Source organism: Staurois parvus, unplaced genomic scaffold, assembly GCF_062004578.1.
Source record: "Staurois parvus isolate SC_StPar_1 unplaced genomic scaffold, SC_StPar_1.0 ptg000155l, whole genome shotgun sequence".
In the NCBI taxonomy this organism is placed as follows: Eukaryota; Metazoa; Chordata; class Amphibia; order Anura; family Ranidae; genus Staurois; species Staurois parvus.
The window spans coordinates 7,344,914-7,417,002 of NW_028317951.1; positions in this window are offsets into that span (position 1 = coordinate 7,344,914).

Below are 72,089 nucleotides of genomic sequence, written 5' to 3' on the forward strand. Positions count from 1 at the left end.
GGCAGCAAGGCATGCAACATCCAGGATCTTCCCAACTGATCCATAGTTACACCGAGTTCACGCCCAAGCGCAGGAGTATTTGTGTTCAGTATTTATTTTTTTAAGAAGGCTGGGTGCTATTTGGCTTTTTATGTTTCTGGCTCATCTGTATGAAATCTTAGGTTTTTCTGGAAGTAGAGTTTTAAGATGGGGAATTTCTGTTAGGGTGGACCAGTGTTTGGTTAAGATCTTTTCCATATTTCTAAACTGAGAGTGGAACTGAGTAGTGAACCTTAATGTTTGTGTACCTGCTACTGCCTTATCAGGAATGTTAGCTTTAGTTGTGCGCATTAGGTAGAAGGTGTAGGCCTCTTCTACCAATGGGCCCGGGGACCCTTTTTCAAAAAAATGTTGTTTTAGAAGCTGGCCCTGGGTGACATAATCTGCATCCCGAGTACAGTTGTATCTTAGGCGATGGAACCGGCTCTTAGGGATATTGTCCTTTCATCTGGGGTGATTGCTGCTGCGGTAGTGAGTTGGCAGCTGCAGGTTTGGCGTAGTTGCAGGCATAAATATTTTGGCTATCATGGCAGGGCTCCAAGTCAAGGAATGCCAATTTTTCAGTAGTCCCATACATATGTAAAAGAAAGACCTATATTATTAATGTTCCAATATTCAACAAATGGTTCTATGGACGTAGGTGCCCCATCCCAAATGATTACAATATCATCTGTGTAGAGACAAAAAAAACAATACTGGAGCCATGTGGATTATTGTTCAAGATATATTGTTCCTCCCACAGACCCATGGCCAAGTTGGCATAGCTGGGTACAGAATTGGCTCCCATGGCTGTTCCATGGGTCTGTAGGAAGAATTTACTGATGATTTCTACAGACCCATGGAGTAGCCATGGGTGCAATTTTGCACATCCGGTGCCTGCAGAGCCTTTGAACTATCCAGGAAGTTCTGGAAGCCACCAACACCACAGAGAATTCCTCTATCAGTGAGACTCTTAGTGTGCAGTGGCTATTATGAGTGGTACCACCAGTGGAGAGTGACTTTTTCTATGATGAGCGCTTTTTACTCCTAATCTTGTAAGTGCACATTTTGATGCCTGTCTTAATAATTTCAATATTGCTGCACTCAGATCTGTGCTGCTTCTCTCCTTGTGTTTGCTTGCAGAGTCACTTCTAACTCTATACAGCAGCAGGCTCAGGGTCACAGCCTTGGAATATCCATTTAGAGTCTTCTACTGGCCCTTATTAATACCCGTTCTTCCTGTTGAGTGCCAGATTTTTTTCATTGTATAAACAATGGTGCTAGTATCTTTTGTGCAGAGTCTTTGCTTTCAAAAAATGTATAATGTGTTGATTTTAAGTAATCTTCAGAAATAAAATTTTCATTTTAATATATGTGCGAAAGTGAAAAAAAAAGGTCTGACAGCTATGAGTGTTGAACAAGACAACACGTTTCTGTCAAAGATAAATGAACTATGGCAAGAGAAAAATGGGCAAAGGGGAATATGCATTCATGGATTCTAATATGCAGACGTGCATTAGTTCTGCTCAAGTCATAGGAAGAGAGGATTGTAATTTCTGGAAAAGAATACGATTTTGTTTAACAACTGGTATGGGTAATGATATAATTATTGCAGCATTTATTAATTTCTTTCATAGCAATTTGTGCCTTACTATGCATGGGAGTTTGTTCTGTTGACTTACGTTACGCCATACTTTTCAGATTTAGCTTCACTTCAGCCATGCATTGCAATATGTAAATATACAAATGGTTTTACCATTACTGCTTGCATGAAAGCCTGAATGAGCCTGTCTGCCTTCCAGCTGCTGTATGTCAGGTATATCTTGAATGATGTATGTGAAAGGAAGAGATATATTTAATACGCAACAAAATTACTGTTAGCAATGCTGCACCTCAGAAAGAATTTGTTTAGAACAGAAATATATATATTTCAAGATGACTTAGTAAAAGCAAGTTGTAATTTGCCTGTCGTGTTTTCCTGAAGCTCACTGGCATTGTCAGGTCATGTATGGCTCAATAAGAAAATGCTAATTTTTTTCTTGGGAACATTTTTCTTAAACATTTAAAAAGCCTTTAGATGACAGGAAACATTATCTTGCATTTGGGAAAATAGCATCGCAATGTTCAAGTAACAAATGAAGACTGAGCAATAAATAGGAAATGTTTCACAAGGCATATGACAAAATAATGGTTGTCAATAAGCACATCTTGTTCACATAGTCTTTTCTGTGTTCAGAAATTGAAGGTGACTGAACAGTCTTACACACACAACAAATACCAACTAGGAAAGAGCATCCCAGCCTGCTGAACAAAGTTGCCCGTCTACCTGCAAAAAGCTATATCTGTTGTTTGTAAACACACTATCCGGGAATCCCGCGTGACTTATAGTGATATTAACCGCTTCCCGGCCACCCTATAGCAAATATCTTGCTACAAGGTGGCACAGATGCACAAAATCACACACATATATATAAATATATGTGGTTTTGCATTCCCAGGTAGGGAACACAGTTAACCCTATGATCGACCCTCATGTTAACCCCTTCCTGCCCAGTGCCATTAGTTCAGTGTCAGTGCTTTTTTTTAGCACTGATCACTGTATTGGTGTCACTGGAGATGTCAGTGACACCAAGCCAGAATGCAAGTGTACAATCCAAATGCACACGTTTCTTGCGTTAAAAATGGCTGTGTGTATAAGTGAGTGCTGCAGCGACCGTCGACTGGAACCGAACAGAATCAACAAGGGAGAATGTCACCAGCACACCGAGGATCACCAATATGGGTCCAAAACATTTAATGAGTGATCACATAGTTACAGCAAAGCAACGTTTCAGAGTCTCCCAGGACTCCATCAGGCATGTGACGCAATTTTCAGTTAAAGTAACACAGCGCTGTAATGCAAAAAATGGCCTGGTCAGGAAGGGGGTAAATCCTCAGGAGGGCAAGTGGTTAAATGAATCAATTTTTTTTTTTGTCTTAAAATAAAAAAGATGTTATTCTTATCTGCTCTGTGCAATGATATTGGTCATTGCACAGGGTTCTCCATAGACTGCACACAGTGTAGAAGTCTCCCTCATACTGTTTCACCTGCTGATTAAATGTTCTTAGCCTAATAACTCATGGTAGAATGTTCTGGAGTTATTTTTCTCTTAGGTTTAAATGTTAAGGGTTGTTACATTTATCCGGCGATGGGCAGCAAGGAGACTATTAGACACATATTAAGAAAATGACTGGAATTATTTGCTATGCCTGCACAAATGTTGAGGCATTCTCAAAGTTAATTTTTTAGTTTTTAAATTGACCTTATGATGTGTAGGGGGCGGGTGCATATTTCTGCCAGGCAGCAATACAGACTCTTGGAGCTTGGGGCTGTTGGTAGCAGGGGTAGTTGCTGTAAGGGAAAGCCTGTAACGAGACCTCCAAAAGGAGGACATCAAGCAATTGGGACCAATGAACAGGTGGTAGCAGAGTCAGCTGCTGGACCAAGACAAGAAATTGCTAATGTAAGTGTGCTTGAGGGTGCAGGTAATTTTTTTTTGGGGGGGGTATGTTTAGTGTGAGTTATTGTGCGCATGTGTGTGTTTTTGCTGTGTTAAAGTTTTTGGGGGGTTTTTTTGTGCATGTGTTGAGGGTGTTAGTGTATGTACACTATATTGCAAAACGTATTGGGACACCTCTCCAAATCATTGGATTCAGGTGTTCCAATTACCTCCATGGCCCAAGAGTATAAACTCAAGCACCTAGGCATTCAGACTGCTTTTACAAACATTTGTGAAAGAATGGGTCGCTCCCAGGAGCTCAGTGAATTCAAGCATAGTACCATGATAAGTTGCCACCTGTGCAATCCATCCGTGAAGTCCATCCGTGAAATTTCCTTGCTACTAAATATTCCACAGTCAACTGTTAGAGGTATCAAAGCAAAGTGGAAGCAACTGGGAACAGCAACTCAGCCACGAAGTGGTAGGCCACATAAATTGACAGAGCGGGGTCATCGCATGCTGAAGCACACAGTGCAAAGAAGTCACCAACTGTCTGCAGAGTTAAAAGCTAAAGATCTCCAAACTTCATGTGGCCTTCAGATTAGCACAACAACAGTACATAGAAAGCTTCATGGAATGGGTTTCCATGGCCGAGAAGCTGCATCCAAGCCTTACATCACCAAATGCAACGTAAAGCGTTGGATGCAGTGGCGTAAAGCACGCCACCACTGGACTCTAGTGCAGTGGAGATATGTTCTCTGGAGTGACAAATCACATTACTCTGTCTGGAATTCCAATGGACAGGTCTTGGTGTGGCAGTTGCCAGGAAAACAGTACTTGTCTGACTGCATTGTGCCAAGTGTAAAGTTTGGTGGAGGGGGGATTATGGTGTGGGGTTGTTTTTCAGGGCTTGGCCCCCTTGTTCCAGTGAAGTAAACTCTTAAGACGTCAGCATACCAAGACATTTTGGACAATTTCATGCTCCCAACTTTGTGGGAACAGTTTGGGGATGGCCCCTTCCTGTTCCAACAAGACTGCATTCCAGTGCACAAAGCAAAGTCCATAAAGACATGGATGAATGAGTTTGGGGTGACTGGCCTGCACCTGACCTCAACCTAGAACACCTTTGGGATGAATTAGAGCAGAGACTGCCAGCCAGGCCTTCTCGTCCAACATCAGTACCTGACCTCACAAATGCGCTTCTGGAAGAATGATCGAACATTTCCATATACACACACCTAATCCTTGTGGACAGCTTTCCCAGAAGAGTTGAAGCCTACAGACTAAGGGGTGCCAACTCCCTTATGAACCCTACAGACTAAGACTGGGATGCCATTAAAGTTCATGCGCATGTAAAGGCAGGTGTCCCAATACTTTTGGCAATATAGTGTATGTTAATATTTTAGTTCCATGGGTTTTAGTGTGTATATGTTTAGTGTGTGTTGTGTACAAGGTAGCTGGGCTAGGGGAGAAAAAAGTATAAATCTAATCCTGGTGACAACACTGCTTCTTCATAGATACAGTACTGTGAGTTATCATTTTCATAATTTTAAAGGAAGTGTGTCAGGATCACCAACTAAAATTAAATGCACAAAAAATGAATAAAAGAAAACAAATACAGCCAGGACATTGGACTGGTAAACTGCAATATACTACATTTTGTTTTTGGGTTTAGATATGACATAATTTTTTCACTTTATTATTTTATCACAGTACATTTTTTCTATTGCAAGACTTTTTTATAAGGTGATATAATATAACTATCAAAAGACTAGCAAGAGTCTGTAAATGTTACAAGTATTTTGGTTTATAAAACAAACCATGAAAGTGGTTGCTAAAAAAAAATGGGTAATGGTATCAATCTTTTTTGTTTCCATGTAACATAATTTTTCATTGTTGTGTGCGAGGTTCCTAAACATAAATTGCAAGTGAAGCACTGCAATATTTTTTGCTCTGTATTTCAGTATCTGGGCACTTAAATGATGAATACATTACTTGGATTAACTTCTCCCATTGTCACATTATGCTCTGATTAAAAAATGTTGTGGTTTATGATAAGGATCATTTAAATGTAAAATGTTTCAGAGAACATCAACCTGTTAAATCACATGCACATTTTCTTCTTACTAATCATTTTGCTTAAAAAATACAAACACATAGGGGTTGTGTTTAGGAATTTCAGGGCTTCAGACCTGAAATAAATAACCTTGTAAACGAGATCTCCAAATCATATATTTATTAGCAAAAATACAGCTGTATGAGAGCACCCATGCCCTGCCGATCAGAAGCTCTGGTTACATTGAATAAAGATCTCTTTTTTATAGAGTTTCTTTAGTACATGTTACACCCTTCATTGCTTATCAGTTTACAACACTTATGATGTATAGCGTACCAGTCTGCAACATTTTATCAGTATCAATGGTACATGAGTACTTCACATGCCCAGGGGCGGACTGACAACTCATGGGGCCCCCGGGCAATAGGGGATCATGGGGCCCCTGTGTCCTTGCCCAAACTCAAAAAAGCCTATGAAAAAGGTACCAGGAGCATCTCATGGGGCCCCCTACTGACCCCGGGCCCTCGGGCAGTGCCCCAGTTTCCAAATGGTCAGTCCGCCCCTGCACACGCCCAATGGTGCAGTGGACCAACAAGTGTCAAATGTAGCTGAATACACAAAAACAACTGAATATATATGTTTTAAAATAAAGGTGCATATATCTATATACTCCTAATAATAGCCATTTCTAATGCAATAAACCTTACTCTAAGGCACTTATATATATATATTAACTTAATTGAACACTCTTATTACTGTTATTTCATTATAATATAATATAATATGTTATGAAGATATAGTAAGGATCACCTTTATCCCTATTCAGTTGACTTACTAAAACTAGAGAGTGCAAAATCTAGTGCAGCTTTGCAGACAAACCAATCCGCTTCTATTTTTGCAGATGAAATAAGTGAATTTCTCACTCACAGTAAAAATTTTACCCCAATCAAGGTGGTCAAATACCGCATTATTATAGGATGAATGGAAGATATGCAACTGGCTCTCCTAGGATATCCCTCCCGATCATCAGCATGCCATAATCACCTACTCTCCTCTCCTTTAGGCGCACCCTGAAAACCCATCTCTTCAGGGAAGCCTACCCCACCCCCTGCTAACTTGCCGACCTCCTCCACTCTTCCTACCACTCCATCCCCCACAGCTATCTCCTCCTGTGCCACCACCCCCTCCCTCCTAGATTGTAAGCTCGAAAGAGCAGGGCCCTCAATCCCCTCATGTTTTGCATTGTATTGGTATTGTTCTGTCACATGTTCTGTCCCCCTTTGTAATGTACAGCGCTGAGCGAACTATTGGCGCTTTATAAATACTGTATAATAATAATAATAATGACCCTAGATGGATAGTCACAAGATTCCAGATAAAGCAGTAGTAAATGGGCTCAGTACCAGGCTCTCCTTAACAATGAAGTGATGCTCCAAGCAGCTCAAATAAATCAGATGAGTTTAAGCATTGTAGTGTTTATTAAAATTAGCACAATACATAAACATAAGGCTTATACACTCACATGTAGAGCTGCCTTGTTAACCGACACCAGTCTGTATAGCCTGTGTGTTCCAAAATGGCCGGCATGCATTCTAAGCCTCGCTTTTGCTGGGCCGGATGTGACATCACAGGAACCCAGAAGTGACGGGAAAAATGGACCACCAGTCCCTTTTTTGGAGCTGGCAGAGAAATGCTAGTACAAGCTGGTACAACATATTCTGACCTGTACGTTTATAGTTCAATATTTCTGAAGCTTAAAATGTAAGTTCACCTTTCCAGAAAAAGTGAAAAGGTGAACTAACACCATACACCCTCACCTAGGATGCAATTTTGAGCACATGGAGCCTTGTGTTCGGCATGTCTTTTTGCTATATGTTTGGCAGTGTGTGATTAGAGGGTCCTTTTGATGGAGCACTTTAGAGTGGGCTTCTTTTTTTGTTCTTACTTGTTATCACTTCTTTGGATATCACTTGTTTGGGTTTATCTATGGGATCCTCTTATGAGCTTTTTTTTTGTGGGTTCTTTAACACGTCTTTCCAGAAGTTTATATTTACTTTGGGGACTGTTTATCTGGGGTGTTCCTTCTACTTGATCCAGTGGAAATGATATAAACACTCTTGAGCTCGATTGTTATGTTACCTTAGTGACACCTAGTAGCTGGGTACATGTGACCTTACTGATGAAATTCCTTTTTTCAGACTGGATTTCTGACATTCCTTTTTCCAGATTAGATTTCTCGTATCCATAAATTCATTACAGATCCTGAGGAAGCTATTTTATCATGAAACACATTGCTCCTAGGTGCAAATTGATGATCATATCAGTCTGGAATTTCATTATTTATGGTTTTAATGATCTGTGTTTTTAAATAAGTCCCATCTTATGTACTTATCCCCTTTTCTTTTGGGGCTGAGTGATAGTTCATTTTGTGTCACATATATTTATTCATTTTTTAACTTTTTGTAGCATAAGATTTTAAAAATGTTCGGGCTTACATATGCTGTAAACATGCCACAGACTGCTTTGTATATCTTTAACCTTTACTTTATTTAAAATTGTTAAGAGCTAAGATCACCTCTAATTAAACTATATGCAAATAAAATGTCTGATTTCATTTAAAGAAACTCTGTTGCCAGACCCAGGGGCGGACTGACCATTTGGAAACTTGGGCACTGCCCGAGGTCAGTAGGGGGCCCCATGAGATGCCCCTGGTACCTTTTTCATAGGCTTTTTTTGTGTTTGGGCAAGTACACAGGGGCTCCATGATCCCCTATTGCCCGGGGGCCCCATGAGTTGTCAGTCCGCCCCTGGCCAGACCATTCTTTTCAACAATATCTTCTTAACATATTTTATGCATGTTATTTACCTGTAAAAGCTTCCCTTGAAAAGAAAACAGAAATCCAAAGGGCCTGAGACTGCTGCTGGGCATGGCCTTCTTGGATGTGATAAACAGAAGATGTAATTGGCGCAAGAGAGGTGGTGGTGGGTATAGAGTTCACACAGAAAGTCTTAGGCGATATAAAAATAGTTCAGTTTTAAAAAACGAAATAAAACAGGAGGTGGGGCATATGATTATATATAGTGTAATGGGAGTACAGGGTGGATTGTGCAGCTTGAGTAGTAATAGGAGGGGGGAGGTGGGAAGAAGACTTGTAGTACAGACAGTACTGGGTTGGAATAGATGGTATATATATATATATATATATATATATATATATATATATATATATATATATATACACACACACATATACAAAGCTGCAATGTAGACACCGTCGTGAAGCTTGCACTCTCTAGAATAAACCGGCCTCTGTAGTAGAGGAGTAGAGGAAATAGAGAGGTGCGCCAGACTAAGTGCAGTAAAATCATAACAGTTTATTGCACACAAGATATTAAAAACTCACAGGACGTGGGTAAATATCAGGCATCAGGTATAAGAAGGAGGACGTCATCTGAGCTGCACATCATGGGCGGATGGCTGCAGTGCCAGGGTATTCATAATGGCTGGCGCTCTAGGCGGGTCCCACAGGAAGGAGCAAGGACGGCAGGCGCAGTTACCGGGAGTCGCGGTGCAGGGAAGAACCGTGCTCAGGGCGGGCGCTGCTGGTCTCTCACATCAGCATGGGTGATGGGGCCAGCTTGAGGCGCATCCAAGACGGCCACCGAGTGGAAGTGACGTCAAGACATTGCTGGGAGTCGTCCAAGGGGGCGGTGACGGGTTTCAAGGCAACCAGCCTTTTCATCAGACGTGATGCCTACAGTCCCAGCGGAGTCAGAGCTGTCATGCAAGTGACACACTACAGTTTTCCTATTCAATCATCCCAAAAAGAACTACATAAAAGGTTAATTAGGAAGCGATGTCGGAGCTGGCCAACTCAGACAGTAACTAGACATTCTAAAAAAGGAGAGGGCTATGATATGAAAGGAGGGAGCGGACTATGCTAAGGACTTGACTCTTTCTAAAGGAGACACATTTTCTACCTTGCTAGTAAGCATTTATAATAATTGACTTGTCTGTGCTTTTACCTGCAATTTTTTGAAGTTGATGAATGGATCTTTGTAACCTTGTTATTAGGGACTCCACTTAACTGTCAGACCTACATCCAGTCAGCAATCCCTTATTGGCCACTGAAGCAGTCAAATTAAAAAGTTGAATGACAGTAAGTGTAGCTTAGTAAGCCCCAAAATAAAGTGAAACTAAATCATGTGGGCAGAGAAAGTTTTTATTGCTAATAAAGGTAAAAGCAGGAACCTTGTGAAATGTGTCCTTGGACAGCTATTTTAACAGTTCTCATCAGTATGAGCATGTACATATTTTAATTGAATCCCACACTTCTTTTTAGAACATTAAAAAACATACAATAATATCACATTGATGTGCTTTGACTTTTTCACATTAAACAGTTATTTAACTGCTGAAAACTTCTGTTTCATGTGAGCTGGTGTTTTACTTCTTGAAATATTATCTTATTTTCTGATATGGGTCAATTTTCTGCTCCCCTCAATAGAGCTTTACAGTCAAAATCATATTGTAGTTGAATTTCAGCTCAAAAAAATCCTGGGTTAATCTATCTGATTCTATATACAAAATACCACAAATATTGAGTTATACAAAGTGGACACATATATATATATATATATATATATATATATATACACATACATACTCCTAGATTGTAAGCTCCAAGGAGCAGGGCCCTCCTAACCCTCTTGTATTGAACTGTATTGTTGCTGTATTGTCTCCCGTTATATTGTAAAGCGCTGAGCAAACTGTTGGCGCTATATAAATCCTGTATAATATATACATGTCATCTTCCTTCTCTAACCTCCTGGAATACCAATCCCGCATACCTCAGTCATTAGTTTTCACACAGCACCAGAAGAAGGCTTTGCAAATAAGCAAGGAAGAGATAGGCACCAACCAATGATGTAAGAACAATGGTGGTGTGTGACCAAGCATGCTGCAGTGAAGCAGCAGATTACAATAAAGCAAAGGCAGGATTTGACGGAAATGTACTTTTGGATTACCCTGTGAAAAAAGTAGAGAAAAATTTTGTTTTTTTTAAACCTAGGTGGTGAAAGTTTCTCATTAATCATAGAGGCATACCTCTGTAATGGGTTGAAATGCATTAGAGGACTGACGTCCAGGGGGAAATTTTATCTTTATAAATATAAAAAAGTTCTGTTAATTTGATGAAGAAAGTGATACAAAGGTGTGCAGCTACTTTGTTCACCTAATTGTTTTCAGGAAGAGGATGGTTCCAGTTGGACTGAGCACCTGTGACTGGAAACCATAAATCCACCTGGAGCGCTACCACTTTGGGGCCACAAAACCTCAACATTATAACCTGCATGCAGTAAATTCTGCTGATCTGTGTGGTAAAACCTTTTGGGGCACATTCACATTAATGCATTACAGTGACACGTAGTGAAATGTGAATGTTACCACAGCATGCAGTAGCGCAGCATGCACAGCTGCACAGAAATATGAAGCATAACCTATTTTTCATGCATTGAGTTGCATAACAACTCATTCCTTTTGAATGGCCTGCCTAATGCTTCACCACAATGTGCAAAAACACATGTGCTGCAGTGCATTGCATTTTGGTGTACTTTTGCTCTTGAACCAAAAACATTTTAATTAAAAAAAATAACATACAGTATTTACAATGCCAATATGTTATTTAGTGAACTATTCCTGTCATAACTTTCTGTCCAAACTGAGAATTGTATTTATTCATTACACACCTGTGATATGTGCCTATAATTTTCCTGTGCACTGTTTTTTTTAGATTTAGGTCTGCCCTGCCCTTAATGTCATTTTATGTAAGAATTTCAATGTGTACATACAGTATTTAAATTGAATTTTTGTGATTTGGGCTAGTTTAATAATTTATCCTGTTTGCATCTCTTTTTTTTTTCTTTTCAATCTGTCTGAAAACAATGATATCTATATACAGAGCCAGGCAGGCATTTTGATGAAGGATTTACATCTCTGTTATAGTTTAAACAATTCTGGTCATACTATGGTAGTAACACTTGGGAGCCTAAGACTAGTGACACTGGTGGTTCTTCAGCTACGATTTTCCACTCCAGATAATCGCAGAGCAATTGTTGAACCATTTGTTCAGGCATTTTTCACTGCCTCCAATTGCTGAAATAGCTCCTCTAAATAAGGAGTGTTTTTCAAGTAATTTGGAGTTTTTCCATGCAAAGAAAAAAGTAACAGTTGCGGATCCGTCTATTATAGTTAAGATGTTCACTGTGTGTTCCTCTCTCTCCAAAACCATTGATTTTGTAAAAGCAATTCACTGCAGATTGTAACAGTAAAGGTAGTATATTTGTCTTCTCAAATGAATGGATATCAGAGAGGATGTGCTTGAAATGTTGTGATATTTATTAATATAATTTTGACCAACAGAACTAGGCACAAATGATCATATGCAGGTGGTGATCGCTGACTGTCTTTTTCAAGCAATATAATTTAAGTGAATATGTCACAAGTAAGGCAAGATCACATGTCTATGAAACAAGTTAAGCTGTGTAAACATTGCATTTTGTTTTTTAACTTCCATTGTAGAGTAAAAAAACAGTGGCACCATTTTTGTTTTTAACCACTTGCCTCCAGAGGATTTACCCCCCTTCCTGACCAGGCCATTTTTTTTGCAATATGGCGCTGCGTTACTTTAACTGACAATTGCGCAGTCATGCAAGGCTGTACTTAACTGAAATGTCCTTTTTTTCCCACAAATAAAGATTTCTTTTGGTGGTATTTGATTACCTGTGTATTTTTTATATTTTGCGATATAAACAAAAGAAGACCAACAATTTTGAAAAAAAAAACCAATATTTTTGACTCTTTGCTATAAAACATATCCAGTAAAAAATAAAAAAAAAAGTCTTCATAAATTTAGGCCAAAATTTATTCTGCTTAGTCTTTGCTAAAAAAAAAATCCCAATACATGTAAATTAATTGGTTTACATTAAAGTTATAGCGTATACAAATGGCAGTATATATACTGGAATTTTTATTTTTATTTTACTAGTAATGGCGAGGATCAGCAACTTATAGCAGGACTACAGGACCGCAGGACTGCGGTACTGCGGCAGGCATTCTGGCACTGAGTGGAAATTGACTAACTGCCACTGACATCCCAATGACACTAATACAGTGACCAGTGCTAATAAAATGCACTGACACTCTACAAATGATACCGGGTAGGAAGAGATTAACATCTGGAAGATGAAAGGGTTAACTGTGTGCTGTTTTACATGATGTGCTGTGTTTTACTAGGGAAACATGCTGCTTTGTATTTCTCTGCTGTGCAGAGAAATACAAAGCAGAATATCCTTGCTAGCAGGAGAGAGACCTGTGTTGTTTACACACGATGATCGCCGGGTGCTGGTGGGAAATCTCCAGCTGGGACTCGGTGATTGACATCCCTAGCTGCCAATGACGGAGCGTGTAGGGAAGTGTGTGCACCCCCTACCTGGAAATACAAATCATGTACAGGGGCGGACGGACAACTCATGGGGCCCCCAGGCAATAAGGGATCATGGGGCCCCTGTGTCCTTGCCCAAACTCAAAAAAGCCTATGAAAAAGGTACCAGGGGCATCTCATGGGGCCCCCTACTGACCCCAAACCCTCAGGCAGTGCCCGAGTTTCCAAATGGTCAGTCCGCCCCTGATCATGTCATCTGTAGCAGTAGTTTTATTATAGGGCAGTAGAAAAGAGGATAAAGTAGAACTCTCATGATCCTTTTAACCACCTGGCCTCCAGAAGGTTGTACTCCCTTCATGACCAGAACACTTTTTGCTATTTTGCACTTCTCTACTATAACTGGCAATTGAAACATTGTAACCAAATTACATTTATAGCTTTTTTATTATATAAACAAAAAAAGAAAGACAAAAGCACATTTTTGAAAAAAAAACAATATTTTCTACTTTCTTTTATAAAACATATCCAATACAAAATAAAAAAAAAACTAATTTCTTCATAAACTTAGGCTAAAATGTATTATGCTACATGTGTTAAAAAATCCCAATAAGTGTATATCAATTGGTTTGTGTGAAAATTATAGTGTCTACAAACAATGACTTATATACTGGAATTTACACAGCTATGATGATATACTGGTAATGGCAGTGATCAGCAAGTATAGTGGGATTGTAATAGTATGATGTGCAATCTGGCACTAGCTGACACTGGCTGGGAGGTACACTAATTGACACTGACATCAATGGTGTCACTAATACAGTGATTAGTGCTAATTCTGTACGCTGTCACTGTACTAATACACTGGCTGGGAAGGGGTGTGCCTTACAGTTTGAAATGTGTGCAAAATGTGCTGCTTTTACTTTACTATATGGCTGTTTTTTCTGCTTTGTAGGGAGAAAAAACAGCCAGATTGCTGTTCCCTGTACACAGAGGTTTTTGTTTAGTAAACACAGAACTCTGTGTGTGATTGTAGCTGTGCTACTGCATGTGTGATCAGTAGACCTCAGCCAAAATCATTGGCTGAAATTAGCTGCCAAACCCATGCTGTGTCCAATCAACATGGGTGGGCAGGGGGCACTGCTTGCGCACCCCAAAAACCAGAAGAAGGCTGACCATGTACATATACGTGATTGTGTCTGCACCTGCCACCCACTTGCAGTCTATTTACTGTGAGCAGTCGGCAGGTAGTTAAATAAAACAATGGAAAAGCAAAATCATTTTTCTATGAACCACAATAATTTTGGGAACAATGTCCCTTATTTTTTTTTACTCTATTTCTTCTTATCTGCTCCACCAAATAGAGATTGCTTATTTGGGGATGTTATTCTTGTGGGGCAGTGGAAAAGTGCAGCTGCCACCGCCCCCTTGTGTAATGAGTGTGCCTGTAAACATTCACTGAGAAAACATTCTTCTATCCTTTACCCTGTGCCATGGTGAATGTTAGGTCTCATTCACATGGGGCATACATATCTGCGTGCCCTGCAGGAGGGCTGTGTTTATTCCTGTGTTTATCAGCACGGGAATGTACAAATGTTCTGAAAGCAATCCCCATGATGTCTATAATGTAAAAAAAATCTCCCTTCCTCTCCTTAATTTTTTTTGCTTGGTTGTAACAAAGTGCATTGCTTTTATGTCTACATATATAACAGAAAAAAATCTATTAATTGCAAGTGCAATGTGTTGAGATCAGGTCATCATCACTGCACTGATCTCAGCTGGGACACACTGCACACCAGCCATGGCTGATGTGAATATACCCTTATGTCTATATTTTTATACTGCACACCACAGATCACTGCAGCAATGTGATGTGAACCAGGCACATGGAAAACAATTGTTTTCTATGTGTCCTAGCACAGAGCCTGCATTGATCTGTTCAAATCAATGGAGCTCAACACAGATTATGTGAAGCAGTTAAAAGACTTTTTTCACAAAATGCCACCTATTGTTTTTAAAATATTAAAAAGACTGAATTTATTTGGAAGCTTAGTAGGAGCATCTAGACATTCCACTTTACCTGGAAGCATAAGAATTTGCAGTATACTATATATGTAGAGAATTGTAACAAACTTCAGGTGGGGGGATGTTCTAAACTGAAATAGGGTATATTTGGGAAAAAAGTTTGGCTTCAAATCAACTTAAAGTTGAACTGTAGCTAGATCCCAAAATTAATACAACTAAGAATTAATAAATATTATAAATATATTTTGTAAGCAAGAATGTAAGTAGTTACATTTTTCTTGATTTTAGCCTCCTGTATTTCCTTACTATCCTCAGACTGGAAAAAGGTACAACAGACAGTACTAGGATCCGGCCATGCATGCACATACAGTATGCCGACAGAGAAAATATTGCCCCAAGAGAGAGTGACAATGATGAGTCACCAATGTTATTTTTTTCACTGTCTAATTGACAAGCAGGGGGCTCTAGAATGAAATCAAGATGCTACTGCAGTGAAGACTGACCTGGCTGTACTGTTCGGAGGATTGCGTTGATCAAAAGTGTCTGCACAAGATTAAAAATCATTTGTCAGGTGAAATACTGTATATATATATATATATATATATATATATATATATATATATAATGCATTTAGTGATGTATTTAATTTGCCTGGAATACAACTCCAATCCTCTCATTACCAGAGTTCATTGAAGTCTAGATGCCCAGGATAAATTCTGCTAATTGACTGTAACTCTAAGACTAATTTTTTTACCTAAAAATTCTTTAGGATATATAAGGATTTTTATTTGGTGAACTGTTTAATAGAAAACTGTTATTAATTAAGGGTTTTTTTTAAATTGTAGGCTTACATTTGGATAACAATATTTTTTGTAATGTTTTTAATTTCAATAATTTTTAGTGACATTTGGTTCATTTGATTCAGTATAGATTGTATGCATACAATATAACTTTAATAGAAAGTCACCCCACCTTTTGGCTAGGGTTAGAGTTAGGGTTGTGGCATAAACATCAGAGGTATGCTTGGGGTTAAACTGAACCGTGGGGTAGAGTAGTAAGTAGTAAGGGGGTATTGAACAGGGGGAGAATAATAGGGGGGGTAGTGAGGAGGGGAGGGGTAATTGTGATGGAGTGGGGAGGGAGTACCAGTCTGAAGTGGATGGGTAGATCAATCATTTGTAAGGTATCAGGGTTTTACGGAGCAGTTAGGGTTTTGTAACCAGTTAGACCATAAGGAATTAAACTTGTGTTGGGTGGAATTGTTAAGAGCCAGTCTTTTTTCCATTTTGCATTGGAAGTTAAGATCTGAAATTAGCGATTTAAGGGAAGGAGCAGTGGTGGTATTCTATAATCGGGTTATATTTAGTTTTGCTGCAAAGAGTATGTGGATAATGGTGGTATGGGAGGTATATGGGAATTTGTTAATCCCGATGTGTAAGAGCGAGAGTGCCAGATTTGGGGTTATCATTATTTTGGAAACTTCAGCTATTAGTTGGAATACACTACTCCAGAAGTATTTATGGATTTGCAGGACCATAGTATGTGTAGAGTGGAGCCTGTGTCCCCACATTGTCGCCAGCAAGAGGGGGAATGGTTTGGGTAGAAAATGGCTAGTTTGGTAGGGGTTAGGTACCACTGATGAAGTATTTTCAAGTAGGATTCCCAATGTGAGCTGCAGTGAGAGGATTTGTAGGTGGAGTTAAATGTAGTAATCCATGTATGAGTTGGAATTGTTTCTGCTAGGGTTTTTTCCCAATTGGATAAGGAGGTAGATTTTAGAATAAATTGTAGGTCCGTTATATATTTGTAGAAAGTAGAGATGCCTTTACCTGGGTATTGTGGTCTGGAGAAAAAGGTGTAAGCCGTAGCTAGGATTTTTATGGTATGGGGTATGTTGTTTGTTTGGCTGCAGTGGGTGATTCGTAAGTAGGTGAAGTATTCAGTGGTAGGGAGATTAAGTGTGGTTTGGAGATATTGAAATGAGCGTAGGGTGTGGCTTTTGTAGAGGTCTGCTATGTGATGTATGTTTCGTTTTTCCCATTGGGTTAGATCTAGGGAGGGTGTAATGGAATGTAGTATATCAACTGGGGAACAGAGTTGTTTGGAGTCTTCATAATCTGTAGATAAGAGATCTTTCCAAGCTTGAAGATTGACTTGGATACATAGATGTTTTAAATGGTATGTTGTTTGTGATAATGTTGTAGTTAAGAGTAGATGGTGGGGTTTAAGTGGAAGGAAGGGTGAGGTTTCCATTGTGGACCAGGTTTTTTCTCTGGTTGGGTTCCACCAAAAATATATTTGGTCCAGGAGAGTAGCATTATAGTAGGATTTAAGGTATGGAAGGCCAGCGCCTCTGTTGGAGGTCGTCTTATTAAAAGATTGATGGTACATCTAGGTTTTTTGGAATTCCATAAAAATCAGTATCGATTGAAGTTTGGAGAAGAAGGTATTAGGAACTGGTATGGGGAGTGTGCAAAAAATATAGAGAATTTTTGGTAGGATGAGCATTTTTAATGTCGCCACTCTACCTATTTTAGATAGTTTTGAGGTATGAAGGTTGGCAATTTCTTGATTCCTAAGTATGGGATGTTATTTTTTTCCCAGGTGAAGGGGAATTGTTTAGTAAGGGATAGCTGAGTGAAATATGGTGTGTGGAGATTTAAGATTGAGGATTTGGGCTTGTTTAGTTTATAGTAGGAGACTGTCATATATTGTTGAAGATGGGTGCGTATTGTTTGAAGGGATTTGGTTGGGATGGTAATCATCAATATGATGTCGTCTGCAAATCGGCTAATTTTGTGTTCAGTGTTAAGGTGTCTTATGCCAGTGAACCTTGGACCGTCTCGAAGTTTAGAGGCTAAGGATTCAATGAGTAATGCAAATATGACAGGAGATAGAGGGCAATCTTGTCTGGTACCATTGGTAATATCAAAGGGATCTGATGATGTTCCGTCTGTTAATACTCTGGCTGAAGGGAGGGAGTATAGTGATAATATGGCCGTTAACATCCAACCTGTAACGCCAAATTTCTGTAAGGTAATTTGCATAAATAGCCAGTGTATGCGGTCGAATGCTTTTTCAGTGTCTAGTGATAAAAGCAATGAGGGTTGTTTGGTGTGTTCTAAGTGATGAATGAGGGATTTGAGTCTTCTGGTAGCGTCAGGTGCTTGTTTGTGTTGAGTAGGGAACTGGTCTAGAATTTTGGACAGATTGTGGATCTTTGCCAGGTTTTGGTATTGTGGTTATTATCGAGTGTAGCATGTCTTTGGGGAATGTGCCAGTGATGGCTGCATGATTAAAGAGTTTGGTTAGGTATGGTGAAAGGTTAGGGGCGAATTGTTTGTAATACTCCTTCGTATAACCGTCGTTCCCTGGAGACTTGTTAAGAGGGAGTGTTTTAATGGTGGATTCTATTTCAGTGGGAGTGATCAGGATTGATATGTCGTCAAGTTGGGATGAAGAAAGTTGAGGGAGTTTAATCGTGTGGAGGAATTGCTATATGTTTTTAAAGTTGTATAGTTGTTTGTTGTAGGTCGTGAAGGCCTTGGCTATTTCTTGCGGGTTTGTGGTTAAGGTTTGTGAAGATGGATGATAAACTGAAGATATTTTAGTTTTTAGCCGTTGTTGTTTAATCATTTTGATTAGTAAGGAGTTGGCTTTGTTGCTAAGGGAGTAGAATTTAGTTTTGGTTTTTTGAAGGTTGAGGTCATATTTATAGAGTAGGAGGGTTCTAAGTTTGTTTCTGTCATTGGTGAGCTGAGCGGAAGTTACGGAATTTGGGGATTTTTTGTTTAATTCTTCTTTGTTTTAATTGAGAGGAGGAGATCATCGATTTGTTGGTTTCTCTGTTTGGAGATACGAAAATTTAGATGTATAAGGATACCTCTCATGTATGCCTTATATGCGGACCATAATGTGTGTAAGGGATTTCCGGCAAGAAGAATCGTGATCGGAAATGCACATGCGCATAGGAATTCCCGCAGAAGAATTGCCGGGTTGTACGCATGCGCGCAGGAATGTGCGATCACGCACACGCAGGTGAAGATTGGCTCCAGACTGCCTATTTAAGGAGTGCCTCTGCTCATGTTCAGTGCTGACTGGTCTTCAGCTCCCCCGTGTCTTGCTTGTTCCTGTGTGATTCCTTTGTTGCTGACCCGGCTTGTTCCTCACCTGACTCTGATTGCTCTCCTGATACTGGTTCCTGACTTCGGCTCTGCTCCTGACCTTGGCTTTTCCTTCTGATTCTGTACCATGCTGCCCAACTGTTGATGACCCTGGCTATTCCATGACATTGCTCCTGTCTCTTGTCCTCACAACCTGCCTTGCTCTGGTGCACGCCTGGCAATCTGCAAAACCTGCTCTGCCTACTACTACTGTGCCAAAATCAGAGGATCATCAGCCTTTCAAGGTCTTCATCTGCAAGAGCTGCAAACAACAACTACTGGCACTCTTGTTCCCCTGGGTCCTAGACTCCCTCTGTTCCAACTCCAGCGGGGTCAGGGCTAGTGACACAAGTGAAGCCGACCTCGTCATTTCAGTCTCCCATCAGGTACGTGACAATGTGGGTATCGAAATTTCAGGAGAGTCATTTATGTCAAAAAACATATTATGAGCGTCCAATATATATTTTTTGTGATCCGGGTTCTTCAGTAAGGATGAGTTTAGTCTCCACATGCGAGGGATTGAAGAGTGTTGATTGTGGTCTAAGGAGATGGAGATTGGAGCGTTGTCTGACCAGGTTATGGTACCTATCTCGGTGGATGTGGCATGTTGCAAAGTCCACTTGTCTGTAATGAAAAAGTCAATTCTGGAGTAGGAGAGTTGAGATGGGGAATAGTAGGTGTAGTCTTTTTCCGTACTGTGATGGCATCGCCAAATATCGTAGAGATCATTCTTGTGTAGAAAGATGTTAAAAGAGTGTCTGGAAGAGCGTTTGCTAGAAGAAGAGTCCAAGAGTGGGTTGACGATAATGTTGAAGTCACCTCCTATGATTAGTCTGCCTTGTTTCTGAGCGGAAATATTTGAACTGATTTTGTTGTAGAATTGGAGTTGGTTGGTGTTTGGACCATAGATGTTGACCGGGGTGTATAGGATTCCATTAATTTTGCATATCAAGATATGGTAGCAGCCTTGTGGGTCTGCAACTTCTGAGATGTAGTGGTATTGGAGAGAGTCTCTTATGGCTGTGATGATGCCATTCTTCTTCTTGGGGCTGGTTGCCATATATATTGGAGAAAAATGGTGTCTGTCAAATTTGGGGATTTTGTCGGTGGCAAAGTGGGATTCTTGAAGGAATAGGACATCAGCTTTTAGGGAGATCAGCTTTGTAGTAGAGATCTTTTGAACGGTGAGTTAAGGCCACGGACGTTCAAGGATGATATTTTAATCATAGTGTTGGATGTAGGTGAGTTGTCCGGGGTAGCAGAGGTGTTTCATAGGTTGTGTAGAGTGGTGGATTATCTTTGTTGTTTTGGAGGAGTTTTCACAGACGAGGGGTTGAGTCGATCGACTGGTGGAGGTAGGAGGGTAAGAGGGTAAAAAGAACTTGTTGAAAACACAAGTGGTATGTGTAGCACTTATTGCTACTGTACAATGGGGGGAATTGAACATATATGACTTATGTGGGAAGCCATGTTGACGAAAAACTCGGGGTTCGGGGATGATCATAATGGGGCCATCTGTCAGCCATCAGTGATTTATGAATAGATTTCCAGCTTGTTGGGTGGCTGTTGATGTTAAGGACCTTAGGATTCGGACCATTCTGCGTCCATGTTTTGTGGTCGGTTGGAGGTGGATTGGTGGGGTTCCACTGGTATGATGTTCCAGGTTTTCAGAAGATCGATGCCTAATTCAAGGGTTTTAATCGTAAAGTGCGTTCCTTGTTGTTTAACAATGAGATTTGTGGGGAATCCCCATTGGTAGCCAATTCCGTGGTTCCGCAATGCTTTTGTTATGGTGACTAGTTTCTTGCGGTTGAGAAGTGTGGTTTTAGATAGGTCTGCAAATAATTTTATATTCGCTTGATCTGGTGGTATTGATGTAGTGTTTCTCACGGCTATCATAATTTTTTCTTTCACGTGGTAGAAGCAGATGCTTGCCAGGATGTCCCTAGGTATTGCGGCCGGTAGAAACTATGATTTTGGTAATCTGTGCGCACGAGCTATAGCAAGCTCTACATCTGAAATTTTTCATGTACTGTTGTAAATATGGTACTATGGCGTGTGTATTGATATTTTCTGCAATTCCGTGAAATTTTATATTGTTCCGCCTAGAGAGGTCTTCTAGATCCGCCAATTTGAGGTTAATCTGTTCTATATTGGCTCCATGGACTGCGTGTGCATCTATTAGGTCATTGTGTGCTGCAAACATTTCCCCCATTTTATTTTCAATATGGCTCATACGGTGATCCTGTTGTTGTACAGCAGTTGAGATTTGAGATAGTCTTGTCGTCAGGTCGTCATGTAATGTTTGTCGCAGTGAGAGAAGCATACTTTTCATAGACAGTTCAGTGATAGGTTGATCTGAAGCAGGAAAAGTTTCTATTAAGTATGGAGTAGAGATAGCAGTATTGAGTGCAGAATAGGAAGGCTGAGTAATAGGTGGATTTTCTATGTCCAGCCTAGGTCTGGACTTAGCAGGGCTGCTTGTGGTGGGAGAAAGGGGCGGAGAGGACCCACCAGGGTCTCCAGGGTATATTGATGCTTTGAGCCTGGGGTCTGTGATGTGCTCTGTGCTCCGTTCTTCCTGTGAGGCATCGTACTGTGAGTAGCCGGCGCCATCTTGGCTGCAGGGGCTGAGAGCTGGGAAAAAGCTTGTCAGCTTTCCCGGCTTCCCTGGTGATCTGCTGTGACAAGGCATATCCCTGGGGATCTAGTGGTGACCTGCATCCCATTATCAGTGTGGGGAGAGGTCCATGCTGCCGCCGGGTCCGGTGTATGCCGGATTATGGCTGGCGGGGAGACGGAGCTCTCTTCACAGAGCTGTCATCCCGGAGCCGGCCGCGCATGCGCCCCCTTTTTGTAATGTTTTTTATTGAATACTTTTTTTTAATACTATGATTACATGAGAATGTCAGTATTAAATAGAGGTACACTAGTAAACTGAAACCATTTTTTCTATATGAAGCATTCAACTTGTATATTACCACTATGTTATAGTTGAGATCAATGATAGCTGAGCTTACAAACTAGCAATTGCACGCAGTGTAGGCTGGTAAATATCAAAGGGATTATGCAGATTAATGTATTTTTAGCATTGGGACACTATGCAGGGGAACAATATAGACACCACTGTTGTAGTAGGTATATTATATGGTAATGGGGGCAGAGAAGATTGTAGAAAGATAAGTATACTAAAAGTGCAATGTTGTAGACACATTCTTTAATTGCATGCTGGCTCCTTATATTTTGGGGCTCCAGATTTCTAACCTTCCTATCACCACCATTATGAATACAAGTAGTGAAGCCTTGTTGCCTTAATGGCTTCTCCATAGCAAATAAATAAACCATGTGGAAATGCAGCAGTAGGACATGCACCTCTGACATGACCTTAAATGATGTGCTGAGGAAAAAATTACCTTCAGAGAAATCTCATATAAAAGATTGGCAGCTGCTTCATAATTCCCATTGCTATTTTAGTTCTGGTTGCAGTTTGTTCTTATAACAAAAATTATATTTAAAAAAAAAACAGTGTATCCAATCCGTATTTTTATTTTATGTGTCTGTCTTATTTTTCATCTGTCTTCATTCCTCATATGAACTCATGGTTTCATTCTTCAGCTTTTACAGCAAAAGAATCCCTGTGGCTTTGTGGTGCCTTGTTTTACCACAATGTTATTATGTTTGTTCTTTCTTAATTATTATAGCCTTGACACTCAGCAGTTTGATGAGCTTCATTTTGCCCTTTATTGCTCTTCCTTCCTTCCTTTTTATTTGCAGCGTACAAAATATGATTATAATTGTTTAAAGATGAGTCCTTCTACAAATGAACGCATTATAATTGTTATATATTAAGCCTCAGGGACAAAGAAACATTACAGAATTTCATCTGAACCTGTTTTATTTCTTAACACATAATCCATAAGCATTTAATGTTCAGGGCCTGACATGTACTTCTTCTGGTACAAATCTATTATGTCAGTAAATCTGTCCCATTAGGTTACATCTGCTTTCCCTTAGGGCTCTGATATCCAGGTTAAAACTAATGAAAAGCAGTTATTCAGTAGGATAGCTGATCTACATTATTAACCTATCACCATGACAGATTGCTGAAATTGTTCATGTCCCATTATGTTACATGGTTAACACAGAATATAAATCCCTTGAGTAATCGCATGCTACTATGTAAGTGACTCCTGTTTTAATTGTGCTATTTGTTTTGGAACCATCAAGATTTAAATATGTTTTAATTGTATTTTTTTCATTATAAAATCTATATTTACAGTGTCATTGTGGTATACAAAAAGTTGTGAGAAAATATTAAAACCTAATAAAAAGTTTAAAGACATGTATACCTTGTATTTTGTTGGGCTTTATAGGACAAATGATTAGATATAAAGCTAGGTTCATTGACAAGAGACAGTGTAATTCACAACTACCTAAACATTGCTGTTTAAGTTATTATAAATCTATTTATGTTGTGCTGAAATAATGCAACAAGAAGGTTTGTTTCTTACAAATTTGCAGCACTTTGCAGAAAATTGCCTTCATATCCTGGTGTCCTTCTTTCTCAATGTTATTTACAAACAGTTGTAGATAAATACCTTGTTTTTAATTAAGGGGTTTTCAGTTTGAAGAATAACATACACAGTAATTTAGAATGGAGAGAGAGAGCTATTTGAGAAAAGTATGGATGAATGGATAGAAGGAAGGATGAAAATGGAAAGGTGGAGGTATACATGGACAAAATGATGGGAGGAAGGATCAATTAAAAGGCGGAGGTATAAATGAAGACATGGGAGGGAATGGGTGGGTGGATGGATGAATGGATAAAGAAATATGGACAGAGGCAGAGAAGGATGAAGGGATAATGGAATGGATAGAGGGAGGAAGGGAAAGGATGGAGATATGGATGGTTGGAGGGAGGGACGCATGGATATGGGACCAGTTACAGTTTATGAAAAGTCAAGTAAATGTCTCTACTAGCTGTGTAACCTGCCCCAAATCTGCTGTCAAAAAATCACAATCTGAGACTCACTTGGGTTTAAAGAACTGTAGACTTTTTTGTGCATTGATCCATCTGCTTAGTGCAGCATAATCTGGCTACCATAAAGTAAGGAACTCAGTGGAACATCAGACCTGTCTGCAGTCATTCTACTGAAGGCAGCAGAGGCAATATCAAAGGCAAATGGCCACACTGACTGCACTGCATGTCACCAGATCAGAACAAGAGCAAAAATATGATAAGCAGTCTGAGGTGCACTGCCACCAAACATCAATGAAAAAAAAAAAGTTATTTTATTGGGGATCATTGTCTCTGACCACTAATGCAAAAAGTGGCTTATCAATATAAAGAGGAAATTTATAAGGTTTTTTTTTACTAACTGTCATTGTAAAGGGCTTTTAAAAAGGGTAATTTCCACTGACCACAAATAAAAATGGACTATTGTTGGGTGTTTTTCTAAATGACAACCAATAACAAGGAAATGTTTATAGCATGCTTTCTACTAACCACAATGCCCAAGTTATTTCAGTGAGGCATTTCCTCTGATCATCTGTGTAAATTGGGCCATATGTTGCACAAGTTCCAAATGTGCTATTATGTGTGGGACACAAAAGGTTGCCACTGACTTCAAATACAAAAATGTTAATTATTTGGAATAAAATAACAATGTAAAAAGTGTGGCACACCAGAAAAAAGGATGACAAAATGAAGCCTCAAACTGGGGATGCTCATATTGGATGTAAATATACCCTTGCATCACATATTTATAAATCTGCACACAATTTATTAACAGTTTCATGAAACTTGGCTTAATAGTTTCAGGTAGAAAAAAGGTAAGTGCTAAATCAAGTCATTTTACATTGGTTGACATATAAATTCAAATGTAATGAAAAAAGTTCTATGCTGAATCATACTTTTCTAGGGCAGCAATGTGGGGTCCTGGGTTTCATTATAACCAGAGCCATAAGCTGCATTGCATGGTGCTTGAATGTTTTCCTTCTGCTTTAAACTATATAATCTGGTTTCCATTTATAGCCACTATGTCAGTTAACCCTGCCCTAGTAGCCAGTACAAATTTTCCCCTTAGAGGAGAAGTTCAAGGAAGAAAGGCAAAGTTTATCTTTCAAAAGAAGTCTATCCTTGTGGTTATGTTTCATCTTACATCCATGTTTTGGGTTTAACATGAAACATGGTCACAGTATTTAGCCCTCCATCCCAAATTGCCCACCTGGTTATAGAATCTGGGAGTCCTTCTCCCCAGTGTCTTCTGTCATTATTTGATTTTGTCACACTTGGCTTTGGGTCTACCCACAGCTATGTTATTCATTCACAGATATATACAGGTTCTTCCCGCCATTGCGACAGAGGGGCTTGTAGTTCTCAATGGGGCACAAGTGTGGCATTGTTCATTGATACTTCCTCCAGTCTCATAACTGAAGGTCCATACCTTGGTATAGATCTACAACTGAAGAAATAGTCTGCAGGAGCCAAAGCAAAAAATAATAAATGTTATTTTGTTGTTAGTCTTTAGAAATCCATTTTTTTTTTTTAAATAACATACCTAGTATGTTTCAAGCAGCAGTTGAAACTGCTTAAAAACTATCACTTTAAATGGTTTCTGTGATAATTCTAAGGAAAGGTCTAGCATTCATTTAGTATGTCTTATGTAGCTGACTGCAACTTGGAGTCCTCTTTTTTGGCATCAGTACTGTGGCAGAATGAGGAGTAACTGATGCTGGGAGATTTAATAAATATTTTGAATGATGTGTGATATTTGCACACCTTGCAAGGACTATACAACCATTTGCTTATTGTGCACATTTACGATAATTCAATTCATACAGCTGGATTTCATTCCTGAAAGAGGGCAGGGGAATGCCAACCAGTATGTCTGTGCAGGACTAACAGGAGCCAAAAAATGTATATGATATCTGTGGAACATAGGACTCAATGGGGAGAACAGAAAAAAAGACCAGTGAGGTTATCAGGGTAACTTAAAACCATTAAAAAAAATAAATCACTGGCTAGATGCAGTTTCTCCATATCCCATTTTTGAACTTAAAAGATTGACTAAAATGAGGATATGATAAAAATGTTTTCTTTATTGGAAACATTTTTGTGCCTCTTCTGGATTTAGTTTCACTTTGGGGGCGGGGGCTGACTTTTCTTGAATTCATATATAATAAGGTCTGGCAACTGTCATTTGTATGTCCGATTTAACCGCCTTAATAGCCAGTGAAAGTACTCTTGTTGGAGAGGTAGATGGATGTTGATGGAGCTTAACTATGATGTCAAGAAAAGTCAGGGAGATGTATAAAAATGACATGAATTCATTATGTTCTGGAGAGGAGTGTTTTCTAACACACATGATAGCAGACATCTTGTGGTATCCGCTTTTAGGCAGGACATTTACTTTTAAAAGTATTAAATTTAGTACAGGTTCACTTTAAACTGTATAAGCATAAACCACCACAGTTGATTTATTAACAGTTGTTACTTAAACAAGCTTCTTTTCACTATTTTTAGATAGTTTTGTTACTTTATATTAGCACTTAATTCAAAAGAAATATAACTTTCAAGAAATTTCTACAAAAATTCACAACCCATAAAATGTCCTATTTTATCTGCCTTTCTCGTGATTGATTATATCATTTGAAGTACTTTGCATCTTATTGGGCTTGATTTGTCCCTAGATCACAACCTGCACATAGCAAAATTGGTTTTGGAAGAATTTATATGACCCTTCTAACACCTCATCCTCTGTATTGAATATGTAATGTATAGCAGGCTCATCTCACAGAGTCAAGTCATTTGCATTTCTATGACCTTTACTCTTAACTCTTTTCAAAAGGAGTCACCTGAAAACTGTAAGAAAGACATTTTGAAATCTTATACTTATTAACATTCTTTAATGTGCATGATACTTTTCACCTCGCTCACCTTAAAAAAAGATTTTTGCCACCATAGATGTAACCTGAACTTACTGAATGGGGACATAAAAATGTTTGGCAGTTTTATGAGAAAAGTACGTTATTTTTCACCCTCCTTCCTATATATCCAAATACACTGGCATCTAATATATTAAAGGATAAGCTTACCTTTTGTAAAAAAAAAAAATTATAAATTCACTTTTTTTGCAAGTGAAAAAAATGTGCATTTATTATTATTTTTTTTACATCATGTTAAGCATTGCAGATGGATCCTGCAGACTTTCAGTAAGCTGCCTACCTTTACCTCCTGCATGGGCAGGCAGTTACTGAATGGCAGGAAAAATCAATGAACTACAAGAGCTCTCACCAGCACCCTCACAGTTCATTGAGCAGTACAAGCCATCTGCTGCAATGGCTAATGGTACTTGTATTCTATTAATTCAAAGGAAACTGTGACTAAATATCATGGTTGTGGGCAGAACCCCCTAGGGCCAAGCTGTTTTAGAATTGTGACAGCAGGTGAGTGGAGAAGATTGAGAGATTGGTGCATAGGAGAATGTTACGTTACACCCTGTAACATGCTCCCAAAGATGAACTTATCTTTTAACAAGGTCATATTCAAAAATATAATTTTAGAATTACAAAAAAGTTGTAGTCTAAAAATGCTTTTTACAGAGAAAGTGCAGTGTATTCTAGCAATTCCTTTTTTTAATTTATCAGTGTAGTGCTTGCATTAAAGTTGGTTTGATGTGATTTTTTAACCCCTTCATGCCTAAGGGTAAAACAAATCTAAATGCCTAAGCACAATTCTGCAACATTGACATGTGTTAGTAAAACCATACATATCATCACAACTACTTTGTACACCCAAGTGGATTATACCTTGTTTTTTTCAGGACAAATTGGGCTTTCATTTGGTGGTAAATGGTAATGGATAGTCAGGCTGCACAGTAACTACCGTGTCTCAAGTGACTGCTATTGGGCTTTGGTAAATTGTGGGAGGATGAGAAGGCCAAAGAAGGTGTATTTTAATAGATGACTAAATTGTCAACCAAAAAATCCAGAAAAAACACAATACAAACACAAATACAAATACAAATATTATAAATTGAGTCGCAGTTCAATGAGTAAAATAATTATTTGAACCCCAAGCAAAACATGACTTAGTACTTGGTGGAGAAACCCTTGTTAGCAAGCACAAAGGTAAGAGGATTCTTGTAGTTGGTTACCAGGTTTGCAAAAATCTCAAGAGTCCTGACCACAACCCGATAGAACACATTTGGGATGAATTAAAGTGGAGACTGCAAGCCAGACCTTCTCGTTCGACATCAGTGCTTGACCTCAGAAATGCGCTTCTGGAACAATGGTCAAACATTCCCATAGACACACTCCTAAACCTTGTGGACAGCCTTCCCAGAAGATTTGAAGCTGTTATAGCACCAAAGGGTGGGCCAAATCAATATTGAACTCAACCCAACTAAGACTGGGATGCCATTAAAGTTCATGTGTGTGTAAACGTTTGTGTGACTACCTCTTTAAGTGAGTACATTGTTTTGCAGTTAGGTGAATTACGAAATCCACCCTGCAGCACTGTTATATTCTTGCAGCAGGACTCCTCTGCTGCCAGAATACACAGATCACTGCTGCAACCAATTGGCTTCAGCACTGATAGAAGCAAACTTTTTTGAACATTCCTATTAGAGAGAAATCATTTGTTAGATCAACTTCTCTCAAGCAGAAATGGCCACAGAGAGATCAAACTTAAGTTGGGCCCTGAATTTCAATATATCTATGGCAAGCTTTTCAAACAGTTTGGGAGCCTAATAGGAACCATGAGCCAGGTGATCCATCTATAAGCTGTATTCCCTAGAACAGAAAAAAAGGAGACAATTTAAACATTTTAAGAACACACTCTGGCTTTCCAAATAAATGCCTTTATATTTGAAGGACATGTCTCAAACTGGGTGTTATTTTGTGTCAATAATGTTAGTCACAGTGAAAACTGCTTTAATTTATTTATTAATCTAAGAGAGCATTCAGTATACTAGGTGACCTGTTAATCTTCGGTACCTTGAAGTTAAAATTAAAAGATTTTGACATTTTAAATATTTTTTACATAAATATCCTTTTATATTATCTTTAACCACACCCACAAATAAACCTTACCAACAAGCCAGTCATAGGGTATTTGTACTTTTTCATATTTCTGAAAAAGAGCTGTGTGGGGAAGGATGTAGGCATCATGACATGATCCTCGGAAACCTGATCACACACTCATTATTCTTTATGTGGCATCACAGGCTAGTTGCATATTGAGGGAGGTACTGCTTGCTGTTCCTGAAATGGGCTACCCTCTATCAGGGATGCCACAAATCCACATAATGCAGTTGATGGCACCCAAGATATTTGGGAAGCCATCCAGCTGAAGTGGCAGATTTGAGCTTTTCCTTCATGAGGCTATACAGGTACATAATAGCTTCTCTACTTGGCCTAAATCTGTGATTGGTATTGATTTAGCATGGTATCTAATCATGTTTCTTGGGCAAAAACATGTGGTTGACCTATTCTAGGAAGAGGAGCACTAGCAAATGTTTTCTTTTTCACAATCATAACAATATCAAAGCTAAACTTTCAAGAACATTAGCCAAAATTTCATCAGCTATTGTGAGCATGCCTGTGCACTGACTACCTTATGCACCCTCTCCATCCAGGTGGAGACATGCACACCACCAAGCCACAGGTATGTGCATTTACGTGTTTCAGCTCCAACATGTTTTTAAAAATTATGAAGACATTTTGGTTTCCTTTATTTTTACAAGCACTACTTTAATCCTTTTAGTTGCATAATGTTGCACAATGTTCCTTATGGATAGTGTAATTGTTCATAATTTTTCATATTTACAAGCTTAGCTACATTACTGTTATTTTCTCAATCCATCCATAAACAAATGCAGCTACACTATATTGCCAAAAATATTGGGATGCCTGCCTTTACACGCACATGAACTTTAATGGCATCTCTGTCATAGTCCATAGGGTTCAATATTGAGTTGCCCCACCCTTTGCAGCTATAACAGCTTCAACTCTTCTGGGAATGCTGTCCAAAAGGTTTAGGAATGTGTCTATGGGAATGTTTGACCACTCTTCCAGAAGCGCATTTGTGAGGTCAGGCACGGATGATGGACGAGAAGTCCCGGTTCACAGTCTCTATTCTAATTCATCCCAAAGGTGTTCTATCAGGTTGAGGTTAGGACTCTGTGCAGGCCAGTCAAGTTCCTCCACCCCAAACTCACTCATCCATGTCTTTATGAACCTTGCTTTGTGCACTGGTGCACAGTCATATTGGAACAGGAAGGGATCATCCCCAAACTATTCCCACAAAGTTGGGAGCAGAAATTGTCCAAAATGTCTGGGTATGCTGACACCTTAAGAGTTCCCTTCACTGGAACTAAGGGGTAAAGCCCAACCAGGGCTACTGTTAGAAATCACGGTGCCCCATACAGCCTACCTGACAGGGCCTCCCATTCCCCAAAAAATATCAAAATTATATTTTCACTAAAAATACATGAAAATCATTATTACACAGCCTATATTACACTATGGGGATGCAGTAGCTGTATGAACACAGCCACAGGTCCTAATTTGACAGACATGTGGACACAGGTGTATGGCCTCCAAACAAAGGCAGTGTGTATTCAGGGCCCCCTGAAAAACAACCCCACACCATAATCCCCCTCCACCAAACATTACACTTGGCACCATGCAGTCAGGCAAGCACCATTTTCCTGTCAACCATCAAACCCAGACACGTCCATCAGATTGCCAGAGAAGCATGATTTGTCACTCAAGAGAAGATGTCTCCACTGCTCTAGAGTCCAGTGACGGCTTTACACTACTGCATCTGATGCTTTGCATCGCAGTTGGTTATGTAAGGCTTGGATGCACCTGCTCGGCCATGGAAACCCATTTCATGAAACTCTCTATGCACTGTTGTTGTGCTAATCTGAAGGCCACATGAAATTTGGAGGTCTTTAGCCATTGACTCTGCAGACCGTTGGTGACTTCTGCGCATTGTGCGCTTCATTTTATATGGTTGCCTTTGTCCCCAGTTGCTTTCACTTTGCTATAATACCACTAATAGTTGACCGTGAAATACTTAGTAGCAAGAACATTTCACGGATGGACTTATTGCACAGATGGCAACCTGTCACGGTACCATGCTTGAATTCACTGAGCTCCTGAGAGCAACCAATTCTTTCACAAATGTTTTTAGAAGCCGTCTGCATACCTAGGCGCTTGATTTTACACATATATGTGCTTTCACAGGTCATCATTATCAACTAACGGGAGCCAAACAACCTCAACAGATTTAACCTCACACAGATTTAACCTCACAGCTCCCGGGGAGGGAGCCGAGCAGAAGTATCACAATTAACTTCTCAATGGTTGGGCACTTTTACTGTAGTGCTCTACTTTCAAGTAACTCCCAATAGTTACACAGTAAAAGTGACCAGTCATTGAGGGGTTAATTGTGATAATTGTGATCCTCCTGCTTGCTTTCTCCCTGGCAGCTGTGGGGTTAAATCTGTGTGAGGCGGTTTGCCCCCCCCCCCCCCCCATTAGTTGATAATGATGACCTGTGAAAGAATGTATTCCCCCTCCTCATCTGTTAGTAGAAATAAACACACAGTGTTGGTACAGTCTGCTGAGTATTTTCCTGAGCTAGGTTATTTTGGGAGTGATCTGTGTGCATGGCTGTGGGACACACACCCCCTTCTCTCATGTTCATGTATGAGACTCCTAATTAGTCTGTCAGTCACAGGAGAGGGGGTGTTTTTTCATGTTTCTGTTTTTTTTTACCATAGGAAAGCAGAGAGAATTTCAGATGACTGGTTGCTCCTTTCTTGGCCAGACTATGGACAAATTACTTCTGTTGTTGTGCTGTGTGAGGTAGACTGGTCATTTCAGTTTTGATTTTTTGGGTCTACAACCAATTTAAATGCACTTAGGAACTAGTGAATATATTTTCCTGCATACCACCACATCATAAAAAAAAGTTTTTTTATGAACTGTCAAAATCTTGTGAATATCCACCTTGAGCAAATTAATCTATTACAGGTTGAATCTTGAAATAATTTGCAAATCTCTAAACAAAACATGCTATAGCAAACATATTATAATTACATGAAAAAGTCTGGCATAATCAAGTAATACAACCACTCTCCAGAGACAGGAGGTATAATACTTAATGGAGCACTAAAGACATTAGAGCAGTTTACTGACAAGAATCCCCTGAAGGATTTTGTAGATTTCTAATCTATTTCTGACAATCATTTCTTCTGAGAAAAAGTAAATATAATAATTATGTTGTCAACTGAGCAGCTTAACAATCTGAGAAATCATTGTTTGTGGTTAAGAGAGGAAATACAGTCAGATATTGTGCACATCTCTGTGACACAGGCAAATATTCAAATAAGTACCTAATAGCATGTAAATGCATTGCAGTGCACAATATACTGTACAACATATAAATAAAGTGTTTTCAATTGAATATTTCTCAAAGCCATTCTGTCCTGTACGAAACAATGTCTTACATAGGAGCCCTGACTGAGTACTGTATTTTCCACCTATGGACAAATTCACTTGTCTCTAATTAGCTCAGAACAGGTAGCCCAATTCGGAAGGCTATCAGGCACCCATTTCTTGCTAACTCTCCTAGTAACACCTAGCACCTTTGGGCACTGAGGTCAACAGGCAACCTACCCGAACAAATCAGTACCTACATTTTACTTCGCACCACCTACTGGAACACAAACTGGGGGTTATCAACACTCTGTAATTCCAGGCTGAAATGGTAATACCAAGCACAGAGTCTAAAGACAAAGAACATAGATATTTTAAGAATGTTTCAAAATCTTTTGGTTACCCAGTCTGAGATTTTCTTAAAACAACCATAAGGTCAAGCAAAACATTCAACCATGGAACAGAGGGAAGATGTAGAACACACAAAGTAATATAGTCATCCCCTATTCAGCAGGAGTGTCAGAAACCCTCAGATTTTTTTTTGTACAAACATTGCATCCCTTTGTCTTTCAAGTTTAGCAATATACTAAGACAGAAGCTATTACATCCTAAAGACCTGAAACACAAGCAAAGTAACTTGGAATAGGAAATGCAGTGTAGCAAAGTTCGCAAAGATTTCTACATTGGAGAGACAAAACAACCTCTCAAAAAACTAATAACCCAGCATAGGGGAGAAATTGATACAGGTCATGTAGAGACAGTTTTTCTACACCTTAAACTAAAGGGATATTATTTTGAGAACAGTGAGTTGCACATTTCGAACAGAAAAGTCAATTGGTTAGCAAGAAGTGTATATCACAGTTTAACAAATATCCCCAAATAGGAGTGAGGGACCTTCAACACATCTATCTCACACATACAGTATAATACCATTTTAGCATCACTACTGAGGCAATTTGACAATAATTCACACCTTCAGTCATGTAAATTAAAGGATTAAATGATGAGGTATGTTACTAACACTCGTTAAAACTGAAGACGTAACAAGGATAAGCACAAATCATCTTCAACATTACTGAACAATTCCAGCTGAATGTCACTAATTACTACAAGCAACTACAAGCTATTCAGATATAGTAAACAATCTTTCAGAAAAAACTATGGATGGTGGGCTTGGGACCGTACCTTTGCTGTAACACAGTGATTGTTGTTAAACACTGGCTGATCTTCAAAATGTACCAGTCAGTTCTCCGCAGCTGAAAAGATTTAAAGCAGTGTGTACAAGAGTCATCTCTGAAATAAAATGACATTTTATTACATGCTCTAACCTATGAAAGAATATATTTTTTAATTTATTGGTGTACCCATAAACAAAACATAAACAGAAATATTCACTTAGTCATACATTCGAATCATAAACTCTGTGTCAGGAAGATCAGACTCCTGGCCATGCCTGAAGATCTGTGCTTGTGAATATTGCAGCCTGTGGTCCAGTTCTGAGGGTCATGGTTGTGCACATATCTTTATGTGTGGATGCTCACTTATGTACGTGAATGAGTGTGTACTCTTAGCACTGTGTTGGTGCCAGATGCCCTAAGTAAAGATCAGCCCAACCTAGGAAAGTTGATTAGCGGTTGTCAGCTTTTGGGACCTTTGACCTGGCCTATGTTTCTGCTACATTGTTTGATTTGGCTTGCTTCCTGACTCCATTGTATTTGTATCTCCAATTGCTGACCTTGGCATGTAGTCTGACTTCGCCTGCTGCCTGTTGTCTTGGTACGTATGCTGCCCATCCAATCTTAGCCTTGGTCTGCACTCTGACTTTGCTTCTGCTTTCTGGATTGGTATCTTTCCTGCTCCCTGAAGCTTATGGAAAGGCTTTTTCATTCTCTTCATGACTCCTTCTATAACAAATGAGACTCTTGAATCTTTATGATAATATTGCAATACCTCTTATCTCCCTTTTTCATAGACTACTACTTTAGGACACTCTGATTGTCAAATGAAAACCCTGTCATATATTCCAGTATATTATTTATATGGCAACATGCCCTTTTTCTGTTTTCTTTGTTTGAGGTTGAAATTGATTCTTAGTGCTCTCTTGCCCTTTGCATCATTTACACTATGTAATAAACATCTGTTGGTTGTGTATTTACTTTAACACCTGTTAAGTTAAACCCCAGGTCTTTACTGTCTTTATATCTTTTGTAAAAGAGTCTGAACATTTTTTGTACTCTTTAGAGATATAAATATAACCTAATAAAATAGCTGAATATAATATATATTTTTTTCCAGACATTGTTGTGTCATATCTATCTCACTAATGTTGCATTAATCTCTACAGTTATATATTTTATGTTATTGATACCAGTAATTGTTGTACTTTAGAGATGAACTCAAGGGATATAAAAAAAACAGTAAAAATGCTCTCTCTTCCCCCAACCCCGATAAAGGATTGCTCAAGGCCCATTATCCAGAGGTAATCTGTCAGGGATTGCGGCTACGAATGGCTCCACGCACGCGCAGAGCGCCGATCCATTCTAGCTGGTGAACACCAGGACCTGGACGGCGGCGGCCGCGCATGCGCACTCGCGATCGCGGCCACTCGCCTGGCACCAATGGCAGGGCAGGGCACACTATTTAAACCTGCCCTGCACCTACACACATTGCCATATGGTCTTATTCCTGTATTCTGTTGTTGAAGATTCATTGCTGACCTGACCTCTGCTGACTTCTCCTGCTCTGACCCCTGGCTAAGTTTAACCTCTCTTTTGGATATCCCTACCTGATCTGAACTACTGGTACCGACCCCAGCGAGTGACCTGACTATTCTTCTGCCTGCTGCCTTGTACTACGCTGACCTCTCTGTTACTGACCTGGCCCGTCTGACCACGCTCATCCATCCATCCACCTGGCACGGATCCAGCCATCCTTGCTTCCGCCTTCTGCCTCTTCAAGTCAGGCTCTCCACCTGCACAGACCCCCGGCGGATTCCTCTACCGCAGACGGGTGTACTCAGGGGCCGCGACCTGGTTCCAGTCTGCTCCAAGTCCATCCCCACCATCAGGGGCCCTGGTGAACAAGCAGGCTGGGGCTTAGACTCCGTGCTCTGGGGAATCCTGTGGGATTCCCCAGACATACCTGTGGGCTGCTAGAGGTACCGCCAGGCGGTTGCTAACATAATCGCTGAGTGTTTGATTACATGAGAAAGACTGAGGGGAATAGAGTTTCCTGTCTGCAGCTGTTTGCAGGCGTCTCCCAGGAGGAAATTAAAGTTGGCCCTGTATGCCAGAACAAATGAGGTGTTAAAGGATAAGTTCACCTTTGGGAACATGTTACATGTTCCCCCCATTTTTAGGGTGAAACATGTAACATGTTCCCATAGCCGCAGTCATCGCCCTCCCTCTGACAGATAGTATGGGAGAGAATTCTCCCCATACTATCTGTCAAATTTTAAAACAGTGCAGCCAAGCAGGGCTCAACAGCTGTCGACTTGTAGTTTTCAATGAACTACCACGGTGCTGTAGAGTGCTGTGGTAGTTCATTGAAGCTTCCTGTCAGAATATATGCTTGCTCGTACATCCAGTGGATTGGCGGGGGGGGGGGCACGCTGTTTTTTTTATTTTTTGTTTTATCTGTAATTTTTTTTTATATTTTAAAAAATGTTTTATTTATTTTTTGGGGCAATTATTCTCCCCTCTCTCTTTAGCAGTGTCCAGCAACACACTGCATAAGACTGCACTGTAAGCAGCCTTATATAGTGTGGGGCATGGACCTTAGCTGTGAGCCATAATTGGTTAGGAGGGACCCCAAAGTAATTTTTTTTAAAGTACGCAGGGTTCTCCCTAAAAGCCATACCAGGCTATACATTGTACAGATGTGCAACTTTGCAGGTAGTTTAAGGGGACCCTCCAGGCATGATATTTAACCACTCCTTTTAGAGCTGGTAGGACTTTTTAGGGAATCCCCATCCCCCAAAAAACGAGGGAAAAAAAGTGTGGGGTCCCCACTAAATTCCTAGAAAACCATTGACAGGACAGGCCTAGCAGAAAAGATGGGGGATGAGAGCCCCCCTCCGCAGCTTACCAGGCCACGTGCCTTTGGCATGGGTGTCCCCATGCCGATGGGAACAAGGTCCCCTTCCACACAACCCTTGCCCGGTGTTTGTAGAGGTCTGTGGGCTGGAGGGCTCACTAGTATCAGGGTAGCCCTTTAAATAAGAAGCACCTTGATGCTGCCCCCTCATGTGAATGAATAAGTGGTACTTGTACCCCTGCCCATTCACTAAAGGGTTAAAACTGAGAAAAAAATAAAGAGACCAGACTTTTGAAAAAATCCTTTATTGAACAAAACACAAAAAAACAGTTTTTGATTAGTCCTTAGGCCCCAAATAATGGTTCATTGTAATCCATCGTCAATCATGTTGTGACAACGCTGGATGATGACTCGCTGAAATTAAAAAAAAAAAAAAAGAAGATGTCCACAGACCCGTGCTCACCCATCAATCACTTGCTGCAATCTGTCATTTGCAAGTCAGACAAACAGTTGGACGGAGCTAGCAATGATGTCACCACTATCTCCGGCCAATTTAACAGTTGGGCAGAGCTAGCGGTGTTATCACGCTGTTTTTTTTTTTTATAAAAATGTCATTACAAAAAAAATGTCAGTCCTACTGCAGCAGGTCCTATACATTGTACAGGTATGCAACTTTGAAGGTAGTTTAAGGGGACCCTCCAGGCGTGATATTTAACCACTTAAGCTCCGTCCTATAGTAGGTTTATTGCTACAGGGCAGATTCCCTGTGCAAAATCACGTATATAAACGTGATCCACGCTCTCGCTTTGTTTGCAGATAGGGGGCGCGCGCGTGCTCCCACTGACCCGGTGGTGCTGTGATTCGGTGAAGCACCGATCCGTCAGCAGGTTCAGGCCAGTGAAGTTCGGCCTGGATCTGCTGAGTGATCACTGCCCTATCACAGATCTTCCTGTGCCTGTGTTTAAATTACACAAGCACAGGAAATGATGCTATCTTCTCTCCCTGGAGCACATTCCATTCCAGAGAAAGAAGAAAGCAGATCCACATGAGTCAAAGCACTACATATATACAGTAAAAGCACTGATAGGTCACATTTAACCCCATGATCGCCCCCCCAGTAACCCCTTTACTTCCCTGTCACCAGTGCCAGTAGTACAGTGTACAGATTTTTTTAGTGATCACTGTATTAGTGTCACAGGCGACTTCAGATAGCATTAGCTTCAGTTATCATCAGTTAGCGTCCCTCCCAGATAGTGTCAGATTGCCCGCCACTATATCAGTCATCACATTTAACCCTTTGATTGCCAGGAACACGCTTACATACACAACAAACCTCCATTGCTAGTATAGTGTCTGAACGGATCAATATCTTTTGATCAGATCAGCACTACACCAGCATTCCCAATAGCCAGCACCTGCGTTTAGTCCCTATGCTTAACCCCCCCTTCTCCCCCAGCAAGTGTCAGTAGGTCACTGATGTGCTTGCAAATTCTGATTAGCAGCCCACAAGTTCTGCAGCACCTGTACATCCCCCATTCAATAACCAACCTGAAATTCAGGTGGAAACAGCATATTTAACTACTCCCCTTGATTTTTTGCAGCTGTTTTTCACAGAAGATATGTATGGATTGATTGTGGATCAAAGCAATTTATACACAAAACAATTTATCACCGCCAACCAAAATTCAAACCTTGCCAGACCATTTGCATGGAAACCTATTACAGTTTCCGAATTTAAAGTTTTTGGGACCTAACCCTTAACATGGACATTACTAAAAAAAATCATTTTGGTTCTATTGGTCCACAGACCCGATTCATCATATGCCCGTGTTCTCTGCTGCCCTGGTCAGGCAATAATATAATCTGATTTATGCATTTCAATGACAATACACTCTGTTGTCCTCAGGGTGACCTTGAATTTGACTGGCTCCACAAAATTCAGCCCCTTTTAAATCAGCTTAACCAGAAATTTTCAAATGTGTATACTCCCCAGCAAAACATTTACATTGATGAGTCCCTCAATTTTTCTTGCTGCCTTGCATTCAAACAATTTCTCCACAGCAAGCTTGCCAGATATGGGGTCAAAATGTATAAGACCTGTGAGAGGGCAACAGTCTATACATTTAATTTTTGGATTTACAACAGAAAAGATAGTCACGTGGAGCCCCCTGGATGCCCAGTCTACATGGGGAGCAGTGGCAAGATACTTTGGGACTTGGTGTCACCCTTTTTCCATATGGGGTACCAGTTATACGTGGACAATTTTAATACAAGAATGCCACTATTTAGACATTGGTACAATCTTGGAATTGACGCATGTGCCCCACATGCGACATAATTGCCTGGGCTTCCCCCATAGGTTTGTAAATACCTGTCTTAGAAAGGAGAGGAAAGCCTGCTTGAAAAACAATGAATTGCTCATGGTGAAGTGGCAGGACAAATGGGAATTTTTTTGTCCTGCCTTCCATTCACGCAGACATGACCATCAAAATTTCCACAGCAGCTGGTGTTGTTGAGAAGCCCCTCTGTGTCCACGACTATAACCTTTACATGGGAGGGGTGGACTTCAATGAACAGATGATGAAGCCATACTTAGTTTCCCATAAAGCAGACACTGGTACAAAAATGTTTCTGTATATTTATTTCAATTGGCTCTGTACAACGCTTTTGTGCTTTGCAAAGTAACTGGAAGAAGTAGATCCTTCATAAAATTCCAGGAAGAGATCATCATGGCCCTTTTGTATCCAAATCCCCAACCCAGATGCAGTGAGCCAGCTGCATGAGAGGCATTTTCCTGATGCAATTCCTGGTACCCCAACCCAAAAGTCACCCCAAAAAAGACGTGTCTGTAGCAGACATAGAATTAGGCATGACACCCACTTTTTTGTCCCTCCTGTTCTGGCCATCCTGGTCTCTGCTTCAAGAACTGCTTCCGTCGCTACAATACACTAGTGGAATATTAGTACAGAGTACGGCATGGCACAGTCTAGGGCACATATATACACAGGGTCTCGAAGGATATTAGACAGTCAGGAACCTGGCTATCACATTTTTAGAGACCCTGATATATGCTTGTTACAATTTTAAAAAAAAGTTAAAAAAATATACAAAATAAAAAAGTTATCTTTGCAGTAATGCCATTCAGCTATAATGCCGATCTGTTTATTCTGACAGCAACAGAGTCTTGCTCTCAGAATATACATAAATGTGTGCAGCTCTGTTGTAAGAGATTTTTCATCTGCAGTTAAAAAAGAACATATATGACCAAGCATGGGTGCCTGGGGTGGTCAGTGGGTGGAATGCCTCTATGCTTTGGCATATATATTTTAAATTTTTTTTGTCAGAGTTTTCTTCATCCACATCGATCGATGTAAATTGAGGAATCTGTTAGGTTTTTTTTTTTTATTCAGCTCACAGGCAGAATTAAAAAAATAACATTTCATTTATGCAAACCATTAGAAATGGATGGATGCAGGGCAGTATATTGTAATGGTTGGCATACCACACACTTTTTGTGAAGAGATTTCTTCTCTTTGTTTCTTTTAGCCCACAGGCTGCATAAAAAAATAACATAACATATATCCCCAACAAGAACTAGCGACGTACTGGTACATCATTGGATTTTGAGTGCTTATACAGTTGTGCTCAAAAGTTTACATACCTTGGCAGAAATTGTGAAATTTTGGCATTGATATTGAAAATATGTGTATAAATAGTCAATGAGTTTGTTAGGTGTTACATGGAAGCACTGACTAGGCTAGATATGGAGCCATGGGGATCAGAAAGAACTGTCAAAAGTCCTGCGTAACAAAGTAATGGAGCTTTATAAAGATGGAAAAGGACATAAAAAGATGTCCAAAGCCTTGAATATGCCAATCAGTACTATTAAATCACCTATTAAGAAGTAGAAAGTTCGGGGATCTCTTGATACCCCCATGGCTATCTAGCCTAGTCAGTGCTTCCACATAAGCGCTAACAAACTCATTGACTATTTATACACTGACACTAATTGCAATCTAAAAAGCCACAGATGTGGGACATTAACCTCTAATTGGCATTTTAACCCGTGTGTGTCACCTTGTGTGTCTGTACCTAAGCCAAACATTCCAGGGTATGTAAACTTTTGATCTGGGCCATTTGGGTGATTTCTGTTATCATTATGATTTAAAAAGGAGCCAAACAACTATTTGATAATAAATGGCTTCATATGATCATCATCCTTCAATAAAAGAGCATTTTTTGGCATGATCTGTCATCTTTTCAATATCCATTCAAAATTTCACAATTTCCGCCAGGGTATGTAAACTTTTGAGCAGAACTTTACCAGGATGATGCATGCAGCTGCTATAATTTTTTTCAGCCGGCAATCAGCTTTCATGTAAAAGCAATCCTAGTGGCTAATTAGCCATAAGATTGCTTTTACAAGCAGCGGAAAAAGATACACCCCCCACTGCCTTCCACGACTTTCTCTGGCATTCGCATGCCATCGCATGCATGAATCTAAGAATGCAGCTGGAATTTCTGCCAGCTGACCATAGAGCTGATTGGAGACCGGAATGGGGCCAATCATCTCTATAGTCTAAGAAACCAGAAGCTACAAGCATTTCATCATTTTAGTTTCGCTGGATATAAACAACGCCATTTTTAAATTGAAAAAGCATCTGATCACACCAATCTTGGTGAGATCAGATGATTTAAGGGCAGAGGAGATATTTAGAGTCTAAGAGACCCCAGATTTCTCAGAAGAGAATACATGTTACTGCCTATTGCTATCAGAGGGGATACTTACATTCCATGTGATAACAATAAATGAAAGGGAAAGTGTAAAAATTATTTTAAAAACTTTAAATAAAATACATAAAAAAAAGGACCCTTGCCATGCACGCAATGGCATATGCAAGAGTTTGCCCCGTGTCAGTATGTAAACAGCGGCTTCACTATGCATGTGGGGTATCGCCATGAATGTCAGATTGAGGGCAGTAATTCTAGCACTAGACCCTCTGTGTAAATCTAAAATGGTAGCTTGTAATGGCTTTTGAAGGGACACCTATGGATATTAAAAACGTATGTAGTATGTCACTGTTGCACGGGGCATGCATGTCATGTCTGGTATCTATTTACTTGGCATACCATCATAATTTATATATTATCAAACAATTGGCCAATATATTGTGTTTTTGTGCATTAAAATTTTAAATAGTGCATTTTTTCACAAAATTTGCATTTAAAAATTTGAATTACCCACCATTTTATTCACTAGTGTGTCTGCTTTAAAAAAAATGTCATCTTTGAAGTAATTTTCTAGCAAAAAAATACAGATTTTTTTCAAGTGAACAAAAAGTGTCAGAATAGGCTTGGTCTTCCAAGTGGTTAGAAGAGTGAGTAATGTGTAGCATACGTGTCTAATGCTAGGCATAAGGTACCAAGATAACAATCCCCCCAAATGGAAAGTAGACACCCCAAAGTATTTGCTGAGAGGCATGTTAAGTCAAGAGAAGAATTTATTTTTTACTGCAAGTTTTTGGAAAATTACAATTTTTTTTTTATACAAAGTTGTAATTTAAATGATATATTGCTCACACATGCCATGGGTAAATATGGAATTATACCCCAAAATACATTTACCTACTTCTCCCAAGTATGGGGATACCACATGTGAGAGACTTTTTGGCAGTCTAGCCAAGTACAAGACCCCAAAATCCATTAAGCAACTTCAGGCTTTTAAAGTGGTTATTGGATTTCTGTCTCCTGTAGGCTCCCAAAAAGTCCCACACATGTGGTATCCTCATACTTGGTATAAGTAGCAGAATGTATTTTGGGGTGTAATTCCACATATACCCATGGCATGTGTGAGTAATATAACAATTAAGTGACAAATTTGAGTAAAAAAAAAGTTTTATTTTCCAAAATCGTATAAAAAAAATAAAGTATTCTATTGACTCAACATGCCTCTCAGCAAACAGTCTGGGGTGTTTACTTTCCAAAAAGGGGTCATTTGTAGGGGGATTGTTCTGTCCTGGAATTTCAGAGCCTCTGAAACTGTGATAGGTAGTGAGGAAGTGAAATGAGGAAATCAGGGCTCCTGTATGCAGCCAGGCAGCCAAAAAGTCTCACACATTTGGTATCGCTATACTCAGGAGAAGTAGCAGAATATATTTTGGTTTGTAATTCCGAATATACTCATGGCATGTGTGAGCAAGATACCATTTAAATAACAACTTTGTGTAGAAAAAAAATTTTAATTTTCCAAAAACTTGTGGAAAAAAAAAATCTTACATGGACTCAACATGCCTCTCAGGAGATATCTTAGGGTTTCTGCTTTCCAAAAAGGGGGTATTTGTACTGTTGTGACATTTTAGCACCTCATGAAATGTGATAGGCAGTCAGAAAGTAAAAGCTGTGTAAATTCCAGTATCTATACCACAGTTTGTAGACGCCATGGCTTTCAAACGAATTAACATACACTTATTGGGATTTTATTTTACAAAAGACATCTAGCAAAATACATTTTGGTCTAAATTTATGATGAACTTTGAGTTTATTGGATATTTTTTATAACAGAAATGAGAAAATGTTTTTCTTTTCATTTTCAGTCTTTTTTTTTTTAGTGCAAAAAATAAAAAATGCTCCATTTGTGGGGAAAAAATAAAAAAAAAAATGCATCTGTGTACAGCATTACAGTATCGCGCAATTGTCAGTTAAACCAGTGTAGCGCCGTATAGCAAAAAATGGATTTACCAAAGACGTGTAGCATTTACATTTTGGACTAAATTTATTACTAACTTTGAGTTTACAATATATTTTTTTTATAAAATATTGTTTTTTTTTCAAAATTTTTGATCTTATTTAGTTTATAGCACAAAAAATTAAAAACCCAGCAGTGATCAAATACCACCAAAAGAAAGCTCAATTTGTGTGAGGAAAAGAAAAAATGGACATTTTTGTTTGGGTACAACAGCATTGAATTAACCGCATAATTATTAGTTGAAATAACACTCCGCCAAATAGCAAAAAAAATGTCCAAATGTCCTGGTCAGGAAGGGGGGGGGGGGTAAAACTTCTGGAGGGCAAATGGGTAAAGCAATTTTTAAATTTCTCTTTTTTTTACTTTAAGCAATGAAAAATGACTGCCTCTTTAAAAAGGGTACTTTTTGACTTTTTTTTTTTCAGTAATTCATGTCCCTCAGATCAGTAAGAGAGCCCCCATGTCCCATTTATGGCCAATACCTTGCATATAAGCCTTCAAAATTGGCAATTTTGAATTTAAAAGTTTGAGTTCCCAAAGACTTGCATTGAGTTCGAAGTGTGTGGTCAAACTTTCATTAGGTTTGAATGTTTGACCACGAACCAAACACAAACCAAACATGGGGGTGTTTGGCCCATCACTAGTCACTGATGATTTCAGTTTTCAGTAGCAGTTATCAAGTCCCGCCCCCCGCATCAGTTAGTGTCAGATTGCCCGCCGTACTATCGCAATTCCATTATACATAAGTCACTGATCACCGCCATTAGTAGTATAAAAAAATAGTATAAGATGACGTCACACCTAACAAAATGCATTGGGTGGAACTGGGGCATACATCACCAGGCATGCGTGCATACTCGTGGTCATCTTGGATGTGGGACTTGATTGTGGCTTGTTTGTACAGCGCTGTATTAAAACTACACATTTTTTAAGTACAATTTTTAGCTTAATAAAATCTTTTAGGTAAGGTTTCACACTATGGGAAGCTTCCTTGCTTTACATATGCTGCTTCTGCATGCCTGATATGCCGAGAGCCAGTGCATATTGCAAAATAGGTGAACACCAAATGTAGGATATCTGATTGTGTGGAGGAAGCGGAGGTCAACAGTACCCATTATATTGTAAAGCTCTGAGCAAACTGTTGGCGTTATATAAATCCTGTATAATAATAATAATTATTCTAGAACTGTCTTTGACCACTCAGTAAGATGAGGGTCAAATACATCTGGTAAGCTTCCCTTGAGCAGTGTGGGGTGACATATTTGCATGGGCTTATAATATGTCACTGCCATTGGAATGATGTGGATGCTTGATCTACACTGTTCAAGATTTGAAGTTGGGACTTTTCTTTATGGACTTTTTTTTGTTTTTTGATTTATTCATTTGTTGATTTATATATTTTTTGATCACTTGGCAATTTTTGCATGTGTGATGCATTTATCCTGATGGAGTAATAATTGCACTAAAATTTGGGTTGATTTACACTTTTAGTTGACATATTTACCTATTTTTAGTTTAATAGATGTATCTTCAGATTGTCAAGGCAATAGCTGGGTTTTTACTACAATTTCATTTTTAGTGCCGCACTGCTTCAGAAATATCTTTGATAAATTCCTGTATTAGAATTTTGTGCAAGCTGCTAAGTCACATTAGGTTTTTGAACCAGCACAGATTTTTTTTATTGTATATACCATAGTTTGTAGGCACTATAACTTTCACTCAAACCAATCAATATACACAACCTGAGATTTTTTTTTATCAAAGACATTTGGGCAAAATGCAGGAAAACATTTGATTTTTTTAAATTTTTATTGGGTATGTTTTATAGTGTAAAGTAAAACATATTGGGTTTTTTTTTCAAAATTATTTGTCATTTTTCTATTTTTTCGAAAAAAATAAAAACCCAGTGTCGATCAAATACAACCAAAAGAAAGCTCTATTTGTATAAAAAACCTTTTATAAAATTTTGTTGTCATGCGTTGCATGGCCACGCAATTACCAGTTATAGTAGCCCAGTGCTAAATAGCAAAAATTGGCCCGGTCATGAAGGGGGTAAAATCTTTTAGAGGTTAAGTGATTATCTTGGTCTCCGTGAGGCACAACTAAACAGTGTGTACTCTGCATCCCTGCTTTTAGGAAGATCCCAGGACATGGACAGGAGAAGAGCATCATTGGGACAAAGGAACAAGGTGTGGGATTGTCCCTGCAAATCCCAGAAAAATGTAATCTATGCCACCGCTACCATATGCTGCAACCCATCAATGATATAAATAAACATACTGTACAATAAAAGAAAAGTTCTATTTTCTTCATCATCAGCTTCCTTGTTGGGTGCCAGAACCTGATGTGTTTAGATACAGGCATCTGTAAGCACATGGCTTCTGACACATAATACAACAACCTTCTCTTTTTACATTGAACATTTTCTCACTTTACTCACCATACTATTGCAAAAAAATATTGTAACAATATGTAAATATGTTTATTTGAGATGACTGTATTCCTGTGGTTTTTGGCAAAAAAAATGTATAGCAATTCATTAAACGCTATTTTCCTTGACTGCCTATAGATACATTCCTCTTGTTCCTAAGGTAATTTGGGTGTAGAGCTGTTCCAGTGATATTTTTTATTGATCAACACCGTCATGCATATCAGAACTCCTAAATTACAACACTCAAAAAGGAAACTAGTACAAATAATATAAATAATAATGAAACAGGTAAACTTACAGGTTAATCTAGATACCTTTATAGATGATAATGAAGGATGGAATGGAAAATTCTGGAAAACTCTAAGACTGGGCTCACATCATGTTACAAAACATGTTTTACCACAATGCAGGGTAACACTTAATATATGGTGCAGGCCATTCATTTTCAGCAGCACCCCAGCGCACCTTTGCCACTGCACTACAATGCAGGAATGTGAACCATTGTCCCCTGTGGTGTGCTTCTTTAAAAGAAAAAATAATGCATATGCATAAAAATGGCCATGACAGTGTATTGTCAGTTCACTCAAAATGAATGGCCTTCATGCAACACACTTTAACAAGTTTGGTAACGCACTGCAATAGTGTAAATTAATGTAAAACACGCCACTGACCTAGGGTCCTATATTTCAGTTATGTTTCAATAGCCTCTGCTACAAGGAAAGAAATTCAATGCAGGTGAAGACTTATGGGTAATAATGTAAACAACTTTGCTTCTCACACAACCTTTGTAGAATACATGAAACAGGCTAACAGCATGGGAGAGTGATAATTATTACCTAACACTGATGTCACACATCATAGATTAGAAGATCTTGGAAGCAATCACTTAAATGACACATTTTGCACCAAAACATATTTGCTTGATTTGTATGATCCCTGCTGTCTATTTTCTAGGTAGTGCAGTCCTATTAATGAGCTATTATTGTATACTGTAACTAAAGTTTGAGAATGCTACAATTATATGCCCTGAGAAAATAATTTTAAATAATAGATAAAAGCTTAATAATGCAAAGTATTGATATAAGCAGAATTAACAAAGTATACAGCCGAATAATATCCTATAGCTTCTTATTATCTGTGTATATGCTGAATTTTCTAAAAACCTTTGTGTAATACAGATCTATGTTATAGTAATAAAAATGTATCCAATTATCTAATTCAGGACCAAATTTCCAGTATATATGGGTACAGAAAACCAGAATATTCAGTTTCTAGTTCATTATTCTTGTTATCTTTATTGCTTAGGCACATGATACCATAAGTGAAAATAATTCTATTTTCACGAAATATGTATTGACAATTGTAGGGAAAAAAACCTACCAGCAAGGGATTGACAGTTTCAATAAAACAACTGAGATAAAGTAACATATACACTATATTGCCAAAAGTATTGTGACGCCTGCCTTTACAAGCACATGAACTTTAATGGCATCCCAGTAGTAGTCCGTAGAATTCAATATTGAGTTGGCCCACCCTTTGCAGCTATAACAGCTTCAACTCTTCTGGGAAAGCTGTCCACAAGGTTTAGGAGTGTGTCTATGGGAATGTTTGACCATTCTTCCAGAAGAACATTGGTGAGGTCAGGCATTGATATCGGACGAGAAGGCCTCTGTGCAGGCATAGTTGCCAACATTTTAAAAACATTTTTAGGGACACTTTTTATATTGTATGTCCAGAAAGCCAGTGTAGGCGTAGCTATATGTCAATTAGGGGTGGGGAATTGTGGGTGTGGACTGGAGATAAAAATATGGTGGCGCATGAAGCGTGCTGCACCAAAAGTGGGTGTGGCTTAAATTACTTTAAATGTTGGGCATGGCTTAAAGGGGGTGTGGTTAAATGGAGTCTGAGATTTTCTTGGGCTCCCCATACAATTTTGCTCTCCACCCCAACAGTCCAAAAAACAAATAAACACACACATAGGCTTATCTAAATAAAAAAAACTTTAATAATATAAGCATAAAGAACTGATCCATACTCACTGATTGGTTGCTAGAGGTTACTGCCGTACAGGGGAGGGTCAGAGACTGCGGACATACAAGAGATGGTCAGTGACTGCAGACATGGCACAAGGGATGGGCAGAGTACAGTATGCTCCACAAATATTACAGATGCTCCACCATAAATGTCACAGCATGCTCCATCATATTATCATAGTATGCTCCACCATAAATATCACAGCATGCTTCACCATAAATATCACATTATGCTCCACCATAAATATCACAGCATGCTCCACCATAAATATCACAGCATGCTCCACCATAAATATCACAGTATGCTCCACCATAAATATCACAGCATGCTCCACCATAAATATCACAGCATGCTCCACTATACTGCACCCCCCTCCTCACACACACAAACTCTGCAACACACACACACAAAACTCTCTCACAACTCACCTCTGCTACACTATTGAGCTGCATCTGGCTGGTCCGCAGCCACTCTGACAGTGTGTCCATCATTGGTAGTCCGGGTGTGCGTCCTGGGCTTGGTCCTGAGTCCTCTCTGCAGCAGCTTCCTCTGCCTTGCACATGAGGAGGAGGAGGCTAAGGCGGGCTGGCGCCATCAACCCTGGTCTGGCCATGCCCCTTCACAGTAACAACCAATCAGCATGGGAGAAACAGCCACATGACGTCATGTCTCTCACTGATTGGCAGTCCCAGGCAGGGGGAGGGTAGAGAGGGAGGGCAGAGGATCTCAGGCAGCGGGGGAACAATAGTTAACACACTGCAGTAGTAGATGCCCTGACTGCTGTGGCTGGCAGTCCATGACAAAATAAAAGCTGTCCGTGACAAAAATCATTTTCTGTGATTCAACCCAGGGCAAAGACTGTCCGTGACAAATGTCAAAAACCAGCGAGCGTCCTGGGCTATCTGTGACTGTTGGCAACTATGTGTGCAGGCCAGTCAAGTTCCTCCACCCCAAACTCACTCATCCATGTCTTTATGGTCCTTGCTTTGTGGACTGGTGTGCAGTCATGTTAGAACAGGGAGAAAGTTGGGAGCATGAAATTGTACAAAATGTCTTGGTATGCTGACGCCTTAAGAGTTCTCTTCACTGGAACTAAGGAGCCAAGCCCAACCAGGGCTGCTGTTAGAAATCACGGTGCCCCATACAGCCTACCTGACAGGGCCTCCCATCCCCCCAAAAATATCAAAATTATATTTTCACTAAAAATACATGAAAATCATTATTAGTGGACACAAACATAACATAACTTACAAAATTCCTGCCTAATCTAAACCTAAAAGATAAACTGTATCGGGTTAATAAAGTTGTGTGTGTGATTGAGGTCACCTATTCACACGGGTGTTGTGTCCTGCACTGTCTGAATCAGTGTTTTTTTTTTATATAGCTATTACTCTGTGCAGGCAGCCTATATTACACTATGGTGATGCAGTAGCTGTATGAACACAGCCACAGGTCCTAATTTGACAGACATGTGCACACAGGTATGGCCTCCAAACACAGGCAGTGTGTATTCGGGGCCCCTCACCCACACCTGCACATTAGGACCTGTGACTGTGTTCATACAGCAATTGCATCATCATACATTCACTGGGCCAGAGAACCCATATGAATGAGCCCTTAATTTTTTTAAATTATTCTTTACTATTTTTCAAAATAGATTTTTACAATTTTTTTTTTTTACATTTCTAAATTATTATTTTTTTTACAGCACTGGGGGGGGGTTGTTTGGGTGAAATATGAGGGGTCTAAACAGACCTCTGAAATCTCACTTTTGAGACAGAGAAAGGACATAAATAATCAGCCCCAATGGGATGCATTTGAAAAACAAGTTCTGCTTTGCATGCCACAAAGAGATGGTCAGAGACTGCAGACCTAGTACAGGAGATGATCAGAGACTGCAGACATACTACAGGAGATGATCAGAGACTGCAGACATGGTGCAGGAGATGGTCAGAGACTGCAGACATGGTACAGGAGATGGTCAGAGACTGAATACATTGTATAGGAGATGGTCAGAGACTGCAGACATGGTAGAGGAGATAGTCAGAGACTGCAGACATTGTACAGGCGATGGTCAGAGATTGCAGACATACTACAGGAGACGGTCAGAGATTGCAGACATGATACAGGAGACAGTCAGAGATTGCAGACATGCTACAGGAGACAGTCGGAGACTGCAGGCATGATATAGGAGATGGTCAGAGATTGCAGGCACCCCACAGGAGACGGTCAGAGATTGCAGACACACTACAGGAGATGGTCAGAGATTGCAGACATGCTACAGGAGACAGTCAGAGATTGCAGACATGCTACAAGAGACGGTCAGAGATTGCAGACATGCTACAAGAGACGGTCAGAGATTGCAGACATGCTACAAGAGACGGTCAGAGATTGCAGACACGGTACAGGAGACGGTCAGAGATTGCAGACACGCTACAGGAGACGGTCAGAGATTGCAGACACGCTACAGGAGACGGTCAGAGATTGCAGACACGCTACAGGAGACGGTCAGAGATTGCAGACACTCTACAGGAGAAGGTCAGAGATTGCAAACACGCTACAGGAGACGGTCACAGATTGCAGACACGCTACAGGAGACGGTCACAGATTGCAGACACGCTACAGGAGACGATCACAGATTGCAGACACGCTACAGGAGACGGTCACAGATTGCAGACACGCTACAGGAGACGGTCACAGATTGCAGACACGCTACAGGAGACGGTCACAGATTGCAGACACGCTACAGGAGACGGTCACAGATTGCAGACACGCTACAGGAGACGGTCACAGATTGCAGACACGCTACAGGAGACGGTCACAGATTGCATACATGCTACAGGAGACGGTCAGAGATTGCACACATACTACAGGAGACGGTCAGAGATTGCACACATGCTACAGCAGACGGTCAGAGATTGCACACATACTACAGGAGACGGTCAGAGATTGCACACATGTTACAGGAGACGGTCAGAGATTGCACACATACTACAGGAGACGGTCAGAAATTGCAGACATAGTACAAATGTATCCTAGCAGTGACCAGTGCTCTTCATTGTGAAAAAACATTGATCTCTGTACTGTGTGTAAACAGGGCCTTACAAGATATAATAAATTGCCAAAAACAAGCAGCAGTTCCAATTGCTACTCTACTAACAGTCCATTGCTCAAGCACAGGACAGTAAACAGTTAACAAGTCTGAGAGGCTCCTAGCCTTCCCAGGCTAAATCCTGCAAAGGTAACATAAAGGAAAAGGTGAAATCATGGATGGTTGTCACAGAACTCTAGCATAAATAGCTCTATAAAAACAGCTGAAGATCGTCACTAACATGTTGCACATTCACATGCAATGCATCATCATCATCATCAGTGTGTTCACCCATTCATCCGAGCAGTGTGCAGTGTAAATAGAACAACGATAAGAAGCAGTGTGAGAAGATTGAGGGGAAATAATTTCCTGATCAGTGTGTTCATTGCCTAATCTGTACTCAGCATGAGAGAATTCACTGATGATGATGAGACTTCTGCAGCAGGAATTACATGTGTGTAACATGTTCTTAGTGACCAGCGACAGCTGCTTCTTGTGTAGAGTCCTGTGTGGGTGCTGTCCTGTGTGATGTGTTTGATATAAATGTGATCATACCTTCATACTCAGGTATGTTAGATCCTCTCTATCCCACCCACTCTAGCCTCCAGCATCTTCTGCTCAAATGTGGTCAGGCTGGCTGAAGGGTGGGTTACAGCTGCTAATAGGTTAAGGAGGTGGTGAGAGGCGGAGTAACCTATCAGCAGTCAAGCCCTCCACTCAGTTGAGCAGTACTATTGGTTGGCAATACTTGTCTGTGCCTCTCCCTCCAACAGCTGAAAGCTGGAGGGAGAAAGAGGGGGAGGAACCAGCTTTCAGCTGCTGCAGGGAGCCGTACAGAGCTTCACTCTGCAATTGCTGCCCCCCCCACCCCGACCGCTACACCGATCCCTCTGCTGTCCGGGCCCCCTATATTTCTGGGCCCCCTATAGGAGGACCGGAGGTACCCCCTATCAGTGGCCCTGAGCCCAACCCCTGAAAAACAACCCCACACCATATTCCCCCCTCCACCAAACTTTACACTTGGCACAATGCAGTCAGGCAAGTACTGGTCTCCTGGGAACTGCCAAACCCAGACATGTCCATTGGATTGCCAGAGAGAGAAGGTCTTTAGCTATTGACTCTGCAGACATTTGACAACGTGCACTGCAGACATTTCTGCGCACTTCAGCATGCTCTGACCCCCTCTATCATTTTAAGTGGCCTAGCACTTCATGGCTGAGTTGTTGTTGTTCCCAGTTGCTTCCACTTTGTTATAATACCACTAACAGTTGACTGTGGAATATTTAATAGCAAGGAAATTTCACGGATGGACTTATTGAACAGGGGGCAACCTATCACGGTATCACGCTTGAATTCACTGAGCTCCTAAGAGCGACCCATTCTTTCACAAATGTTTGTAGAAGTAGTCTGCATGCCTAGGTGCTTGATTTTATACACCAGTGGCCATGGAGGTAATTGGAACACCTGAATCCAATTATTTGGAAGGGTGTCCCAATACTTTTGGCAATATAGTGTATAATTGCAACACAAACCATTTTCTTTCCCAACACATGTTTTACCAAATACCTCTAATGGGATTTTAAGGGTAACCAGATGGTTAAAAAAAAGTTAAACACAGATTTTATTACAAATATTAAAATCCAACATATATAGGTTTACCATATAACAGGAACTTGTTCCAGACAGGCATGTCACCATACACATTATAATGTTTAAAAGTCAGAGCCATCATTCTACATGGTTTGATACCCTCAGTCTGGTTCTTGCTGTAATATTTGTCTTTTTCAAAGCCATTCCTGTGGGACAATCCATGAGATGGATTTTAATATTTGTAATAAAATCTGTTTTTTTTTTCTTTTTTGGGGGCAATCATTTGTTGTCCTTAAAAATCCCATTATAGGTATTTGATAAAACATAATCGTAGCAGGGATGGGGGCAACATTCACCAGGAACTGAGAAGGTAAATTATTTTTGTATCCCATCACAAATATTTCCTTTGTATTTCAATCTGTATTCAGTTATAATTTTCTGAAAACTGTCAAAAAAAACAAAATAAAATAAACATGGCTTATTTGTAAGCATGATAACAAAGCTGCATTCAGATTCCTACTTATATTGGGAATGTTATTCCTACACGTGATTGACAGCCTGCTTTTCCTAGCAGTTTTTTCTTAGTACAACCATAGGTCAGCACATGTGATTTAGCAGGTAGACCTCACTTAACACTAAGGAAATAGAATGTAACTCAAATACGTTGGAAGTCAGTGGAGTCTAAAGCTATGTAAACACTGTGGGTTTTTTCTTTCAGCCAGAGATGTGAATGTAGGGATTTCCTCCAATGTGCTATTGTATTCTGACAGCTGGGACTCTCCTGCTGTCAAAATACACTGGTCACTTCCACTGTTATTGGCTACAGCAGCTGATTGAATGCTTGTTTTCCAGCAGGACCATTCAACAGAAGGGCTTCTGTGGAACAGAGAGGGCTACATGAATGCTGGTTCCTGCTGAACCATCTGAATTTCCATACTTGTGTACCCAACTTAAGTAAGAGTTTCAATAGAAACAGCAGCAGATAGGACTCAGCAAGGATATTTGTTAAATTCCTAGCATAATATGTATAGGATAAAATAGATTACTGCTCAATAAAAGTGTATACAGTATACACTTTAAAGCAAGTCTCAACTCACTATAGAAAAAACCTATGGAAGAAGATAAAATAAGAAAAAAACCTATGGAAGAAAAATAACATTTTTACTTTTGCTGAAGAATGAATTCCTACAATATCATATGTGTATCCAAAAAGGGGTTTCATGTAAACTGTAATTCACTTGCACATAAGCAATGGGCCATTTAGCATTTCTATGACCTATATCTGGAGACATACCATTGATGAATGGGTCTGACAAGAGCTCATTTGGATTATGCAAAGATAAACTGGTGTTATTCGGCAAACTAATGTAGTGCAATCCTGATGCCCGAAGGCATGTCATGCTGTTCAGTACATTGTAAATTACCTAGATTACATATTGTAGCCCTCAGAAACCCAGCTGAAGTCTGACCCTACTAGTGAAATGTATAATAACAGAAATAAATAATGCATTGTTGAATAGCTTACCAGTCAGGGTGTTGTTGGACATATGACTGAGCTCTTCTTGTTTATTGGAAAACAACAGGGACATAGAGGTAGGAGAGAAAAATACATTGGGAATAACACTATTACCTAGTGGCAGAACTAGTAATCTAAGTATAATATACTATATACAGTATATAAAAATGATTATTACACCAATGATTGTAAAAAGGAAAAACAACTCGACAGCTACTTGTCATATGAAGCGCATGTTCTTTCAGAGTTCTTCAAACTTTGGCTTTGGCAGTGGTTTTGTCATAGCACCTGCAATCAACTTATCAGTTTCACTGTATTCAAACAAAATCACACATTGTTCAATGAGATCTTTGAGATAATGGTACCTGAAATCAATGTGCTTGGTTCTGGCATTGATCTTTTAACTCTTTGCAAGCTCTAAATATACTTGATCATCATAATACAAAACTAGTGATTGAGACATTTGTTCTATAAGGTCTTCAAGTAACTGCTGCAACCAAATAACTTCTTTAGAAGAATAAGCTTTTAGTATATAATTATCTTCTACGAAGGTAATTAAACTGAGATTTGGTTTTTGGTAGTTTATTGAGCTACTGCCTAATTGGAACAAGTAACCACTTGTAGACTAGTGAGTATTGGGATCAACCCAGTTTAAGTCCAGGTATCCTATGAGTTCTGGGTCACTATTTGCAGATAATCTCAGGTTCATGTCTTGACTAGGGATAAGCCAAATGTACCTGAGTTTGGTTCCAAACAAAAGATTTTTCCCAAATCAATGGGTCTGTTTGGGCAACATGCTAAAGTAAAAATAAAATAATTTTACCCAGGTAGGGAAAGAGCTGCCAGTGATGGTACCAAAATCCTGGCAGTTAGATATATAATAAAGATTATCTGCCAGAATTTTGGTACCATCACTGGTGGCTCTCTTTCTCTACCTGGGTGTCAGTTGCTCTGTGGCTCCATATATGGCTCTGGAGGCATCTGAGTGACCCCAGTGCAGGATCCATTAATCTGGGTTGGGACTCTGGTTGACTATGCTGGTGGATATAATAAAGAAAATGTTTTTAATCTTTTGGCGGTATTGAATAGAAAAAAGAATACGTGGATGAGTCTTTTTCAGCCGTACTCTCTTCAGTTTACCCCGATGAAAGATAATGTTCTGAAACGTGTCTGTACTCTATATAAAGATATACTCATTATTCCCTACTTATCATTCGGAAGAAGGTTTCATTGCCATATCAAGCTTGCACTTGCTATTTCAGCCGCCTTTTATTTGTTGTTTTTTAACTATTTTGCTCCTCTGAAAAATGAATATCTTTTAATATTTGTAATAAAAATTATGTTATTTTTACTTTAGTATGTTGCCCAAAAAGTTCCATTATTGATTTGGGGTAAATCCCTTGTTTGATACCTCTAGGATGTTGGCAACAATTTTGTGACTCCCAAGGTGGTTTTTCACATTTACTGAGTTTGGTTCAAGGAAGGTTTGACGAGCATTACTAAAGTTCAGGTGCTGCATATGACTGCCAATGGAGTCAAATGTTAAAAAACAGTAAAGGAAAATTACTAGGCTAATAGGCAAGGTGTTGTCAAACAAATAGTATTAGAATAGAATATAATTATTTTTGGTGTGGAGCAGTGATATTGATAATGAATACAGAGGCAACATGAAAAATGCATTCTCTTAAATAATATATCTCGGGGTGGAGCTCAATCTGCCTGTGACGTGGCACATCTATGTGAAGTATATAATCCATTGCAGCTAAACACTTAGGTTCCCTCCAAAATCTTTAAATCTATAACAGATCATTATCAGACCATGCAACCTGGAAGGCAAGGAAAGGAAGGGTAAGTGTGTGCTCCCCTTCTGAACCATTCCAGGCCACATGTCCTCAATATGGGGGGACCCCGATAGCAAAGCACCTTGTCTCCATACTGAAGAGGACAAGGGCCTCTTCCTCACAACCCTGGTCCTGTGGTTGTGCGGATCTGCACATGGAGGCTTAAGAGAATCTGAAATCCCTCTTTACCAATAAGGGGCCCCCAGATACGGCCTCCACAATGAGTAAGGGGTATATAGTACCCCTACTCACTGCTAACAAAATGTAAACAGTGATTAAACACACTGACACTTTTTGACAAGTAAAAAGCCCCACAATGTAAATCCATTGTAAATCACACTGTCCAGCAATGCAGATCCACATCAATCATAATGAATGATGCCCACTGACAAAATGAAAAAAAAAACACAGACTGTCAACACGATCTACACTTATGATGAATAATATCTCCTGAACCCTGCCAATAAAAGTAAAAATTAGGGTAGGGTCTCCCAGGTGGTATTATTGACCAAATATGGGCATAACTATATTTGGTCAGCGACGTGGTCATGACTGATGTGAATCTGCATTGTGCACATATAGCAGCAGTAGTAATAGAAGTACAGTTTGGTCCAAAACTGACTGAACTAACAGATTATCCCTAGTCTTGAGTCTGTTTTAGGTACTGCATGACTATTTTAATTACATTACATTTAGGAATTCATAACACTCAGGTGTCAGGACAGAAACTTGTTGGATGAGACTTCCGCTGTTTGGAACGCACGTGCAGCACAAATTGTCATTCTTAGTTTCTGTTCAAATGCCGGCATGTTTTTAACCTGTGTACGTGCAATTTTTTCTCTTTTATTCATTTAATTTAATATACTACACTGTGAGAAGCTCCTCTATCTTTCCCTTATATGAATGAGAGATACATAGAGTCACCTAAAGGCACAGGAGCACTACTTTGAGAATGGTGATGTCCATTTGTCTATATGTACAGGATGTTATACCAAATGGAACAGCAAATTGAATTTCAACTGATTTATGTGGGAGACTGCCAATTGGGGATATACAAGCACTTGTGACTTCCTTTGAGTAAAAAGGGTCATGTATTTCCAGTGAGTGAGGTGTTCATCTGTCTGTTGAAAAGGAAGAACACATTTTCCTGGTGTCACCACCTTTGTTACTTCTTTGGATTTCTATTTTCACCGATCACACGAGACTGAGGGAGGAGCAAACCTTGAACTGTTTTAATTTATGTCACATGGACATTTAAGTTATGTTTATGTGTTTACTCTTACTGATGTTTGTGTTTAGTGGTTCTTACATTTATTGATGAGATATATGAAACGCAGTCTAGTTCTTAGTCCTTGGCAGGATTTTGATTTAGAAGCCCTGGATATTGCCTTGATTCATTCCTACTACTTTACTTGAGCATCTGACTATAGACTCTCTGCTGCACAGTTTCACTACCTGCTGTAAAATCTCCTCAATAACATCTCAACTCGGTGGTCTTACTCCAGTCAAGTGCAACCCGATCTTTTGTACGGTCTTGGTATGTCCTGAGCATTCCTGGCCCCAGAATGGCCTCATTGTATAATGCTTGCTAAACAGACCTTTCAGAATGGGTTATTTATGGATCTTGCCACACTTGCTTATGCTTCAAACATAAAGACTTTCCTACTCTTGTCCTATTTCCAAATTAGACATTTCTTGACGACTTTAGGCTCCCGCACTTTTTTTTAATTGTAACCTTGCCCCCTTTGAATCCCCTTGCCCCTGGAAGTCACTGCAACAATACATTATATCTACAAACCATAGATTTCAGTTTGAATACCAGCCAGCAAATGCAACATGCAAGGCTTGGGAAAGGGACCGAAGCAGGGATCTTTTGGAGCATTAGCTTGCCATCAATATGAGAATTCATAACGGATGCCTGGATGTCCTGGTTTAAAAGAATGGTTATAAACTTAGGTCAAGATGATACAGGATGCCAACCTTGCTTCATAAGATTTCCTCATCAAATTCCAGATTGTGCTGGAGATGCAAGAGTGAAGAGGTCAACTGATCCACATATGGTGGTCCTGCCCCAAGGTTCAATGTTTTTTTGTTTTGATACTTATTTATGCAATTGTAAAACTTTTTTCTACCTGCAATATAGAGATTAAACAGAGCTGTTCTCTTGTAGCCTCTGGTGCTGCACATGCCACCTGGATCTTTTAGGATGTATTTGCTATGAGAGTCTCTGTGGTTTTGGTATATACTGCGTACTATTACACACGGTGGGGCCATCATCTTGATGAAGTCAGAACTAGTGACAAAACGTGCTGAGGCAGAGCGACAGTGTGGGTGATAGAGGAGGATTCCTTGTCAGACAGCTTAAGCGTGTGTGTCTTTTCTTAAGGAAGAAAGGCATTTCAGTCTAATGAGTTTGGACCTGCTTATTGTGGTGAAAGGGATCACTGTGGATTGTTCTAAGGCAGGTGAACATTAACCACAGGATGGATAGTTTTTTGGTTGCAAGATGCATGATATTGATTCATAGAAGAGAGCAATGAAAGAGTGAAGTGGACATTTATTTATCTTTTCACATTTATTTAAAATGGGGGATTTTTTTTTTCTTTGTAAGCACAGGACACCATTGTCATTTTATCTTTATCTAAAGTATGTTTGCATTAACACTATATTGTTCAGATTACTCTAAACCAGGGGTCGGCAAGCTTTCAATTGTGATCTACTGGTAAACCACAGGCAGCCGATATGTAAATTTTGAATACGCCCCTGCCTCCCCCAAACCTCCACTTCTCCCATCTTCACTGCAGAGTGCAGAGCGAGTACTAGGTGGAGGGTGGGGACAGGAGCTGCCTCATGTAACATTTTGAGCTTACCAGCAGGTGATTAGTTGCTAGAACACCAGGCGGTCCTAGCAACCAATCACCAGCATCTGAAATGTTAACTCTGACAGCTCCCGTGCTCTCCATTCAGCACTATACTGCCTCCCGTTCTCCACTCTGCAGTGCTGCCTACAGAGAGCTGCATGTTTGTGTGTGTGGGGATGATATGAAGGGAACAAAAGACACTGTTGGAGGGGGGACAGAAGACAATACAGTGAAGAGGGGGTTTTGTGAAAGGAACAGAGAACATTGGTTTGGGAGATGGAGGAAGAAGCCATTGCTTTCAGGGGCAGAGGACACTACAGCGGAGGGGGGTGATGTGAAAGGGCGCAGAGGACACTACTTTGGGGTACAGGACACTACTGTGAGGGGGAGAGGGGAAGAAGACATTACTATGGGGGGGCAGAGGACACTACAGTGGGGAGTGATGTAAAGGGGGGCAGAGGACACTGCTTTGGGGAGGGCACTTGACACTGCTATGGGGGGGAAGAGGGGCAGAGGACACTATAGTGGGTGGTGATGTAGAGTGGGCAGAGGACACTGCTTTGGGGGGTACAGGACACTACTGTGGATGGGAGGAGGGAAGTGCTATGGGGGAAAGAGGACACTACAGTCGAGGGGTGGTGATGTGAAGAGGGCAGAGGAGACTACTGTATAGGGAGGACAGAGAACATTACTGTGAGGGGTGGGGTGCAGAGGACACTACTACTGGGAGGCAGATTTACAGAGGATACTACTATATGGGAGGCAGAGGGGCAGAGGACACTGCTGTAGGGGGGGGGGGGGCAGAGGGGCAGCAGACACTACTGTATGAGGGGCAGAGGACACTACTGCATGGGGGCTAAAGGACACTACTGTGGGTGGAAAGGAGCAAAGGACACTACTGTATGGGTGGCAGAGTAGCAGAGGACACTACTGTGGTGAGGGGCAGGAGACACTACTGTATTGGGGGGCAGAGGACTCTACTGGGGGGGGGGGGCAGAGGGACAAAGGACACTATTGTATGTGGGCAGAGGACACTACTGTGGTGCAAGAGGGTAGAGGGCACTACTGTTTGGGGGTGCACAGGACACTACTGTGGGGGGGGGGTGATGGGGGACAGAGGATACTACTGTGGGGAGAGAGTGATGTGAAGGGGGGCAGAGGACACTATAGTGACACACTATGTGTTCTTCATGCCATCTTTTTAGCATCTGATAGATAAATGCCTGTACTAGCTATTGGGATTTGAGCACAGGTATGTCTTCTTTGTTGTATTGTAGGTCAGTAGCCAAACGTAAACCTAGTAGCTCTCCCACACTTTGCCTTTTCCCCTATATTGGCATTGTGTCCACAGTAGCATTTGCGTAGGCAGAGCAGAGTAGGACTGGCCATAGAGGGATTACTTTGATGCAGTTGGCCAGCTTAAACATGTATTGCAATATGTGTGAACTAAATATCACCACCCACGGGGATCTTTGCTTTCTTCCATGTTGTCCAGGTAAATCTCAGCCTATGAAAGGTTGCCTACCTTTGTTCTAAAAGATTTTATTTTTATTGTGAGGTATATATTACTGTGCTGTACTACTGTATATGAGGCATTAGACTTAATTCTACTTGATCATTTATTAGAGGGTGATGTGGAATTCACTTTTCCGTGTTCAGCAAGCAACAGGGAAGGTTTTATGTTTATACAGGAGATAACAGTTTTTGGATGTTTATTAGCAGGTTGCGTTGACTGGTAATATTTGTTTATTTTGATATTTCACATACAATCAGCAGCAATCATATTTCTGCCAGTATGGTTCCATGCCATTTAAGGATGGCTTAATGGATGATGAGTCCCTGAACGATTGGTATAATTTTGTTTAATGCAAAAGAAATTGAGTTATTACAATTTTTGTTTAAATGTAAACAAATTAAGATTAGGAATATAGATTCACAAATAGAGCAACTGAAGGAATTAGTTGAGCTTCATAAGGGCAGCCCCGAATTTGTGAGACTGTCTAATGAGGTCAAGGAGAATATGGGAAAGTGGGAGAGGGAGGAAAGACAGAAAAAGAGAAATAAATTCCTCAGAGATACTGGAGATCATAAACAAAAAGTGGTTTTCAAATGGCAACAACAAAAAATAGAAGAACAAGAGATTCTTTTGATCGGGGGCATAGTCACAGACTGGGTTCTGTTTCTGCATGAGTGCTGTTTGTGATAGAGTGCTAAGGAGCAGTTGAACACAGCAGACTAATCATGGCTTCTTTGCTTTTCACAGGTAAATGCTTTTCCACTCTAAACTACAACAACGCATAGACTCCTGCTCTCTCTGCTGGGTAAATGCTTTTCCACACTAAACTACAACAACACATAGACTCCTGTTAATTTCAGAGCAAATAGTGTATATATATTTAGTCTATGTTGATTAGTTCTCACCTCCTGTTGCACTCTTTTTATGACTGTGGCCTGTGTCTGATCTGTGTTTGAGAAACATCTCCCCTATTCATGTGATCCTTATCAGTTCCTAATTGGGGCGGAAAAGAGTGCTCATTTGACCATCTCCCTATCAATTTAGATCAGTTCATGGGGGGGGGGGTGATCTTAGATCGGGGGGCATAGTCACAGATGGGGTGCTGTTTCTGATAGAGTGCTAAGGAGCAATTGAACACAGCAGTTTAACTAAAGCAGGATAACTCAAGCAGCAGGAAGATACAACAAAAAACTCTACTGCATGCTGGACAGACTGCAAGCAAACACCCTGGGAAACATCTCATACAAGTCTGAGTCCCACTCCGTGTACCTTTTAATATGTCCCCTCTACTTCTCCTTTTCATATTACTATCCTGCGTTCCCAAAATCTCACTTCTTTACCCCTCTGCTCCACCCCAAAACTTGTACATCTCACCCTCACTGCTACAATCTCCCTACTACTGCTCTCATTACCTCTTGCTGATACTTTACTCTCCTGCTGAGTGCTGACTCAAACACCAGGACAGGAAGGCATGTGCACTCGTGTACATCCTGCTCCCATCTTACTTTCCTCACCCTTCTTCTTCTCCTAACCTCTGAGGATATCTCCCCAAACCCTGGTCCTCCAGTATCTCACCCCCACACCAGGCATCCTCTTTCTTCTGGGAATAGCCGCAATCCCCTCAATTTAATATTGGTCCCCGTGCTCCAAAAAATCACCCTCCCTTTTTCATGTGAGCTCTGGAATGCCCGCTCTGTCTGTAATAAGCTCACCTCTGTCCATGACCTTTTTGTCTCCCGCTCCCTTAACCTACTAGCAATTACAGAAACCTGGCTTCAAGCAGCAGATTCTGCTTTTCCCGCAGCACTTTCCTATGGAGGCCTTCTTTGGACCCACTCACCCAGACCCAGTGGTCGGAAAGGTGGTGGAGTTGGTTTGCTCCTATCCCCACTGAGCACCTTTCAAGCCCTGCCTAACCCTCCCTCTCTATCCTTCTCCTCTTTCGAGACTCATCCGGCTGTTTTCTCCCATGAGGATTGCAGTGATCTATTGGCCTCCTGGACCGGTGTCCCGCTTTCTTAATGATTTTTCCACCTGGCTACCCTACTTTCTCTCCTCTGAACTACCCACTATCATTCTCAGAGATTTTAACATCCCTATTAATGTCAACAACCCAGCTACATCCCAACTCTTCAACTTAACCTCATCTTTTGAATTAGCACAGTGTATACAGTCCTCCACTCACTCTGATGGGAATACATTAGACCTTGTTTTCTCTCACCTTTGCACTCCCTACAACCTCACAAACACCCCCTTTCCTCTCTATGATCACAATCTCATCACCTTCACAGTCACCTCGTCTTCAAACAGCTATCCCTCCAAGCAGCAAACAATTACAGCAAACAGAAACCTTCCCAACTTGAACCCTGCTCCTTTCCACTCTGCAACTGACCAACTCTGTGACAGAATCTCTCCCCTGTCCTGCCCTGACCTGGCCAATACTGTCTACAACAGTTCGCTTTCATCCACATTTGACTCACTTGCTCCTCCAGCAGCACAAAGCATCAGGCCCTGACCGTTACAACCTTGGCAGACTGACGACACCAGAAATCTTAAACAACATAGTTGTGCACTGGAGAGATTGTGGAGTAAAACCAAATCTCAGCAAGTATTCACCCTATATAAATCTGCTTTCTTAACATACAATTCCTCCCTTCATGCTGCCAAACAAGCCTACTTTGTCACTCTTATTAATACCTTGTCATCCAGTCCTCGTCGTCTCTTCTCTACTTTTAACTCTACTTTCTCCACCTCCACCCAGTACCTCACTCACTGCTCACGAGATTGTAAATCATTTAAAAACAAGATTGATGCAATTCGTAGGGGCATCATCACTGCACAGACATCCATCCCACTTAGCATACCTTATACTAAACCTCCCTCAACACTTTCCTCTTTTGACCTTGCTACTACCGAAGAGGTCACTAAGGTTTTCCCAGAAGCCCGTCTCACCACCTGCGCCCTGGATCCTGTCCCTCACAACTACTACGGTCACCCTCTACTTCCATCCTATGCTCCCTCACTCACATTTTCAATCTTTCCCTCTCTACTGGTGCCTTCCCCTCCCCTCTAAAGCATGTGCACATCACTCCCATACTTAAAAAGCCCTCCCTGGACCCCACCAACCTGGACAACTTAAGACCCATCTCCCTGCTGCCATTTACCTCTAAACTCTTAGAACGCTTAGTCTACAATCGCTTGAGCTCCTACCTCACTGACAACAACCTTCTTGATCCTTTACAGTCTGGTTTTCGCTCACTACACTCCACTGAAACTGCCCTACTAAAACCCACTAATGATCTACTAACAGCTAAAACCAATGGCCACTACTCCGAACCCTTACTTCTTGACCTCTCTGTGGCTTTTGATACAGTTGACCATCCCCTGCTCCTCAAAAAACTCCACTCTCTTGGCCTCAGAGACTCTGCTCTCTCCTGGTTCTCCTCCTACCTATCGCAGCACGCCTTCAGTGTTACCTATAACGCTGCCTCCTCCTCTTCACTCCCTCTTTCCATAGGGGTCCCTTAAGGTTCTGTCCTTGAACCCCTTCTCTTCTCCATCTACACTTCCTCCCTTGGTCACTTGATAAACTCCCATGGCTTTAAGTACCATCTCTATGCTGATGACACACAAATCTATCTTTCTACCCCTCTCCTCACCCCTTCAGTCTCGGCATGGATGTCACTCCACTTCCTCAAACTCAATCTTTCTAAAACTGGGCTCTTAGTAATCCCCCCAGCCCGAGCCCCCTCCCCTGACTTCTCCATCAAGATCAATAACACAATCATCAGTCCCTCCCCTCATGCCAGGGTACTAGGTGTAATCCTAGACTCCCATCTGTCTTTTCAGTCCCAAATCCATGCACTGTCCAAATCTTGTAGACTTCACCTCCGTAACATCTCCAAGATACGCCCGTTTCTAACCTCGGAAACCACTAAGCAACTTATTCACTCCCTTGTTATATCTCGCCTTGACTATTGTAACTCCCTCCTCATTGGCCTACCTAATTGCAGGCTATCCCCTCTTCAGTCTATCATGAATGCTGCTGCCAGACGTATCCACCTTACTAACCATTTTGTATTTGCCACCCCTCTCTGCCAATCCCTCCACTGGCTTCCCATTGCCCAATGGATAAAATTCAAAACATTAACAATAACGTATAAAGCCATTTATAACTCTGCCCCAAATTACATCACTGATCTTGTCTCTAAATATCACCCAAACCGTACTCTCCGCTCCTCGCAAGACCTCCTACTCTCTAGCTTCCTTGTCTCCTCCTCCCATGCTCATCTCCAGGACTTATCCAGAGCTTCCCCCATCCTCTGGAACTCTCTACCCCAATTTATCAGACTATCGCCTACTCTGCTCACTTTTAGGTGATCTCTGAAAACCTATCTCTTCAGGGAAGCCTATCCTGCCCTCAACTAATACTGGAATCTTATACTCTTCCAACCAGTCCATCCCCCACAGTTACTACCTTTTGTATCACTAGCCCCTCCCTCCTAAATTGTAAGCTACAAGGATCAGGGCCCTCCTATCCCTCTTGTATTGAACTGTATTGTTGCTGTATTGTCTCCCGTTATATTGTAAAGCGCTGAGCAAACTGTTGGCGCTATATAAATCCTGTATAATAATAATATCTGAAAATATAAATAATGAAAATTGGCTCAGGATCTGCAGGGACAACCAGTAGGAATGCACAGGGGAAGAAAAGATCCCAGCAAGAAAGAAGAGTAGGGAATTAAAGGCAGGATTGGCAGCCTATCAAAGCAATAGAGGTACAGTTGAGAGGGCCCCCTATTGGAATGGTTACAAGAATAATAATGGAGGTGGGCACTGTAATGGACAGAGGTTCCCTCCACAGAATCAGTATGGAAGACAACATCAATCCCCACAATTATGATTGTACAGGTAATAGACAACCCGGTAGGGGTTATCTGCCATATGGGAATGAGCATATGTACAGGAGGGACAATTGGAATAATTTTGAGGTCCCTTTACAAAATAGATTTGCACCCTTGGGAGAAATGAAGGTGAACACAGGGATTTTTTAGGCCCTGTGAGGACACCAGGGAGGAGGGATGCACAAATGCAATACACTTGAAACAGATTTGGAGTAGAAGGAGGAGGCAAAGGGGTAAGAGAGCAGGAAAGAGGGTCCAAAAAAAGAAAACACCAATAGGGGAGGGTATTTACAACATGAATGGAGTACCCCTGGAGGGTATTTACAACATGAGTGGAGGAGGTGAAAGTACAAGATAAAGGTCTCAAATATTCCCCTGTAAAAAAAATCTTAATAAATTTGATGTATATATTGGCATTTATAAATTCATCAGGTCCCTGAACAATAAAAAAATATTTCCTAAATCCACATTTAATCCTTCCATATCCCCTGACAATAAGATTGTTGAGGTTTTTAAAAAAGGGTGGTTAATGAGTCTTTGAATATCAAGAGATGTGAGGGATTGAGGTGCATGCACGGCTTCCCAAGATGGTGGACATCTGAAGGCTGAGCTCCGAACCCTGAGCTGCTCTCCACAGCCTCTGTACCACTTCAGACCACTTCCATTGTTTCAGGGATAAGCAACCTCGACCCCTCACTACCCGAATGCTCCATGGACAAAATAGGGCCATAGAAAGCCTCCTTCCCACCACCGCTGAATCCACGGCCCTCATCCATGCTGGAGCAATGCCTCACTAGACCTGCATCAATGGCCTCGCTTTCCAAAGACGACCCAGTGGAACACATCAGCATCCTGATAGCTGAGAACCCACCACAGTCTATGCCGACCTGCAGCCATTCCCTGGCTCCTCACACCACTTTAACCCTTGAATTATTAGATGTGAAATTGCAAGCTTTATTACACCATCTCACCCACAATATTTCCCTGGAAGTTGGGAAGATTTTCCAGGAATTGAGGGGTGAGGTAGAGATCTACCTGTGTGAGCATACTGATACCTTGGAGACTAAGTTTGACAATCTGACCCAGTATGTTCAAGCTTTAGAAGAATAAAACCCCATGCTCAAACATACTGTTTCACAACTCCAACAGGGCGATTTGAAAAACAGGGAATGACACCAAAATTTGCGCATCCGCCCCTATCTTCTGGGCTTATTTAATAGCCTTACACCTGACATCGCTGACATTGATTGGCATTTAGATCATGTGCATAGGTCTCTAACTCCCAAACCTCCCCCTGCAGCTAGACCACAGGTTGTTGTATGCTTCCATTACTATGACAGCAAAGAGGCCCTTACATTGGCTACTCACAACCACTCACAGATAGAATATAAAGGCAACAAGTTTAACATTTTCTGTGACCTATCTCCCATCACGCTTGCAAAGAGGCGTAATATGTGCCCCATCACCTCCCATCTTCAAACAGACAAGACCTCCTACTTTTGGGTCTTTCCTTTTCATCTGGTCACTACAAAAGATGGCAATCAACATGTCCTGGATCTCCAGGAAGGTGATGCCTTCCTTAGAAATTTGAGCCTTCCACCCCTCCCTGAGGTTGATTCTCCTCCTCCATGAGTCCCCCCAGCTCCAACCAGACTCTGAACCCCAGCCAAGGGTAAGGCGAATTAAACATCATCTCGCCCTTAATGTCCTCATCAGCGAGACTCCATGACAATCTAATCTGCCATCCTGGGCCTGGAGCTAGGCTGAATTTTTTCCTCTGCTGTCCTTTTGAATAGTTCTCTGATACCCCTCTTCCCTATTTCGTATTTGGGGGTCCCTCATTTCATCCCTGTGGTACATTTTGCCTGTTATCAAGTTTTCTTTAGAAAATGTTTTATATTTCCTTCCCTCCATTGGAGAGCGGAGATGAATCCTCACTCATGTCATCTGCAGGAGTCTCCTTGTTTCCCTCAATGTTCCAGGGCCATGGTCCTGGACCCCTGAGAGCATTTGCCTCTCAGGCTTTCAACACAAAGAATCCTTTTTCTCTCTTTTTTAGGCCTACCCAGCCTATTGTTGTTCCTCTACTGACTATCTTTGTTGGACTCATCCCTTTTTTCTGTTTCAGTGTTTGTTTTTTTGGTTTAAAGTTCTTTTGCAGCTGCCTCTATGGTACACCACTGGAGCCTTATTCATTATTGTATGCTTAATATGGCTTAATACTGTTTAATAGTTATGGCTTTAAGATTTCTTTCTTACAATGTATTTAGGTCTAAATTTAATTAAGAAATGCTGTTAAAAGAGCTTAAGAATTCTGGCAGAGATATGGTCATGATACAGGACACACACTTTCGATCTGTGGGTTTACTTAAATTTGCCTCTAAGTTTTTTCCTAACTCTTATGTATCCTCTAATGCACATGGGAAGGCTGGAGTGGCGATTTTAATTATTCATCACTACTTGACCCCCATGGTTGTTATGTGATCCTTTCCTGTAATTACATGTCCACTTCTTTTATGCTCATGAATGTCTATTCTCCAAACTCTGGTCAAGTGAAATTTCTAATTAATGCTTTACAATTGTTTCAACGCTACTTTCAACCCTTTATTATTGTGGGTGGTGACTTTAATGCTAATCTCTCACCCATGAGCGACAGGCGGACTCTGTTTCGCTCCTCACCATCTACTCAGGTTCAGCCCCTTGCTACCTTCTTCCATGAACTACTTTAAACTCATCACCTTTTTGATTCCTGGAGAATTAAATATCCCGCTAGTAGGAAGTTTTCATTTTATTACCCCCTCATAAAATGTATTTCATGTTGGATTACTTTCTAGTTTCAACTCCCCCTTCTTACAAGTGTGATAACCTCTGAAATTGAGGACATAACTTGGTCCAACCATGCCCCAATTTCACTAGGTCTTACATTGTCTACCGACTTTTCAAAAAAATGCCATTGGCGCCTCAACGAATCTTTGATACATCATCTAGATATTTCGGAGCAACTCTCCCATGCGTTATCTGAGTTTTTCCAGCTTAATGAAGGCTCTCAGTTGCTGGAGAGTCCACTCTGTGAGAGGCCCACAAAGCTTCAGAGAGCAATGTATTGCCTTGGGCTCTCTTGGACCTCTTTTGGGGAAGTTACACACTGCAGAATTCTCTCTAATCCTGTCTCTCATTCTGTAATGTGTCCGCACAGTGGTCTGTCTATGGTCTGTCTATGCAACCAGCTTAAATCTCTAGCTATGACTAAATTGCTAAGTCCATTCTATAGGCCAGGTAGAAGTTTTATGAATATTCTAATATGCCCCATAGCATGCTTGTTAACAAACTTAGACCTCAACACTTTCATTCTTTTCCTGACTTTCTTCTCCAACCACATGGAAAAACCTACATTGTCTGCAGACTATGTCTAAGTTCTTTGGAGATTTTAATATAGCAAACTCTATAACTAAGAAACATATGATAATAATAACAGACAGATTGCTAGTAAATGAGTGACAATGGTGACTGTACACAACAACAATATATGTGAAGTGCTATTAAATGGCGCTATAGTGAATAATGGTCAAGTTGTGTCACGATGAATGACAGTGAAAAAGTGATAAAATAACACTGATAATGGTGACAGTAGTGAAAAGTCCAACATAAGTATTGAATAAAATCATCCAAGCAAAATATCTCAACATGTCCAAAATATATCCGTGATAACAGGTAAAAAAGTGAATCCATGATGAAATTGCTGCTCTTAAATGCACTCACCAGAAGCGCATATTAAGTGCGCATTATTATTATTATACAGTATTTATAAAGCGCCAGCAGTTCGCTCAGCGCTGTACATTACAAACTTGCAACAGTACAATAACAATACAATGCGATACACGAGGGGTTCGAGCTTACAATCTAGGAGGGAGGGGATAGTGGTACAGGAGGAGATAGCTGTGGGGGATGGAGTGGTAGGAAGAGTGGAGGAGGTCGGCAAATTAGCAGGGGGTGGGGTAGGCTTCCCTGAAGAGGTGGGTTTTCAGGGTGCGCCTAAAGGAGAGGAGAGTAGGTGATAGTCTGATGGATTGGGGCAGGGAGTACCAGAGGATGGGTGACACCCTGGAGAAATCCTGGAGGAGACCAGGGAACTAGAGAGAAGGAGGTCTTGTGAGGAGCTGAGAGTGCGTATTGGGTGGTACTTGGATATTAGGTCAGTGATGTAATTTGGGGCAGTATGGTGGACAGCTTTGTACGTCAGAGTTAGGATTTTTAATTTGATCCGTTGTGGAATCAGAAGCCAGTGGAGGGATTGGCAGAGGGGGGTGGCGGAAACGGAGCGGTTGGTAAGGTGAATGAGTCTGGCTGCTGTATTCAGGATTGACTGAAGCGGGGATAGCTTGTGGCAGGGCAGGCCAGTGAGGAGGGAGTTGCAGTAGTCGAGTTGTGATATGATGAGGGAGTGGATAAGCTGTTTAGTGGTTTCTGGGGATAGGAACGTGCGGATTTTGGCGATGTTGCAGAGGTAGAGTCTGCATGAGTTTGTTTAAGATTGGACTTGGGGCTGGAAGGATAGGTTGGAGTCCAGAATGACACCAAGTACTCTGGCCTGCTGGGCGGGCCTGATAGTGGTATTGTTGGACGTGATGGAGAAGTCAATGGGGGGTGGTGTGCGGGCTGGGGGGAAGACTAGGAGCTCGATTTTGGAGAGGTTAAGTTTAAGGAAGTGGAATGACATCCAGTCCGATATGTCATGTGTTGTACAGTAGGTTTGTGATTCAGGCGGAGACTGAGGGGGTGAGGTGGGGGGTTGAGAGATAGATTTGTGTGTCGTCGGCATAGAGGTGGTAGTTGAAGCCATGACAGTGTATGAGTTGGTCAACGGAGGAGGTGTAGATGGAGAAGAGAAGGAGCCTGGGGACGGAGCCTTGAGGGACCCCAACAGAGAGGGGGAGTGAGGGGGAGGTGGTAGCATTATAGGTAATGCTGAAAGAGCGTTGTGATAGGTAGGATGAGAGCCAGGATAGAGTGGAATCTCTGATGCCGAGGGAGTGTAGTTTATTGAGGAGGAGGGGGTGGTCGACTGTGTCGAAGGCCGCGGAGAGGTCAAGGAGTAGGACCACTGAATAGTGGCCATTAGCTTTGGCGGTTAGAAGGTTCTTGGAGAGTTTGAGTAAGGCGGTTTCAATGGAGTGTAGGGGACGGAAGCCAGACTGTAAGGGATCGAGGAGGTTGTTGTCGATGTGAGAGCTTAGGCGAGTGTAGACTAAACACTCTAGGAGTTTGGATGTGAATGGGAGCAGGGAGATGGGTCTGAGGTTGTTCGGGTCATTTGGGTCCAGGGAGGGCTTTTTAAGTATGGGGGTGATATGTGCATGCTTCAGAGGGGAGGGAAATGTGCCGGAAGAGAGGGAGAGATTAAAGATGTGGGTGAGGGAGCATAGGATGGAGGGGGAGGGAGGTCGTAGGAGTTGTGAGGGGATAGGGTCAAGGGGGCAGGTGGTGAGGCGGGCATCAGAGAAGACCTTGGAGACTTTCTCGATGGTAGGGATTATGATATAGTAGTAGGCATTATGATACAACACAGCTCCTCCGCAGGTAAAGAAATGTCCACAGAAACTACTCAAGGTATGGAGAAGAAACACCACTAGCCTCGCACTGCATTAAAGAATGACTCCAGCAGACACATCCATCATAGGCAAAACCAGCAAAAACTCAGCCCACCTTGAAGGAAATAGCTCGCACAACGAGCCACAGAAGAAAGGGAGCGCTTATGTTGCAGTATATTTATTAGATCGGTAAAAGATATCCATGTGGAAAAAAAATGGCAAAAAACACTTAAAAGATGGCCGCTGGACCTCCGTGAGGATGTGGTGGTGTGAGGTCAGTACGACAGGCTCCTCTCTGACATGTTTCCTGCACATGCACGTTATTGAAGGGATAAGTTCTATAACTGTCTTACCCCTGAAAATCATTTTTCTTTTTTGCAAGAAGCCTTCAACAATTTTTTTGCTGACCTTTAAGCGATCTTCTTCTGACCTACATAAGCTTAATGCTGTTATTACAGGGGAAGAGCTTAAAACCGTTATTAAACACCTACCTGCACATAAATCCTCTGGTCCGGATGGGCTTCCTTATTCCTATTACAAATGCTTTCTGCATATCTGCATATACTGGCTCCCTATCTATTAGCCCTTTTTAATTCTATACTTGAAAGAAAAACTCCCCATGTACAATTTATGCATTTCTTTATTTTTGTTATACCAAAACCGGGTAAAGACCCATCTATCCCTGACAATTGTAAAATCTTCACAAAGATCTTTGCCAATAAACTAACCCAACTGCTCACTAAATTGATTAACAAAGACCAGGTAAGATTCATTCCAGGGAGGCAAGCAGGGGATAACACTAGATGTACCATTGAATTGATATGCTGAGTAGAGTCTGCCGTTCCTCAGTTACCTTAAGTTTAGATGCTCAAGAAGCGTTTGACAGACTTGGTTGGTTGTACTTGTTTGCCACTCTAGTCCATTAAAGTTTCCAGGATCCTTTTATTGCAGCTCTTCAAGCATTGTACTTCCATCCCACTTCTCAAGTTCAGTTATCTTCCTTTTTGTATCCATTATCACCCCTTCTTTTTATCCTATGCTTATTACCCCTGGCTGCTGCCATTCATTCCCATCCAGACATTTGGGTTGAACCTATGCAACAATGTGAATATAAACTCTCTTTATTTGCTGGTGACATTTTGTTTGTTGACGAATCCCCTGATCTTTCTGCCCTCTTTGCATAGCTTGTTGACTAGATTTGGCTCTTCATCTTGTTATAAGGTTAATACATACAAAATAGAAACCATGCCTCTTCATAATTTCCCAGACCTTTTAGTTACATTACAACAAACCTACCATTACAAA